Raw genomic sequence first — 69,297 nt, 5'->3', positions numbered from 1 at the left:
TGTTGCCTCTCCTGTGCTGATGAATGAGAGCAGTCCCTCACTGCAAGGGGTTGTTGCCTCTCCTGTGCTGATGAATGAGAGTAGTCGCTCACTGCGGGGGGTTGTTGCCTCTCCTGTGCTGATGAATGAGAGTAGTCCCTCACTGCAGGGGGCTGTTGCCTCTCCTGTGCTGATGAATGAGAGTAGTCGCTCACTGCATGGGTTTGTTGCCTCTCCTGCGCTGATGAATGAGACTAGTCACTCACTGCATGGGTTTGTTGCCTCTCCTGCGCTGATGAATGAGAGTAGTCCCTCACTGCAGGGGGTTGTTGCCTCTCCTGCGCTGATGAATGAGAGTAGTCCCTCACTGCAGAGGGTTGTTGCCTCTCCTGCGCTGAAGAATGAGAGTAGTCCCTCACTGCAGGGGGTTGTTGCCTCTCCTGTGCTGATGAATGGGAGCAGTCCCTCACTGCAGGGGGTTGTTGCCTCTCCTGCGCTGATGAATGAGAGCAGATGCTCACTGCATGGGTTTGTTGCCTCTCCTGCGCTGATGAATGAGAGCAGTCGCTCACTGCATGGGTTTGTTGCCTCTCCTGTGCTGATGAATGAGAGCAGTCCCTCACTGCAGGGGCTTGTTGCCTCTCCGGTACTGATGAATGAGAGCAGTCCCTCACTGCTGGGGGCTGTTGCCTCTCCTGTGCTGATGAATGAGAGTAGTCGCTCACTGCAGGGGGTTGTTGCCTCTCCTGTGCTGACGAATGGACGTAGTCCCTCACTGCAGGGGGTTGTTGCCTCTCCAGTGCTGATGAATGAGAGTAGTCCCTCACTGCAAGGGGTTGTTGCCTCTCCTGTGCTGTAGAATGGGAGCAGTCGCTCACTGCATGGGTTTGTTGCCTCTCCTGTGCTGATGAATGAGAGCAGTCGCTCACTGCATGGGTTTGTTGCCTCTCCTGTGCTGATGAATGAGAGCAGTCCCTCACTGCAGGGGCTTGTTGCCTCTCGTGTACTGATGAATGAGAGCAGTCCCTCACTGCAGGGGGTTGTTGCCTCTCCTGTGCTGATGAATGGACGTAGTCCCTCACTGCAGGGGGTTGTTGCCTCTCCTGTGCTGATGAATGAGAGTAGTCCCTCACTGCAAGGGGTTGTTGCCTATCCTGTGCTGTAGAATGGGAGCAGTCCCTCACTGCATGGGTTTGTTGCCTCTCCTGTGCTGATGAATGAAAGTAGTCGCTCACTGCAGGGGCATGTTGCCTCTCCTGTGCTGATGAATGAGAGTAGTCGCTCTCTGCAGGGGTTTGTTGCCTCTCCTGCGCTGATGAATGAGAGTAGTCGCTCACTGCAGGGGGTTGTTGCCTCTCCTGCGCTGATGAATGAGAGTAGTCGCTCACTGCATGGGGTTGTTGCCTCTCCTGCACTGATGAATGAGAGCAGTCGCTCACTGCAAGGGGTTGTTGCCTCTCCTGCATTGATGAATGAGAGCAGTCGCTCACTGCAGGGGGTTGTTGCCTCTCCTGCGCTGATGAATGAGAATAGTCCCTCACTGAAGGGGGCTGTTGCCTCTCCTGCACTGATGAATGAGAGTAGTCGCTCACTGCAAGGGGTTGTTGCCTCTCCTGTGCTGATGAATGAGAGTAGTCCCTCACTGCATGGGGTTATTGCCTCTCCTGCGCTGATGAATGAGAGTAGTCGCTCACTGCAAGGTGGTTGTTGCATCTCCTGTGCTGATGAATGAGAGCAGTCCCTCACTGCAGGGGGTTGTTGCCTCTCCTGTGCTGACGAATGAGAGCAGTCCCTCACTGCAGGGGGTTGTTGCCTCTCCTGCGCTGATGAATGAGAGTAGTCGCTCACTGCATGGGTTTGTTGCCTCTCCTGCGCTGATGAATGAGAGTAGTCGCTCACTGGATGGGTTTGGTACCTCTCCTGCGCTGATGAATGAGAGTAGTCGCTCACTGCATGGGTTTGTTGCCTCTCCTGTGCTGATGAATGAGAGCAGTCCCTCACTGCAGGGGGTTGTTGCCTCTCCTGTACTGATGAATGAGAGCAGTCCCTCACTGCAGGGGGTTGTTGCCTCTCCTGTGCTGCTGAATGTGAGCAGTCCCTCACTGCAAGGGGTTGTTCCCTCTCCTGTGCTGATGAATGATAGTAGTCGCTCACTGCAGGGGGTTGTTGCCTCTCCTGTGCTGATGAATGGACATAGTCCCTCACTGCAGGGGGTTGTTGCCTCTCCTCTGCTGATGAATGAGAGTAGTCCCTCACTGCAAGGGGTTGTTGCCTCTCCTGTGCTGATGAATGGGAGCAGTCCCTCACTGCATGGGTTTGTTGCCTCTCCTGTGCTGATGAATGAAAGTAGTCGCTCACTGCAGGGGCATGTTGCCTCTCCTGTGCTGATGAATGAGAGTAGTCGTTCTCTGCAGGGGTTTGTTGCCTCTCCTGCGCTGATGAATGAGAGTAGTCGCCCACTGCAAGGGGTTGTTGCCTCTCCTGCGCTGATGAATGAGAGTAGTCGCTCACTGCATGGGGTTGTTGCCTCTCCTGCGCTGATGAATGAGAGCAGTCGCTCACTGCAAGGGGTTGTTGCCTCTCCTGCGTTGATGAATGAGAGCAGTCGCTCACTGCAGGGGGTTGTTGCCTCTCCTGCGCTGATGAATGAGAATAGTCCCTCACTGCAGGGGGCTGTTGCCTCTCCTGCACTGATGAATGAGGGTAGTCGCTCACTGCAAGGGGTTGTTGCCTCTCCTGTGCTGATGAATGAGAGTAGTCGCTCACTGCATGGGTTTGTTGCCTCTCCTGTGCTGATGAATGAGAGTAGTCGCTCACTGCATGGGTTTGTTACCTCTCCTGCGCTGATGAATGAGAGTAGTCGCTCACTGCAGGGGGTTGTTGCCTCTCCTGTGCTGATGAATGAGAGTAGTCCCTCACTGCAAGGGGTTGTTGCCTCTCCTGTGCTGTAGAATGGGAGCAGTCCCTCACTGCATGGGTTTGTTGCCTCTCCTGTGCTGATGAATGAAAGTAGTCGCTCACTGCAGGGGCATGTGGCCTCTCCTGTGCTGATGAATGAGAGTAGTTGCTCTCTGCAGGGGTTTGTTGCCTCTCCTGCGCTGATGAATGAGAGTAGTCGCTCACTGCAGGGGGTTGTTGCCTCTCCTGCGCTGATGAATGAGAGTAGTCGCTCACTGCATGGGGTTGTTGCCTCTCCTGCGCTGATGAATGAGAGCAGTCGCTCACTGCAAGGGGTTGTTGCCTCTCCTGCGTTGATGAATGAGAGCAGTCGCTCACTGCAGGGGGTTGTTGCCTCTCCTGCGCTGATGAATGAAAATAGTCCCTCACTGCAGGGGGCTGTTGCCTCTCCTGCACTGATGAATGAGAGTAGTCACTCACTGCAAGGGGTTGTTGCCTCTCCTGTGCTGATGAATGAGAGTAGTCCCTCACTGCATGGGGTTTTTGCCTCTCCTGCACTGATGAATGAGAGTAGTCGCTCACTGCAAGGTGGTTGTTGCATCTCCTGTGCTGATGAATGAGAGTAGTCGCTCACTGCATGGGTTTGTTGCCTCTCCTGTGCTGATGAAATGAGAGCAGTCCCTCACTGCAGGGGCTTGTTGCCTCTCGTGTACTGATGAATGAGAGCAGTCCCTCACTGCAGGGGGTTGTTGCCTCTCCTGTGCTGATGAATGAGAGTAGTCGCTCACTGCAGGGGGTTGTTGCCTCTCCTGTGCTGATGAATGAGAGCAGTCGCTCACTGCATGGGTTTGTTGCCTCTCCTGTGCTGATGAAATGAGAGCAGTCCCTCACTGCAGGGGCTTGTTGCCTCTCGTGTACTGATGAATGAGAGCAGTCCCTCACTGCAGGGGGTTGTTGCCTCTCCTGTGCTGATGAATGAGAGTAGTCGCTCACTGCAGGGGGTTGTTGCCTCTCCTGTGCTGATGAATGGACGTAGTCCCTCACTGCAGGGGGTTGTTGCCTATCCTGTGCTGATGAATGAGAGTAGTCCCTCACTGCAAGGGGTTGTTGCCTCTCCTGTGCTGTAGAATGGGAGCAGTCCCTCACTGCATGGGTTTGTTGCCTCTCCTGTGCTGATGAATGAAAGTAGTCGCTCACTGCAGGGGCATGTTGCCTCTCCTGTGCTGATGAATGACAGTAGTCGCTCTCTGCAGGGGTTTGTTGCCTCTCCTGCGCTGATGAATGAGAGTAGTCGCTCACTGCAGGGGGTTGTTGCCTCTCCTGCGCTGATGAATGAGAGTAGTCGCTCACTGCATGGGGTTGTTGCCTCTCCTGCGCTGATGAATGAGAGCAGTCGCTCACTGCAAGGGGTTGTTGCCTCTCCTGCGTTGATGAATGAGAGCAGTCGCTCACTGCAGGGGGTTGTTGCCTCTCCTGCGCTGATGAATGAGAATAGTCCCTCACTGCAGGGGGCTGTTGCCTCTCCTGCACTGATGAATGAGAGTAGTCGCTCACTGCAAGGGGTTGTTGCCTCTCCTGTGCTGATGAATGAGAGTAGTCCCTCACTGCATGGGGTTATTGCCTCTCCTGCGCTGATGAATGAGAGTAGTCGCTCACTGCAAGGTGGTTGTTGCATCTCCTGTGCTGATGAATGAGAGCAGTCCCTCACTGCAGGGGGTTGTTGCCTCTCCTGTGCTGATGAATGAGAGCAGTCCCTCACTGCAGGGGGTTGTTGCCTCTCCTGCGCTGATGAATGAGAGTAGTCGCACACTGCATGGGTTTGTTGCCTCTCCTGCGCTGATGAATGAGAGTAGTCGCTCACTGGATGGGTTTGGTACCTCTCCTGCGCTGATGAATGAGAGTAGTCGCTCACTGCATGGGTTTGTTGCCTCTCCTGTGCTGATGAATGAGAGCAGTCCCTCACTGCAGGGGGTTGTTGCCTCTCCTGTGCTGATGAATGAGAGTAGTCGCTCACTGCATGGGGTTGTTGCCTCTCCTGCGCTTGTGAATGAGAGCAGTCGCTCACTGCAAGGGGTTGTTGCCTCTCCTGCGTTGATGAATGAGAGCAGTCGCTCACTGCAGGGGGTTGTTGCCTCTCCTGCGCTGATGAATGAAAATAGTCCCTCACTGCAGGGGGCTGTTGCCTCTCCTGCACTGATGAATGAGAGTAGTCGCTCACTGCAGGGGGTTGTTGCATCTCCTGTGCTGATGAATGAGAGCAGTCCCTCACTGCAGGGAGTTGTTGCCTCTCCTGTACTGATGAATGAGAGTAGTCGCTCACTGCAGGGGGTTGTTGCATCTCCTGTGCTGATGAATGAGAGTAGTCCTCACTGCAGGGGGTTGTTTCCTCTCCTGTGCTGATGAATGAGAGTAGTCCCTCACTGCAGGGGGTTGTTGCCTCTCCTGTGCTGATGAATGGGAGCAGTCCCTCACTGCAGGGGGTTGTTGCCTCTCCTGTGCTGATGAATGAGAGCAGTCCCTCACTGCATGGGTTTGTTGCCTCTCCTGTGCTGATGAATGAGAGTAGTCGCTCACTGCATGGGTTTGTTGCCTCTCCTGTGCTGATGAATGAGAGTAGTTGCTCACTGCATGGGTTTGTTGCCTCTCCTGTGCTGATGAATGAGAGTAGTCGCTCACTGCATGGGTTTGTTGCCTCTCCTGTGATGATGAATGAGAGTAGTTCCTCACTGCAGAGGGCTGTTGCCTCTCCTGTGCTGATGAATGAGAGTAGCCCCTCACTGCAGGGGGTTGTTGCCTCTCCTGTGCTGATGAATGAGAGTAGTCCCTCACTGCAGGGGGTTGTTGCCTCTCCTGTGCTGAGGAATGAGAGTAGTCCCTCACTGCAGGGGGTTGATGCCTCTCCTGCGCTGATGAATGAGAGTAGTCGCTCACTGCAGGGGGTTGTTGCCTCTCCTGTGCTGATAAATAAGAGTAGTCCCTCACTGCAGGGGGCTGTTGCCTCTCCTGTGCTGATGAATGAGAGTAGTCGCTCACTGCATGGGTTTGTTGCCTCTCCTGTGCTGATGAATGAGAGTAGTCGCTTATTGCAGGGGGCTGTTGCCTCTCCTGTGCTGATGAATGAGAGTAGTCCCTCACTGCAGGGGGCTGTTGCCTCTCCTGCGCTGATGAATGAGAGTAGTCGCTCACTGCAGGGGGTTGTTGCCTCTCTTGCGCTGATGATTGAGAGTAGTCGCTCACTGCATGGGTTTGTTGCTTCTCCTGCGCTGATGAATGAGAGTAGTCGCTCACTGCATGGGTTTGTTGCCTCTCCTGTCCTGATGAATGAGAGTAGTCGCTCACTGCAGGGGGTTGTTGCATCTCCTGTGCTGATGAATGAGAGTAGTCCTCACTGCAGGGGGTTGTTTCCTCTCCTGTGCTGATGAATGAGAGTAGTCCCTCACTGCAGGGGGTTGTTGCCTCTCCTGTGCTGATGAATGGGAGCAGTCCCTCACTGCAGGGGGTTGTTGCCTCTCCTGTGCTGATGAATGAGAGCAGTCCCTCACTGCTTGGGTTTGTTGCCTCTCCTGTGCTGATGAATGAGAGTAGTCGCTCACTGCATGGGTTTGTTGCCTCTCCTGTGCTGATGAATGAGAGTAGTTGCTCACTGCATGGGTTTGTTGCCTCTCCTGTGCGGATGAATGAGAGCAGTTGCTCACTGCATGGGGTTGTTGCCTCTCCTGTGCTGATGAATGAGAGTAATCGCTCACTGCAAGGGTTATTGTCTCTCTTGTGCTGATGAATGAGAGTAGTGCCTCACTGCAGGGGGCTGTTGCCTCTCCTGCGCTGATGAATGAGAGTAGTCGCTCACTGCACAGGTTTGTTGCCTCTCCTGCGCTGATGAATGAGAGTAGTCGCTGACTGCATGGGTTTTTTGCCTCTCCTGTGCTGATGAATGAGAGCAGTCAGTCACTGCAGGGGGTTGTTGCCTCTCCTGTGCTGATGAATGAGAGCAGTCCCTCACTGCAGGGGGTTGTTGCCTCTCCTGTGCTGATGAATGAGAGTAGTCGCTCACTGCATGGGGTTGTTGCCTCTCCTGCGCTTGTGAATGAGAGCAGTCGCTCACTGCAAGGGGTTGTTGCCTCTCCTGCGTTGATGAATGAGAGCAGTCGCTCACTGCAGGGGGTTGTTGCCTCTCCTGCGCTGATGAATGAAAATAGTCCCTCACTGCAGGGGGCTGTTGCCTCTCCTGCACTGATGAATGAGAGTAGTCGCTCACTGCAGGGGGTTGTTGCATCTCCTGTGCTGATGAATGAGAGCAGTCCCTCACTGCAGGGAGTTGTTGCCTCTCCTGTACTGATGAATGAGAGTAGTCGCTCACTGCAGGGGGTTGTTGCATCTCCTGTGCTGATGAATGAGAGTAGTCCTCACTGCAGGGGGTTGTTTCCTCTCCTGTGCTGATGAATGAGAGTAGTCCCTCACTGCAGGGGGTTGTTGCCTCTCCTGTGCTGATGAATGGGAGCAGTCCCTCACTGCAGGGGGTTGTTGCCTCTCCTGTGCTGATGAATGAGAGCAGTCCCTCACTGCATGGGTTTGTTGCCTCTCCTGTGCTGATGAATGAGAGTAGTCGCTCACTGCATGGGTTTGTTGCCTCTCCTGTGCTGATGAATGAGAGTAGTCGCTCACTGCATGGGTTTGTTGCCTCTCCTGTGCTGATGAATGAGAGTAGTCGCTCACTGCATGGGTTTGTTGCCTCTCCTGTGATGATGAATGAGAGTAGTTCCTCACTGCAGAGGGCTGTTGCCTCTCCTGTGCTGATGAATGAGAGTAGCCCCTCACTGCAGGGGGTTGTTGCCTCTCCTGTGCTGATGAATGAGAGTAGTCCCTCACTGCAGGGGGTTGTTGCCTCTCCTGTGCTGAGGAATGAGAGTAGTCCCTCACTGCAGGGGGTTGATGCCTCTCCTGCGCTGATGAATGAGAGTAGTCGCTCACTGCAGGGGGTTGTTGCCTCTCCTGTGCTGATAAATAAGAGTAGTCCCTCACTGCAGGGGGCTGTTGCCTCTCCTGTGCTGATGAATGAGAGTAGTCGCTCACTGCATGGGTTTGTTGCCTCTCCTGTGCTGATGAATGAGAGTAGTCGCTTATTGCAGGGGGCTGTTGCCTCTCCTGTGCTGATGAATGAGAGTAGTCCCTCACTGCAGGGGGCTGTTGCCTCTCCTGCGCTGATGAATGAGAGTAGTCGCTCACTGCAGGGGGTTGTTGCCTCTCTTGCGCTGATGATTGAGAGTAGTCGCTCACTGCATGGGTTTGTTGCTTCTCCTGCGCTGATGAATGAGAGTAGTCGCTCACTGCATGGGTTTGTTGCCTCTCCTGTCCTGATGAATGAGAGTAGTCGCTCACTGCAGGGGGTTGTTGCATCTCCTGTGCTGATGAATGAGAGTAGTCCTCACTGCAGGGGGTTGTTTCCTCTCCTGTGCTGATGAATGAGAGTAGTCCCTCACTGCAGGGGGTTGTTGCCTCTCCTGTGCTGATGAATGGGAGCAGTCCCTCACTGCAGGGGGTTGTTGCCTCTCCTGTGCTGATGAATGAGAGCAGTCCCTCACTGCTTGGGTTTGTTGCCTCTCCTGTGCTGATGAATGAGAGTAGTCGCTCACTGCATGGGTTTGTTGCCTCTCCTGTGCTGATGAATGAGAGTAGTTGCTCACTGCATGGGTTTGTTGCCTCTCCTGTGCGGATGAATGAGAGCAGTTGCTCACTGCATGGGGTTGTTGCCTCTCCTGTGCTGATGAATGAGAGTAATCGCTCACTGCAAGGGTTATTGTCTCTCTTGTGCTGATGAATGAGAGTAGTGCCTCACTGCAGGGGGCTGTTGCCTCTCCTGCGCTGATGAATGAGAGTAGTCGCTCACTGCACAGGTTTGTTGCCTCTCCTGCGCTGATGAATGAGAGTAGTCGCTCACTGCATGGGTTTGTTGCCTCTCCTGTGCTGATGAATGAGAGCAGTCAGTCACTGCAGGGGGTTGTTGCCTCTCCTGTGCTGATGAATGAGAGTAGTCCCTCACTGCAGGGGGCTGTTGCCTCTCCTGTGCTGATGAATGGGAGCAGTCCCTCACTGCAGGGGGTTGTTGCCTCTCCTGTGCTGATGAATGAGAGCAGTCGCTCACTGCATGGGTTTGTTGCCTCTCCTGTGCTGATGAATGAGAGCAGTCGCTCACTGCATGGGTTTGTTGCCACGCCTGTGCTGATTAATGAGAGCAGTCCCTCACTGCAGGGGGTTGTTGCCTCTCCTGTGCTGATGAATGAGAGCAGTCCCTCACTGCAGGGGGTTGTTGCCTCTCCTGTGCTTATGAATGAGAGCAGTCCCTCACTGCAAGGGGTTGTTGCCTCTCCTGTGCTGATGAATGAGAGTAGTCGCTCACTGCGGGGGGTTGTTGCCTCTCCTGTGCTGATGAATGAGAGTAGTCCCTCACTGCAGGGGGCTGTTGCCTCTCCTGTGCTGATGAATGAGAGTAGTCGCTCACTGCATGGGTTTGTTGCCTCTCCTGTGCTGATGAATGAGAGTAGTCCCTCACTGCGGGGGGTTGTTGCCTCTCCTGTGCTGATGAATGAGAGTAGTCCCTCACTGCTGGGGGCTGTTGCCTGTCCTGTGCTGATGAATGAGAGTAGTCGCTCACTGCAGGGGGTTGTTGCCTCTCCTGTGCTGACGAATGGACGTAGTCCCTCACTGCAGGGGGTTGTTGCCTCTCCAGTGCTGATGAATGAGAGTAGTCCCTCACTGCAAGGGGTTGTTGCCTCTCCTGTGCTGTAGAATGGGAGCAGTCGCTCACTGCATGGGTTTGTTGCCTCTCCTGTGCTGATGAATGAGAGCAGTCGCTCACTGCATGGGTTTGTTGCCTCTCCTGTGCTGATGAATGAGAGCAGTCGCTCACTGCATGGGTTTGTTGCCTCTCCTGTGCTGATGAATGAGAGCAGTCCCTCACTGCAGGGGCTTGTTGCCTCTCGTGTACTGATGAATGAGAGCAGTCCCTCACTGCAGGGGGTTGTTGCCTCTCCTGTGCTGATGAATGAGAGTAGTCGCTCACTGCAGGGGGTTGTTGCCTCTCCTGTGCTGATGAATGGACGTAGTCCCTCACTGCAGGGGGTTGTTGCCTCTCCTGTGCTGATGAATGAGAGTAGTCCCTCACTGCAAGGGGTTGTTGCCTATCCTGTGCTGTAGAATGGGAGCAGTCCCTCACTGCATGGGTTTGTTGCCTCTCCTGTGCTGATGAATGAAAGTAGTCGCTCACTGCAGGGGCATGTTGCCTCTCCTGTGCTGATGAATGAGAGTAGTCGCTCTCTGCAGGGGTTTGTTGCCTCTCCTGCGCTGATGAATGAGAGCAGTCGCTCACTGCAAGGGGTTGTTGCCTCTCCTGCGTTGATGAATGAGAGCAGTCGCTCACTGCAGGGGGTTGTTGCCTCTCCTGCGCTGATGAATGAGAATAGTCCCTCACTGCAGGGGGCTGTTGCCTCTCCTGCACTGATGAATGAGAGTAGTCGCTCACTGCAAGGGGTTGTTGCCTCTCCTGTGCTGATGAATGAGAGTAGTCCCTCACTGCATGGGGTTATTGCCTCTCCTGCGCTGATGAATGAGAGTAGTCGCTCACTGCAAGGTGGTTGTTGCATCTCCTGTGCTGATGAATGAGAGCAGTCCCTCACTGCAGGGGGTTGTTGCCTCTCCTGTGCTGATGAATGAGAGCAGTCCCTCACTGCAGGGGGTTGTTGCCTCTCCTGCGCTGATGAATGAGAGTAGTCGCTCACTGCATGGGTTTGTTGCCTCTCCTGCGCTGATGAATGAGAGTAGTCGCTCACTGGATGGGTTTGGTACCTCTCCTGCGCTGATGAATGAGAGTAGTCGCTCACTGCATGGGTTTGTTGCCTCTCCTGTGCTGATGAATGAGAGCAGTCCCTCACTGCAGGGGGTTGTTGCCTCTCCTGTACTGATGAATGAGAGCAGTCCCTCACTGCAGGGGGTTGTTGCCTCTCCTGTGCTGATGAATGGACGTAGTCCCTCACTGCAGGGGGTTGTTGCCTCTCCTGTGCTGATGAATGAGAGTAGTCCCTCACTGCAGAGGGTTGTTGCCTCTCCTGCGCTGAAGAATGAGAGTAGTCCCTCACTGAAGGGGGTTGTTGCCTCTCCTGTGCTGATGAATGGGAGCAGTCCCTCACTGCAGGGGGTTGTTGCCTCTCCTGCGCTGATGAATGAGAGCAGATGCTCACTGCATGGGTTTGTTGCCTCTCCTGCGCTGATGAATGAGAGCAGTCGCTCACTGCATGGGTTTGTTGCCTCTCCTGTGCTGATGAATGAGAGCAGTCCCTCACTGCAGGGGCTTGTTGCCTCTCCGGTACTGATGAATGAGAGTAGTCCCTCACTGCTGGGGGCTGTTGCCTCTCCTGTGCTGATGAATGAGAGTAGTCGCTCACTGCAGGGGGTTGTTGCCTCTCCTGTGCTGACGAATGGACATAGTCCCTCACTGCAGGGGGTTGTTGCCTCTCCAGTGCTGATGAATGAGAGTAGTCCCTCACTGCAAGGGGTTGTTGCCTCTCCTGTGCTGTAGAATGGGAGCAGTCGCTCACTGCATGGGTTTGTTGCCTCTCCTTTGCTGATGAATGAGAGCAGTCGCTCACTGCATGGGTTTGTTGCCTCTCCTGTGCTGATGAATGAGAGCAGTCCCTCACTGCAGGGGCTTGTTGCCTCTCGTGTACTGATGAATGAGAGCAGTCCCTCACTGCAGGGGGTTGTTGCCTCTCCTGTGCTGATGAATGAGAGTAGTCGCTCACTGCAGGGGGTTGTTGCCTCTCCTGTGCTGATGAATGGACGTAGTCCCTCACTGCAGGGGGTTGTTGCCTCTCCTGTGCTAATGAATGAGAGTAGTCCCTCACTGCAAGGGGTTGTTGCCTCTCCTGTGCTGTAGAATGGGAGCAGTCCCTCACTGCATGGGTTTGTTGCCTCTCCTGTGCTGATGAATGAAAGTAGTCGCTCACTGCAGGGGCATGTTGCCTCTCCTGTGCTGATGAATGAGAGTAGTCGCTCTCTGCAGGGGTTTGTTGCCTCTCCTGCGCTGATGAATGAGAGTAGTCGCTCACTGCAGGGGGTTGTTGCCTCTCCTGCGCTGATGAATGAGAGTAGTCCCTCACTGCATGGGGTTATTGCCTCTCCTGCGCTGATGAATGAGAGTAGTCGCTCACTGCAAGGTGGTTGTTGCATCTCCTGTGCTGATGAATGAGAGCAGTCCCTCACTGCAGGGGGTTGTTGCCTCTCCTGTGCTGATGAATGAGAGCAGTCCCTCACTGCAGGGGGTTGTTGCCTCTCCTGCGCTGATGAATGAGAGTAGTCGCTCACTGCATGGGTTTGTTGCCTCTCCTGCGCTGATGAATGAGAGTAGTCGCTCACTGGATGGGTTTGGTACCTCTCCTGCGCTGATGAATGAGAGTAGTCGCTCACTGCATGGGTTTGTTGCCTCTCCTGTGCTGATGAATGAGAGCAGTCCCTCACTGCAGGGGGTTGTTGCCTCTCCTGTACTGATGAATGAGAGCAGTCCCTCACTGCAGGGGGTTGTTGCCTCTCCTGTGCTGATGAATGGACGTAGTCCCTCACTGCAGGGGGTTGTTGCCTCTCCTGTGCTGATGAATGAGAGTAGTCCCTCACTGCAGAGGGTTGTTGCCTCTCCTGCGCTGAAGAATGAGAGTAGTCCCTCACTGAAGGGGGTTGTTGCCTCTCCTGTGCTGATGAATGGGAGCAGTCCCTCACTGCAGGGGGTTGTTGCCTCTCCTGCGCTGATGAATGAGAGCAGATGCTCACTGCATGGGTTTGTTGCCTCTCCTGCGCTGATGAATGAGAGCAGTCGCTCACTGCATGGGTTTGTTGCCTCTCCTGTGCTGATGAATGAGAGCAGTCCCTCACTGCAGGGGCTTGTTGCCTCTCCGGTACTGATGAATGAGAGTAGTCCCTCACTGCTGGGGGCTGTTGCCTCTCCTGTGCTGATGAATGAGAGTAGTCGCTCACTGCAGGGGGTTGTTGCCTCTCCTGTGCTGACGAATGGACATAGTCCCTCACTGCAGGGGGTTGTTGCCTCTCCAGTGCTGATGAATGAGAGTAGTCCCTCACTGCAAGGGGTTGTTGCCTCTCCTGTGCTGTAGAATGGGAGCAGTCGCTCACTGCATGGGTTTGTTGCCTCTCCTTTGCTGATGAATGAGAGCAGTCGCTCACTGCATGGGTTTGTTGCCTCTCCTGTGCTGATGAATGAGAGCAGTCCCTCACTGCAGGGGCTTGTTGCCTCTCGTGTACTGATGAATGAGAGCAGTCCCTCACTGCAGGGGGTTGTTGCCTCTCCTGTGCTGATGAATGAGAGTAGTCGCTCACTGCAGGGGGTTGTTGCCTCTCCTGTGCTGATGAATGGACGTAGTCCCTCACTGCAGGGGGTTGTTGCCTCTCCTGTGCTAATGAATGAGAGTAGTCCCTCACTGCAAGGGGTTGTTGCCTCTCCTGTGCTGTAGAATGGGAGCAGTCCCTCACTGCATGGGTTTGTTGCCTCTCCTGTGCTGATGAATGAAAGTAGTCGCTCACTGCAGGGGCATGTTGCCTCTCCTGTGCTGATGAATGAGAGTAGTCGCTCTCTGCAGGGGTTTGTTGCCTCTCCTGCGCTGATGAATGAGAGTAGTCGCTCACTGCAGGGGGTTGTTGCCTCTCCTGCGCTGATGAATGAGAGTAGTCGCTCACTGCATGGGGTTGTTGCCTCTCCTGCGCTGATGAATGAGAGCAGTCGCTCACTGCAAGGGGTTGTTGCCTCTCCTGCGTTGATGAATGAGAGCAGTCGCTCACTGCAGGGGGTTGTTGCCTCTCCTGCTCTGATGAATGAGAATAGTCCCTCACTGCAGGGGGCTGTTGCCTCTCCTGCACTGATGAATGAGAGTAGTCGCTCACTGCAAGGGGTTGTTGACTCTCCTGTGCTGATGAATGAGAGTAGTCCCTCACTGCATGGGGTTATTGCCTCTCCTGCGCTGATGAATGAGAGTAGTCGCTCACTGCAAGGTGGTTGTTGCATCTCCTGTGCTGATGAATGAGAGCAGTCCCTCACTGCAGGGGGTTGTTGCCTCTCCTGTGCTGATGAATGAGAGCAGTCGCTCACTGGATGGGTTTGGTACCTCTCCTGCGCTGATGAATGAGAGTAGTTGCTCACTGCATGGGTTTGTTGCCTCTCCTGTGCTGATGAATGAGAGCAGTCCCTCACTGCAGGGGGTTGTTGCCTCTCCTGTGCTGATGAATGAGAGTAGTCGCTCACTGCATGGGGTTGTTGCCTCTCCTGCGCTTGTGAATGAGAGCAGTCGCTCACTGCAAGGGGTTGTTGCCTCTCCTGCGTTGATGAATGAGAGCAGTCGCTCACTGCAGGGGGTTGTTGCCTCTCCTGCGCTGATGAATGAAAATAGTCCCTCACTGCAGGGGGCTGTTGCCTCTCCTGCACTGATGAATGAGAGTAGTCGCTCACTGCAGGGGGTTGTTGCATCTCCTGTGCTGATGAATGAGAGCAGTCCCTCACTGCAGGGAGTTGTTGCCTCTCCTGTACTGATGAATGAGAGTAGTCGCTCACTGCAGGGGGTTGTTGCATCTCCTGTGCTGATGAATGAGAGCAGTCCCTCACTGCAGGGAGTTGTTGCCTCTCCTGTACTGATGAATGAGAGTAGTCGCTCACTGCAGGGGGTTGTTGCATCTCCTGTGCTGATGAATGAGAGTAGTCCTCACTGCAGGGGGTTGTTTCCTCTCCTGTGCTGATGAATGAGAGTAGTACCTCACTGCAGGGGGTTGTTGCCTCTCCTGTGCTGATGAATGGGAGCAGTCCCTCACTGCAGGGGGTTGTTGCCTCTCCTGTGCTGATGAATGAGAGTAGTCGCTCACTGCATGGGTTTGTTGCCTCTCCTGTGCTGATGAATGAGAGTAGTTGCTCACTGCATGGGTTTGTTGCCTCTCCTGTGCTGATGAATGAGAGTAGTCGCTCACTGCATGGGTTTGTTGCCTCTCCTGTGATGATGAATGAGAGTAGTTCCTCACTGCAGAGGGCTGTTGCCTCTCCTGTGCTGATGAATGAGAGTAGCCCCTCACTGCAGGGGGTTGTTGCCTCTCCTGTGCTGATGAATGAGAGTAGTCCCTCACTGCAGGGGGTTGTTGCCTCTCCTGTGCTGAGGAATGAGAGTAGTCCCTCACTGCAGGGGGTTGATGCCTCTCCTGCGCTGATGAATGAGAGTAGTCGCTCACTGCAGGGGGTTGTTGCCTCTCCTGTGCTGATAAATAAGAGTAGTCCCTCACTGCAGGGGGATGTTGCCTCTCCTGTGCGGATGAATGAGAGCAGTTGCTCACTGCATGGGGTTGTTGCCTCTCCTGTGCTGATGAATGAGAGTAATCGCTCACTGCAAGGGTTATTGTCTCTCCTGTGCTGATGAATGAGAGTAGTGCCTCACTGCAGGGGGCTGTTGCCTCTCCTGCGCTGATGAATGAGAGTAGTCGCTCACTGCACAGGTTTGTTGCCTCTCCTGGGCTGATGAATGAGAGTAGTCGCTCACTGCATGGGTTTGTTGCCTCTCCTGTGCTGATGAATGAGAGCAGTCAGTCACTGCAGGGGGTTGTTGCCTCTCCTGTGCTGATGAATGAGAGTAGTCCCTCACTGCAGGGGGCTGTTGCCTCTCCTGTGCTGATGAATGGGAGCAGTCCCTCACTGCAGGGGGTTGTTGCCTCTCCTGTGCTGATAAATGAGAGCAGTCGCTCACTGCATGGGTTTGTTGCCTCTCCTGTGCTGATGAATGAGAGCAGTCGCTCACTGCATGGGTTTGTTGCCACGCCTGTGCTGATTAATGAGAGCAGTCCCTCACTGCAGGGGGTTGTTGCCTCTCCTGTGCTGATGAATGAGAGCAGTCCCTCACTGCAGGGGGTTGTTGCCTCTCCTGTGCTGATGAATGAGAGCAGTCCCTCACTGCAAGGGGTTGTTGCCTCTCCTGTGCTGATGAATGAGAGTAGTCGCTCACTGCGGGGGGTTGTTGCCTCTCCTGTGCTGATGAATGAGAGTAGTCCCTCACTGCAGGGGGCTGTTGCCTCTCCTGTGCTGATGAATGAGAGTAGTCGCTCACTGCATGGGTTTGTTGCCTCTCCTGCGCTGATGAATGAGACAAGTCACTCACTGCATGGGTTTGTTGCCTCTCCTGCGCTGATGAATGAGAGTAGTCCCTCACTGCAGGGGGTTGTTGCCTCTCCTGCGCTGATGAATGAGAGTAGTCCCTCACTGCAGAGGGTTGTTGCCTCTCCTGCGCTGAAGAATGAGAGTAGTCCCTCACTGAAGGGGGTTGTTGCCTCTCCTGTGCTGATGAATGGGAGCAGTCCCTCACTGCAGGGGGTTGTTGCCTCTCCTGCGCTGATGAATGAGAGCAGATGCTCACTGCATGGGTTTGTTGCCTCTCCTGCGCTGATGAATGAGAGCAGTCGCTCACTGCATGGGTTTGTTGCCTCTCCTGTGCTGATGAATGAGAGCAGTCCCTCACTGCAGGGGCTTGTTGCCTCTCCGGTACTGATGAATGAGAGCAGTCCCTCACTGCTGGGGGCTGTTGCCTCTCCTGTGCTGATGAATGAGAGTAGTCGCTCACTGCAGGGGGTTGTTGCCTCTCCTGTGCTGACGAATGGACGTAGTCCCTCACTGCAGGGGGTTGTTGCCTCTCCAGTGCTGATGAATGAGAGTAGTCCCTCACTGCAAGGGGTTGTTGCCTCTCCTGTGCTGTAGAATGGGAGCAGTCGCTCACTGCATGGGTTTGTTGCCTCTCCTGTGCTGATGAATGAGAGCAGTCGCTCACTGCATGGGTTTGTTGCCTCTCCTGTGCTGATGAAATGAGAGCAGTCCCTCACTGCAGGGGCTTGTTGCCTCTCGTGTACTGATGAATGAGAGCAGTCCCTCACTGCAGGGGGTTGTTGCCTCTCCTGTGCTGATGAATGAGAGTAGTCGCTCACTGCAGGGGGTTGTTGCCTCTCCTGTGCTGATGAATGGACGTAGTCCCTCACTGCAGGGGGTTGTTGCCTCTCCTGTGCTGATGAATGAGAGTAGTCCCTCACTGCAAGGGGTTGTTGCCTCTCCTGTGCTGTAGAATGGGAGCAGTCCCTCACTGCATGGGTTTGTTGCCTCTCCTGTGCTGATGAATGAAAGTAGTCGCTCACTGCAGGGGCATGTTGCCTCTCCTGTGCTGATGAATGACAGTAGTCGCTCTCTGCAGGGGTTTGTTGCCTCTCCTGCGCTGATGAATGAGAGTAGTCGCTCACTGCAGGGGGTTGTTGCCTCTCCTGCGCTGATGAATGAGAGTAGTCGCTCACTGCATGGGGTTGTTGCCTCTCCTGCGCTGATGAATGAGAGCAGTCGCTCACTGCAAGGGGTTGTTGCCTCTCCTGCGTTGATGAATGAGAGCAGTCGCTCACTGCAGGGGGTTGTTGCCTCTCCTGCGCTGATGAATGAGAATAGTCCCTCACTGCAGGGGGCTGTTGCCTCTCCTGCACTGATGAATGAGAGTAGTCGCTCACTGCAAGGGGTTGTTGCCTCTCCTGTGCTGATGAATGAGAGTAGTCCCTCACTGCATGGGGTTATTGCCTCTCCTGCGCTGATGAATGAGAGTAGTCGCTCACTGCAAGGTGGTTGTTGAATCTCCTGTGCTGATGAATGAGAGCAGTCCCTCACTGCAGGGGGTTGTTGCCTCTCCTGTGCTGATGAATGAGAGCAGTCCCTCACTGCAGGGGGTTGTTGCCTCTCCTGCGCTGATGAATGAGAGTAGTCGCACACTGCATGGGTTTGTTGCCTCTCCTGCGCTGATGAATGAGAGTAGTCGCTCACTGGATGGGTTTGGTACCTCTCCTGCGCTGATGAATGAGAGTAGTGGCTCACTGCATGGGTTTGTTGCCTCTCCTGTGCTGATGAATGAGAGCAGTCCCTCACTGCAGGGGGTTGTTGCCTCTCCTGTGCTGATGAATGAGAGTAGTCGCTCACTGCATGGGGTTGTTGCCTCTCCTGCGCTTGTGAATGAGAGCAGTCGCTCACTGCAAGGGGTTGTTGCCTATCCTGCGTTGATGAATGAGAGCAGTCGCTCACTGCAGGGGGTTGTTGCCTCTCCTGCGCTGATGAATGAAAATAGTCCCTCACTGCAGGGGGCTGTTGCCTCTCCTGCACTGATGAATGAGAGTAGTCGCTCACTGCAGGGGGTTGTTGCATCTCCTGTGCTGATGAATGAGAGCAGTCCCTCACTGCAGGGAGTTGTTGCCTCTCCTGTACTGATGAATGAGAGTAGTCGCTCACTGCAGGGGGTTGTTGCATCTCCTGTGCTGATGAATGAGAGTAGTCCTCACTGCAGGGGGTTGTTTCCTCTCCTGTGCTGATGAATGAGAGTAGTCCCTCACTGCAGGGGGTTGTTGCCTCTCCTGTGCTGATGAATGGGAGCAGTCCCTCACTGCAGGGGGTTGTTGCCTCTCCTGTGCTGATGAATGAGAGCAGTCCCTCACTGCATGGGTTTGTTGCCTCTCCTGTGCTGATGAATGAGAGTAGTCGCTCACTGCATGGGTTTGTTGCCTCTCCTGTGCTGATGAATGAGAGTAGTTGCTCACTGCATGGGTTTGTTGCCTCTCCTGTGCTGATGAATGAGAGTAGTCGCTCACTGCATGGGTTTGTTGCCTCTCCTGTGATGATGAATGAGAGTAGTTCCTCACTGCAGAGGGCTGTTGCCTCTCCTGTGCTGATGAATGAGAGTAGCCCCTCACTGCAGGGGGTTGTTGCCTCTCCTGTGCTGATGAATGAGAGTAGTCCCTCACTGCAGGGGGTTGTTGCCTCTCCTGTGCTGAGGAATGAGAGTAGTCCCTCACTGCAGGGGGTTGATGCCTCTCCTGCGCTGATGAATGAGAGTAGTCGCTCACTGCAGGGGGTTGTTGCCTCTCCTGTGCTGATAAATAAGAGTAGTCCCTCACTGCAGGGGGCTGTTGCCTCTCCTGTGCTCATGAATGAGAGTAGTCGCTCACTGCATGGGTTTGTTGCCTCTCCTGTGCTGATGAATGAGAGTAGTCGCTTATTGCAGGGGGCTGTTGCCTCTCCTGTGCTGATGAATGAGAGTAGTCCCTCACTGCAGGGGGCTGTTGCCTCTCCTGCGCTGATGAATGAGAGTAGTCGCTCACTGCAGGGGGTTGTTGCCTCTCTTGCGCTGATGAATGAGAGTAGTCGCTCACTGCATGGGTTTGTTGCTTCTCCTGCGCTGATGAATGAGAGTAGTCGCTCACTGCATGGGTTTGTTGCCTCTCCTGTCCTGATGAATGAGAGTAGTCGCTCACTGCAGGGGGTTGTTGCATCTCCTGTGCTGATGAATGAGAGTAGTCCTCACTGCAGGGGGTTGTTTCCTCTCCTGTGCTGATGAATGAGAGTAGTCCCTCACTGCAGGGGGTTGTTGCCTCTCCTGTGCTGATGAATGGGAGCAGTCCCTCACTGCAGGGGGTTGTTGCCTCTCCTGTGCTGATGAATGAGAGCAGTCCCTCACTGCATGGGTTTGTTGCCTCTCCTGTGCTGATGAATGAGAGTAGTCGCTCACTGCATGGGTTTGTTGCCTCTCCTGTGCTGATGAATGAGAGTAGTTGCTCACTGCATGGGTTTGTTGCCTCTCCTGTGCGGATGAATGAGAGCAGTTGCTCACTGCATGGGGTTGTTGCCTCTCCTGTGCTGATGAATGAGAGTAATCGCTCACTGCAAGGGTTATTGTCTCTGCTGTGCTGATGAATGAGAGTAGTGCCTCACTGCAGGGGGCTGTTGCCTCTCCTGCGCTGATGAATGAGAGTAGTCGCTCAATGCACAGGTTTGTTGCCTCTCCTGCGCTGATGAATGAGAGTAGTCGCTCACTGCATGGGTTTGTTGCCTCTCCTGTGCTGATGAATGAGAGCAGTCAGTCACTGCAGGGGGTTGTTGCCTCTCCTGTGCTGATGAATGAGAGTAGTCCCTCACTGCAGGGGGCTGTTGCCTCTCCTGTGCTGATGAATGGGAGCAGTCCCTCACTGCAGGGGGTTGTTGCCTCTCCTGTGCTGATGAATGAGAGCAGTCGCTCACTGCATGGGTTTGTTGCCTCTCCTGTGCTGATGAATGAGAGCAGTCGCTCACTGCATGGGTTTGTTGCCACGCCTGTGCTGATTAATGAGAGCAGTCCCTCACTGCAGGGGGTTGTTGCCTCTCCTGTGCTGATGAATGAGAGCAGTCCCTCACTGCAGGGGGTTGTTGCCTCTCCTGTGCTGATGAATGAGAGCAGTCCCTCACTGCAAGGGGTTGTTGCCTCTCCTGTGCTGATGAATGAGAGTAGTCGCTCACTGCGGGGGGTTGTTGCCTCTCCTGTGCTGATGAATGAGAGTAGTCCCTCACTGCAGGGGGCTGTTGCCTCTCCTGTGCTGATGAATGAGAGTAGTCGCTCACTGCATGGGTTTGTTGCCTCTCCTGCGCTGATGAATGAGACTAGTCACTCACTGCATGGGTTTGTTGCCTCTCCTGCGCTGATGAATGAGAGTAGTCCCTCACTGCAGGGGGTTGTTGCCTCTCCTGCGCTGATGAATGAGAGTAGTCCCTCACTGCAGAGGGTTGTTGCCTCTCCTGCGCTGAAGAATGAGAGTAGTCCCTCACTGCAGGGGGTTGTTGCCTCTCCTGTGCTGATGAATGGGAGCAGTCCCTCACTGCAGGGGGTTGTTGCCTCTCCTGCGCTGATGAATGAGAGCAGATGCTCACTGCATGGGTTTGTTGCCTCTCCTGCGCTGATGAATGAGAGCAGTCGCTCACTGCATGGGTTTGTTGCCTCTCCTGTGCTGATGAATGAGAGCAGTCCCTCACTGCAGGGGCTTGTTGCCTCTCCGGTACTGATGAATGAGAGCAGTCCCTCACTGCTGGGGGCTGTTGCCTCTCCTGTGCTGATGAATGAGAGTAGTCGCTCACTGCAGGGGGTTGTTGCCTCTCCTGTGCTGACGAATGGACGTAGTCCCTCACTGCAGGGGGTTGTTGCCTCTCCAGTGCTGATGAATGAGAGTAGTCCCTCACTGCAAGGGGTTGTTGCCTCTCCTGTGCTGTAGAATGGGAGCAGTCGCTCACTGCATGGGTTTGTTGCCTCTCCTGTGCTGATGAATGAGAGCAGTCGCTCACTGCATGGGTTTGTTGCCTCTCGTGTACTGATGAATGAGAGCAGTCCCTCACTGCAGGGGGTTGTTGCCTCTCCTGTGCTGATGAATGAGAGTAGTCGCTCACTGCAGGGGGTTGTTGCCTCTCCTGTGCTGATGAATGGACGTAGTCCCTCACTGCAGGGGGTTGTTGCCTCTCCTGTGCTGATGAATGAGAGTAGTCCCTCACTGCAAGGGGTTGTTGCCTATCCTGTGCTGTAGAATGGGAGCAGTCCCTCACTGCATGGGTTTGTTGCCTCTCCTGTGCTGATGAATGAAAGTAGTCGCTCACTGCAGGGGCATGTTGCCTCTCCTGTGCTGATGAATGAGAGTAGTCGCTCTCTGCAGGGGTTTGTTGCCTCTCCTGCGCTGATGAATGAGAGTAGTCGCTCACTGCAGGGGGTTGTTGCCTCTCCTGCGCTGATGAATGAGAGTAGTCGCTCACTGCATGGGGTTGTTGCCTCTCCTGCGCTGATGAATGAGAGCAGTCGCTCACTGCAAGGGGTTGTTGCCTCTCCTGCATTGATGAATGAGAGCAGTCGCTCACTGCAGGGGGTTGTTGCCTCTCCTGCGCTGATGAATGAGAATAGTCCCTCACTGCAGGGGGCTGTTGCCTCTCCTGCACTGATGAATGAGAGTAGTCGCTCACTGCAAGGGGTTGTTGCCTCTCCTGTGCTGATGAATGAGAGTAGTCCCTCACTGCATGGGGTTATTGCCTCTCCTGCGCTGATGAATGAGAGTAGTCGCTCACTGCAAGGTGGTTGTTGCATCTCCTGTGCTGATGAATGAGAGCAGTCCCTCACTGCAGGGGGTTGTTGCCTCTCCTGTGCTGATGAATGAGAGCAGTCCCTCACTGCAGGGGGTTGTTGCCTCTCCTGCGCTGATGAATGAGAGTAGTCGCTCACTGCATGGGTTTGTTGCCTCTCCTGCGCTGATGAATGAGAGTAGTCGCTCACTGGATGGGTTTGGTTCCTCTCCTGCGTTGATGAATGAGAGAAGTCGCTCACTGCATGGGTTTGTTGCCTCTCCTGTGCTGATGAATGAGAGCAGTCCCTCACTGCAGGGGGTTGTTGCCTCTCCTGTACTGATGAATGAGAGCAGTCCCTCACTGCAGGGGGTTGTTGCCTCTCCTGTGCTGATGAATGTGAGCAGTCCCTCACTGCAAGGGGTTGTTCCCTCTCCTGTGCTGATGAATGATAGTAGTCGTTCACTGCAGGGGGTTGTTGCCTCTCCTGTGCTGATGAATGGACGTAGTCCCTCACTGCAGGGGGTTGTTGCCTCTCCTCTGCTGATGAATGAGAGTAGTCCCTCACTGCAAGGGGTTGTTGCCTCTCCTGTGCTGATGAATGGGAGCAGTCCCTCACTGCATGGGTTTGTTGCCTCTCCTGTGCTGATGAATGAAAGTAGTCGCTCATTGCAGGGGCATGTTGCCTCTCCTGTGCTGATGAATGAGAGTAGTCGTTCTCTGCAGGGGTTTGTTGCCTCTCCTGCGCTGATGAATGAGAGTAGTCGCCCACTGCAAGGGGTTGTTGCCTCTCCTGCGCTGATGAATGAGAGTAGTTGCTCACTGCATGGGTTTGTTGCCTCTCCTGTGCGGATGAATGAGAGCAGTTGCTCACTGCATGGGGTTGTTGCCTCTCCTGTGCTGATGAATGAGAGTAATCGCTCACTGCAAGGGTTATTGTCTCTGCTGTGCTGATGAATGAGAGTAGTGCCTCACTGCAGGGGGCTGTTGCCTCTCCTGCGCTGATGAATGAGAGTAGTCGCTCAATGCACAGGTTTGTTGCCTCTCCTGCGCTGATGAATGAGAGTAGTCGCTCACTGCATGGGTTTGTTGCCTCTCCTGTGCTGATGAATGAGAGCAGTCAGTCACTGCAGGGGGTTGTTGCATCTCCTGTGCTGATGAATGAGAGTAGTCCCTCACTGCAGGGGGCTGTTGCCTCTCCTGTGCTGATGAATGGGAGCAGTCCCTCACTGCAGGGGGTTGTTGCCTCTCCTGTGCTGATGAATGAGAGCAGTCGCTCACTGCATGGGTTTGTTGCCTCTCCTGTGCTGATGAATGAGAGCAGTCGCTCACTGCATGGGTTTGTTGCCACGCCTGTGCTGATTAATGAGAGCAGTCCCTCACTGCAGGGGGTTGTTGCCTCTCCTGTGCTGATGAATGAGAGCAGTCCCTCACTGCAGGGGGTTGTTGCCTCTCCTGTGCTGATGAATGAGAGCAGTCCCTCACTGCAAGGGGTTGTTGCCTCTCCTGTGCTGATGAATGAGAGTAGTCGCTCACTGCGGGGGGTTGTTGCCTCTCCTGTGCTGATGAATGAGAGTAGTCCCTCACTGCAGGGGGCTGTTGCCTCTCCTGTGCTGATGAATGAGAGTAGTCGCTCACTGCATGGGTTTGTTGCCTCTCCTGCGCTGATGAATGAGACTAGTCACTCACTGCATGGGTTTGTTGCCTCTCCTGCGCTGATGAATGAGAGTAGTCCCTCACTGCAGGGGGTTGTTGCCTCTCCTGCGCTGATGAATGAGAGTAGTCCCTCACTGCAGAGGGTTGTTGCCTCTCCTGCGCTGAAGAATGAGAGTAGTCCCTCACTGCAGGGGGTTGTTGCCTCTCCTGTGCTGATGAATGGGAGCAGTCCCTCACTGCAGGGGGTTGTTGCCTCTCCTGCGCTGATGAATGAGAGCAGATGCTCACTGCATGGGTTTGTTGCCTCTCCTGCGCTGATGAATGAGAGCAGTCGCTCACTGCATGGGTTTGTTGCCTCTCCTGTGCTGATGAATGAGAGCAGTCCCTCACTGCAGGGGCTTGTTGCCTCTCCGGTACTGATGAATGAGAGCAGTCCCTCACTGCTGGGGGCTGTTGCCTCTCCTGTGCTGATGAATGAGAGTAGTCGCTCACTGCAGGGGGTTGTTGCCTCTCCTGTGCTGACGAATGGACGTAGTCCCTCACTGCAGGGGGTTGTTGCCTCTCCAGTGCTGATGAATGAGAGTAGTCCCTCACTGCAAGGGGTTGTTGCCTCTCCTGTGCTGTAGAATGGGAGCAGTCGCTCACTGCATGGGTTTGTTGCCTCTCCTGTGCTGATGAATGAGAGCAGTCGCTCACTGCATGGGTTTGTTGCCTCTCGTGTACTGATGAATGAGAGCAGTCCCTCACTGCAGGGGGTTGTTGCCTCTCCTGTGCTGATGAATGAGAGTAGTCGCTCACTGCAGGGGGTTGTTGCCTCTCCTGTGCTGATGAATGGACGTAGTCCCTCACTGCAGGGGGTTGTTGCCTCTCCTGTGCTGATGAATGAGAGTAGTCCCTCACTGCAAGGGGTTGTTGCCTATCCTGTGCTGTAGAATGGGAGCAGTCCCTCACTGCATGGGTTTGTTGCCTCTCCTGTGCTGATGAATGAAAGTAGTCGCTCACTGCAGGGGCATGTTGCCTCTCCTGTGCTGATGAATGAGAGTAGTCGCTCTCTGCAGGGGTTTGTTGCCTCTCCTGCGCTGATGAATGAGAGTAGTCGCTCACTGCAGGGGGTTGTTGCCTCTCCTGCGCTGATGAATGAGAGTAGTCGCTCACTGCATGGGGTTGTTGCCTCTCCTGCGCTGATGAATGAGAGCAGTCGCTCACTGCAAGGGGTTGTTGCCTCTCCTGCATTGATGAATGAGAGCAGTCGCTCACTGCAGGGGGTTGTTGCCTCTCCTGCGCTGATGAATGAGAATAGTCCCTCACTGCAGGGGGCTGTTGCCTCTCCTGCACTGATGAATGAGAGTAGTCGCTCACTGCAAGGGGTTGTTGCCTCTCCTGTGCTGATGAATGAGAGTAGTCCCTCACTGCATGGGGTTATTGCCTCTCCTGCGCTGATGAATGAGAGTAGTCGCTCACTGCAAGGTGGTTGTTGCATCTCCTGTGCTGATGAATGAGAGCAGTCCCTCACTGCAGGGGGTTGTTGCCTCTCCTGTGCTGATGAATGAGAGCAGTCCCTCACTGCAGGGGGTTGTTGCCTCTCCTGCGCTGATGAATGAGAGTAGTCGCTCACTGCATGGGTTTGTTGCCTCTCCTGCGCTGATGAATGAGAGTAGTCGCTCACTGGATGGGTTTGGTTCCTCTCCTGCGTTGATGAATGAGAGAAGTCGCTCACTGCATGGGTTTGTTGCCTCTCCTGTGCTGATGAATGAGAGCAGTCCCTCACTGCAGGGGGTTGTTGCCTCTCCTGTACTGATGAATGAGAGCAGTCCCTCACTGCAGGGGGTTGTTGCCTCTCCTGTGCTGATGAATGTGAGCAGTCCCTCACTGCAAGGGGTTGTTCCCTCTCCTGTGCTGATGAATGATAGTAGTCGTTCACTGCAGGGGGTTGTTGCCTCTCCTGTGCTGATGAATGGACGTAGTCCCTCACTGCAGGGGGTTGTTGCCTCTCCTCTGCTGATGAATGAGAGTAGTCCCTCACTGCAAGGGGTTGTTGCCTCTCCTGTGCTGATGAATGGGAGCAGTCCCTCACTGCATGGGTTTGTTGCCTCTCCTGTGCTGATGAATGAAAGTAGTCGCTCATTGCAGGGGCATGTTGCCTCTCCTGTGCTGATGAATGAGAGTAGTCGTTCTCTGCAGGGGTTTGTTGCCTCTCCTGCGCTGATGAATGAGAGTAGTCGCCCACTGCAAGGGGTTGTTGCCTCTCCTGCGCTGATGAATGAGAGTAGTCGCTCACTGCATGGGGTTGTTGCCTCTCCTGCGCTGATGAATGAGAGCAGTCGCTCACTGCAAGGGGTTGTTGCCTCTCCTGCGTTGATGAATGAGAGCAGTCGCTCACTGCAGGGGGTTGTTGCCTCTCCTGCGCTGATGAATGAGAATAGTCCCTCACTGCAGGGGGCTGTTGCCTCTCCTGCACTGATGAATGAGAGTAGTCGCTCACTGCAAGGGGTTGTTGCCTCTCCTGTGCTGATGAATGAGAGTAGTCGCTCACTGCATGGGTTTGTTGCCTCTCCTGTGCTGATGAATGAGAGTAGTCGCTCACTGCATGGGTTTGTTACCTCTCCTGCGCTGATGAATGAGAGTAGTCGCTCACTGCAGGGGGTTGTTGCCTCTCCTGTGCTGATGAATGAGAGTAGTCCCTCACTGCAAGGGGTTGTTGCCTCTCCTGTGCTGTAGAATGGGAGCAGTCCCTCACTGCATGGGTTTGTTGCCTCTCCTGTGCTGATGAATGAAAGTAGTCGCTCACTGCAGGGGCATGTGGCCTCTCCTGTGCTGATGAATGAGAGCAGTTGCTCTCTGCAGGGGTTTGTTGCCTCTCCTGCGCTGATGAATGAGAGTAGTCGCTCACTGCAGGGGGTTGTTGCCTCTCCTGCGCTGATGAATGAGAGTAGTCGCTCACTGCATGGGGTTGTTGCCTCTCCTGCGCTGATGAATGAGAGCAGTCGCTCACTGCAAGGGGTTGTTGCCTCTCCTGCGTTGATGAATGAGAGCAGTCGCTCACTGCAGGGGGTTGTTGCCTCTCCTGCGCTGATGAATGAAAATAGTCCCTCACTGCAGGGGGCTGTTGCCTCTCCTGCACTGATGAATGAGATAGTCACTCACTGCAAGGGGTTGTTGCCTCTCCTGTGCTGATGAATGAGAGTAGTCCCTCACTGCATGGGGTTTTTGCCTCTCCTGCACTGATGAATGAGAGTAGTCGCTCACTGCAAGGTGGTTGTTGCATCTCCTGTGCTGATGAATGAGAGTAGTCGATCACTGCATGGGTTTGTTGCCTCTCCTGTGCTGATGAAATGAGAGCAGTCCCTCACTGCAGGGGCTTGTTGCCTCTCGTGTACTGATGAATGAGAGCAGTCCCTCACTGCAGGGGGTTGTTGCCTCTCCTGTGCTGATGAATGAGAGTAGTCGCTCACTGCAGGGGGTTGTTGCCTCTCCTGTGCTGATGAATGAGAGCAGTCGCTCACTGCATGGGTTTGTTGCCTCTCCTGTGCTGATGAAATGAGAGCAGTCCCTCACTGCAGGGGCTTGTTGCCTCTCGTGTACTGATGAATGAGAGCAGTCCCTCACTGCAGGGGGTTGTTGCCTCTCCTGTGCTGATGAATGAGAGTAGTCGCTCACTGCAGGGGGTTGTTGCCTCTCCTGTGCTGATGAATGGACGTAGTCCCTCACTGCAGGGGGTTGTTGCCTATCCTGTGCTGATGAATGAGAGTAGTCCCTCACTGCAAGGGGTTGTTGCCTCTCCTGTGCTGTAGAATGGGAGCAGTCCCTCACTGCATAGGTTTGTTGCCTCTCCTGTGCTGATGAATGAAAGTAGTCGCTCACTGCAGGGGCATGTTGCCTCTCCTGTGCTGATGAATGACAGTAGTCGCTCTCTGCAGGGGTTTGTTGCCTCTCCTGCGCTGATGAATGAGAGTAGTCGCTCACTGCAGGGGGTTGTTGCCTCTCCTGCGCTGATGAATGAGAGTAGTCGCTCACTGCATGGGGTTGTTGCCTCTCCTGCGCTGATGAATGAGAGCAGTCGCTCACTGCAAGGGGTTGTTGCCTCTCCTGCGTTGATGAATGAGAGCAGTCGCTCACTGCAGGGGGTTGTTGCCTCTCCTGCGCTGATGAATGAGAATAGTCCCTCACTGCAGGGGGCTGTTGCCTCTCCTGCACTGATGAATGAGAGTAGTCGCTCACTGCAAGGGGTTGTTGCCTCTCCTGTGCTGATGAATGAGAGTAGTCCCTCACTGCATGGGGTTATTGCCTCTCCTGCGCTGATGAATGAGAGTAGTCGCTCACTGCAAGGTGGTTGTTGCATCTCCTGTGCTGATGAATGAGAGCAGTCCCTCACTGCAGGGGGTTGTTGCCTCTCCTGTGCTGATGAATGAGAGCAGTCCCTCACTGCAGGGGGTTGTTGCCTCTCCTGCGCTGATGAATGAGAGTAGTCGCACACTGCATGGGTTTGTTGCCTCTCCTGCGCTGATGAATGAGAGTAGTCGCTCACTGGATGGGTTTGGTACCTCTCCTGCGCTGATGAATGAGAGTAGTCGCTCACTGCATGGGTTTGTTGCCTCTCCTGTGCTGATGAATGAGAGCAGTCCCTCACTGCAGGGGGTTGTTGCCTCTCCTGTGGTGATGAATGAGAGTAGTCGCTCACTGCATGGGGTTGTGCCTCTCCTGCGCTTGTGAATGAGAGCAGTCGCTCACTGCAAGGGGTTGTTGCCTCTCCTGCGTTGATGAATGAGAGCAGTCGCTCACTGCAGGGGGTTGTTGCCTCTCCTGCGCTGATGAATGAAAATAGTCCCTCACTGCAGGGGGCTGTTGCCTCTCCTGCACTGATGAATGAGAGTAGTCGCTCACTGCAGGGGGTTGTTGCATCTCCTGTGCTGATGAATGAGAGCAGTCCCTCACTGCAGGGAGTTGTTGCCTCTCCTGTACTGATGAATGAGAGTAGTCGCTCACTGCAGGGGTTTGTTGCATCTCCTGTGCTGATGAATGAGAGTAGTCCTCACTGCAGGGGGTTGTTTCCTCTCCTGTGCTGATGAATGAGAGTAGTCCCTCACTGCAGGGGGTTGTTGCCTCTCCTGTGCTGATGAATGGGAGCAGTCCCTCACTGCAGGGGGTTGTTGCCTCTCCTGTGCTGATGAATGAGAGCAGTCCCTCACTGCATGGGTTTGTTGCCTCTCCTGTGCTGATGAATGAGAGTAGTCGCTCACTGCATGGGTTTGTTGCCTCTCCTGTGCTGATGAATGAGAGTAGTTGCTCACTGCATGGGTTTGTTGCCTCTCCTGTGCTGATGAATGAGAGTAGTCGCTCACTGCATGGGTTTGTTGCCTCTCCTGTGATGATGAATGAGAGTAGTTCCTCACTGCAGAGGGCTGTTGCCTCTCCTGTGCTGATGAATGAGAGTAGCCCCTCACTGCAGGGGGTTGTTGCCTCTCCTGTGCTGATGAATGAGAATAGTCCCTCACTGCAGGGGGTTGTTGCCTCTCCTGTGCTGAGGAATGAGAGTAGTCCCTCACTGCAGGGGGTTGATGCCTCTCCTGCGCTGATGAATGAGAGTAGTCGCTCACTGCAGGGGGTTGTTGCCTCTCCTGTGCTGATAAATAAGAGTAGTCCCTCACTGCAGGGGGCTGTTGCCTCTCCTGTGCTGATGAATGAGAGTAGTCGCTCACTGCATGGGTTTGTTGCCTCTCCTGTGCTGATGAATGAGAGTAGTCGCTTATTGCAGGGGGCTGTTGCCTCTCCTGTGCTGATGAATGAGAGTAGTCCCTCACTGCAGGGGGCTGTTGCCTCTCCTGCGCTGATGAATGAGAGTAGTCGCTCACTGCAGGGGGTTGTTGCCTCTCTTGCGCTGATGAATGAGAGTAGTCGCTCACTGCATGGGTTTGTTGCTTCTCCTGCGCTGATGAATGAGAGTAGTCGCTCACTGCATGGGTTTGTTGCCTCTCCTGTCCTGATGAATGAGAGTAGTCGCTCACTGCAGGGGGTTGTTGCATCTCCTGTGCTGATGAATGAGAGTAGTCCTCACTGCAGGGGGTTGTTTCCTCTCCTGTGCTGATGAATGAGAGTAGTCCCTCACTGCAGGGGGTTGTTGCCTCTCCTGTGCTGATGAATGGGAGCAGTCCCTCACTGCAGGGGGTTGTTGCCTCTCCTGTGCTGATGAATGAGAGCAGTCCCTCACTGCTTGGGTTTGTTGCCTCTCCTGTGCTGATGAATGAGAGTAGTCGCTCACTGCATGGGTTTGTTGCCTCTCCTGTGCTGATGAATGAGAGTAGTTGCTCACTGCATGGGTTTGTTGCCTCTCCTGTGCGGATGAATGAGAGCAGTTGCTCACTGCATGGGGTTGTTGCCTCTCCTGTGCTGATGAATGAGAGTAATCGCTCACTGCAAGGGTTATTGTCTCTCTTGTGCTGATGAATGAGAGTAGTGCCTCACTGCAGGGGGCTGTTGCCTCTCCTGCGCTGATGAATGAGAGTAGTCGCTCACTGCACAGGTTTGTTGCCTCTCCTGCGCTGATGAATGAGAGTAGTCGCTCACTGCATGGGTTTGTTGCCTCTCCTGTGCTGATGAATGAGAGCAGTCAGTCACTGCAGGGGGTTGTTGCCTCTCCTGTGCTGATGAATGAGAGTAGTCCCTCACTGCAGGGGGCTGTTGCCTCTCCTGTGCTGATGAATGGGAGCAGTCCCTCACTGCAGGGGGTTGTTGCCTCTCCTGTGCTGATGAATGAGAGCAGTCGCTCACTGCATGGGTTTGTTGCCACGCCTGTGCTGATTAATGAGAGCAGTCCCTCACTGCAGGGGGTTGTTGCCTCTCCTGTGCTGATGAATGAGAGCAGTCCCTCACTGCAGGGGGTTGTTGCCTCTCCTGTGCTGATGAATGAGAGCAGTCCCTCACTGCAAGGGGTTGTTGCCTCTCCTGTGCTGATGAATGAGAGTAGTCGCTCACTGCGGCGGGTTGTTGCCTCTCCTGTGCTGATGAATGAGAGTAGTCCCTCACTGCAGGGGGCTGTTGCCTCTCCTGTGCTGATGAATGAGAGTAGTCGCTCACTGCATGGGTTTGTTGCCTCTCCTGTGCTGATGAATGAGAGTAGTCCCTCACTGCGGGGGGTTGTTGCCTCTCCTGTGCTGATGAATGAGAGTAGTCCCTCACTGCTGGGGGCTGTTGCCTCTCCTGTGCTGATGAATGAGAGTAGTCGCTCACTGCAGGGGGTTGTTGCCTCTCCTGTGCTGACGAATGGACGTAGTCCCTCACTGCAGGGGGTTGTTGCCTCTCCAGTGCTGATGAATGAGAGTAGTCCCTCACTGCAAGGGGTTGTTGCCTCTCCTGTGCTGTAGAATGGGAGCAGTCGCTCACTGCATGGGTTTGTTGCCTCTCCTGTGCTGATGAATGAGAGCAGTCGCTCACTGCATGGGTTTGTTGCCTCTCCTGTGCTGATGAATGAGAGCAGTCGCTCACTGCATGGGTTTGTTGCCTCTCCTGTGCTGATGAATGAGAGCAGTCCCTCACTGCAGGGGCTTGTTGCCTCTCGTGTACTGATGAATGAGAGCAGTCCCTCACTGCAGGGGGTTGTTGCCTCTCCTGTGCTGATGAATGAGAGTAGTCGCTCACTGCAGGGGGTTGTTGCCTCTCCTGTGCTGATGAATGGACGTAGTCCCTCACTGCAGGGGGTTGTTGCCTCTCCTGTGCTGATGAATGAGAGTAGTCCCTCACTGCAAGGGGTTGTTGCCTATCCTGTGCTGTAGAATGGGAGCAGTCCCTCACTGCATGGGTTTGTTGCCTCTCCTGTGCTGATGAATGAAAGTAGTCGCTCACTGCAGGGGCATGTTGCCTCTCCTGTGCTGATGAATGAGAGTAGTCGCTCTCTGCAGGGGTTTGTTGCCTCTCCTGCGCTGATGAATGAGAGCAGTCGCTCACTGCAAGGGGTTGTTGCCTCTCCTGCGTTGATGAATGAGAGCAGTCGCTCACTGCAGGGGGTTGTTGCCTCTCCTGCGCTGATGAATGAGAATAGTCCCTCACTGCAGGGGGCTGTTGCCTCTCCTGCACTGATGAATGAGAGTAGTCGCTCACTGCAAGGGGTTGTTGCCTCTCCTGTGCTGATGAATGAGAGTAGTCCCTCACTGCATGGGGTTATTGCCTCTCCTGCGCTGATGAATGAGAGTAGTCGCTCACTGCAAGGTGGTTGTTGCATCTCCTGTGCTGATGAATGAGAGCAGTCCCTCACTGCAGGGGGTTGTTGCCTCTCCTGTGCTGATGAATGAGAGCAGTCCCTCACTGCAGGGGGTTGTTGCCTCTCCTGCGCTGATGAATGAGAGTAGTCGCTCACTGCATGGGTTTGTTGCCTCTCCTGCGCTGATGAATGAGAGTAGTCGCTCACTGGATGGGTTTGGTACCTCTCCTGCGCTGATGAATGAGAGTAGTCGCTCACTGCATGGGTTTGTTGCCTCTCCTGTGCTGATGAATGAGAGCAGTCCCTCACTGCAGGGGGTTGTTGCCTCTCCTGTACTGATGAATGAGAGCAGTCCCTCACTGCAGGGGGTTGTTGCCTCTCCTGTGCTGATGAATGTGAGCAGTCCCTCACTGCAAGGGGTTGTTCCCTCTCCTGTGCTGATGAATGATAGTAGTCGCTCACTGCAGGGGGTTGTTGCCTCTCCTGTGCTGATGAATGGACGTAGTCCCTCACTGCAGGGGGTTGTTGCCTCTCCTCTGCTGATGAATGAGAGTAGTCCCTCACTGCAAGGGGTTGTTGCCTCTCCTGTGCTGATGAATGGGAGCAGTCCCTCACTGCATGGGTTTGTTGCCTCTCCTGTGCTGATGAATGAAAGTAGTCGCTCACTGCAGGGGCATGTTGCCTCTCCTGTGCTGATGAATGAGAGTAGTCGTTCTCTGCAGGGGTTTGTTGCCTCTCCTGCGCTGATGAATGAGAGTAGTCGCCCACTGCAAGGGGTTGTTGCCTCTCCTGCGCTGATGAATGAGAGTAGTCGCTCACTGCATGGGGTTGTTGCCTCTCCTGCGCTGATGAATGAGAGCAGTCGCTCACTGCAAGGGGTTGTTGCCTCTCCTGCGTTGATGAATGAGAGCAGTCGCTCAGTGCAGGGGGTTGTTGCCTCTCCTGCGCTGATGAATGAGAATAGTCCCTCACTGCAGGGGGCTGTTGCCTCTTCTGCACTGATGAATGAGAGTAGTCGCTCACTGCAAGGGGTTGTTGCCTCTCCTGTGCTGATGAATGAGAGTAGTCGCTCACTGCATGGGTTTGTTGCCTCTCCTGTGCTGATGAATGAGAGTAGTCGTTCACTGCATGGGTTTGTTACCTCTCCTGCGCTGATGAATGAGAGTAGTCGCTCACTGCAGGGGGTTGTTGCCTCTCCTGTGCTGATGAATGAGAGTAGTCCCTCACTGCAAGGGGTTGTTGCCTCTCCTGTGCTGTAGAATGGGAGCAGTCCCTCACTGCATGGGTTTGTTGCCTCTCCTGTGCTGATGAATGAAAGTAGTCGCTCACTGCAGGGGCATGTGGCCTCTCCTGTGCTGATGAATGAGAGTAGTTGCTCTCTGCAGGGGTTTGTTGCCTCTCCTGCGCTGATGAATGAGAGTAGTCGCTCACTGCAGGGGGTTGTTGCCTCTCCTGCGCTGATGAATGAGAGTAGTCGCTCACTGCATGGGGTTGTTGCCTCTCCTGCGCTGATGAATGAGAGCAGTCGCTCACTGCAAGGGGTTGTTGCCTCTCCTGCGTTGATGAATGAGAGCAGTCGCTCACTGCAGGGGGTTGTTGCCTCTCCTGCGCTGATGAATGAAAATAGTCCCTCACTGCAGGGGGCTGTTGCCTCTCCTGCACTGATGAATGAGAGTAGTCACTCACTGCAAGGGGTTGTTGCCTCTCCTGTGCTGATGAATGAGAGTAGTCCCTCACTGCATGGGGTTTTTGCCTCTCCTGCACTGATGAATGAGAGTAGTCGCTCACTGCAAGGTGGTTGTTGCATCTCCTGTGCTGATGAATGAGAGTAGTCGCTCACTGCATGGGTTTGTTGCCTCTCCTGTGCTGATGAATGAGAGCAGTACCTCACTGCAGGGGGTTGTTGCCTCTCCTGTGCTGATGAATGAGAGCAGTCCCTCACTGCAGGGGGTTGTTGCCTCTCCTGCGCTGATGAATGAGAGTAGTCGCTCACTGCATGGGTTTGTTGCCTCTCCTGTGCTGATGAATGAGAGTAGTCGCTCACTGGATGGGTTTGATACCTCTCCTGCGCTGATGAATGAGAGTAGTCGCTCACTGCATGGGTTTGTTGCCCCTCCTGTGCTGATGAATGAGAGCAGTCCCTCACTGCAGGGGGTTGTTGCCTCTCCTGTACTGATGAATGAGAGCAGTCCCTCACTGCAGGGGGTTGTTGCCTCTCCTGTGCTGATGAATGAGAGCCGTCCCTCACTGCAGGGGGTTGTTGCCTCTCCTGTACTGATGAATGAGAGCAGTCCCTCACTGCAGGGGGTTGTTGCCTCTCCTGTGCTGATGAATGAGAGTAGTCGCTCACTGCAGGGGGTTGTTGCCTCTCCTGTGCTGATGAATGGACGTAGTCCCTCACTGCAGGGGGTTGTTGCCTCTCCTGTGCTGATGAATAAGAGTAGTCCCTCACTGCAAGGGGTTGTTGCCTCTCCTGTGCTGTAGAATGGGAGCAGTCCCTCACTGCATGGGTTTGTTGCCTCTCCTGTGCTGATGAATGAAAGTAGTCGCTCACTGCAGGGGCATGCTGCCTCTCCTGTGCTGATGAATGAGAGTAGTCGCTCTCTGCAGGGGTTTGTTGCCTCTCCTGCGCTGATGAATGAGAGTAGTCGCTCACTGCATGGGGTTGTTGCCTCTCCTGCGCTGATGAATGAGAGCAGTCGCTCACTGCAAGGGGTTGTTGCCTCTCCTGCGTTGATGAATGAGAGCAGTCGCTCACTGCAGGGGGTTGTTGCCTCTCCTGCGCTGATGAATGAGAATAGTCCCTCACTGCGGGGGGCTGTTGCCTCTCCTGCACTGATGAATGCGAGCAGTCCCTCACTGCATGGGTTTGTTGCCTCTCCTGTGCTGATGAATGAGAGTAGTCGCTCACTGCATGGGTTTGTTGCCTCTCCTGTGCTGATGAATGAGAGCAGTCCCTCACTGCAGGGGGTTGTTGCCTCTCCTGTGCTGATGAATGAGAGTAGTCGCTCACTGGATGGGTTTGGTACCTCTCCTGCGCTGATGAATGAGAGTAGTCGCTCACTGCATGGGTTTGTTGCCTCTCCTGTGCTGATGAATGAGAGCAGTCCCTCACTGCAGGGGGTTGTTGCCTCTCCTGTGCTGATGAATGAGAGTAGTCGCTCACTGCATGGGGTTGTTGCCTCTCCTGCGCTTGTGAATGAGAGCAGTCGCTCACTGCAAGGGGTTGTTGCCTCTCCTGCATTGATGAATGAGAGCAGTTGCTCACTGCAGGGGGTTGTTGCCTCTCCTGCGCTGATGAATGAAAATAGTCCCTCACTGCAGGGGGCTGTTGCCTCTCCTGCACTGATGAATGAGAGTAGTCGCTCACTGCAAAGGGTTGTTGCCTCTCCTGTGCTGATGAATGAGAGCAGTCCCTCACTGCAGGGAGTTGTTGCCTCTCCTGTACTGATGAATGAGAGTAGTTGCTCACTGCAGGGGGTTGTTGCATCTCCTGTGCTGATGAATGAGAGTAGTCCTCACTGCAGGGGGTTGTTTCCTCTCCTGTGCTGATGAATGAGAGTAGTCCCTCACTGCAGGGGGTTGTTGCCTCTCCTGTGCTGATGAATGGGAGCAGTCCCTCACTGCAGGGGGTTGTTGCCTCTCCTGTGCTGATGAATGAGAGCAGTCCCTCACTGCATGGGTTTGTTGCCTCTCCTGTGCTGATGAATGAGAGTAGTCGCTCACTGCATGGGTTTGTTGCCTCTCCTGTGCTGATGAATGAGAGTAGTTGCTCACTGCATGGGTTTGTTGCCTCTCCTGTGCTGATGAATGAGAGTAGTCGCTCACTGCATGGGTTTGTTGCCTCTCCTGTGATGATGAATGAGAGTAGTTCCTCACTGCAGAGGGCTGTTGCCTCTCCTGTGCTGATGAATGAGAGTAGCCCCACACTGCAGGGGGTTGTTGCCTCTCCTGTGCTGATGAATGAGAGTAGTCCCTCACTGCAGGGGGTTGTTGCCTCTCCTGTGCTGAGGAATGAGAGTAGTCCCTCACTGCAGGGGGTTGATGCCTCTCCTGCGCTGATGAATGAGAGTAGTCGCTCACTGCAGGGGGTTGTTGCCTCTCCTGTGCTGATAAATAAGAGTAGTCCCTCACTGCAGGGGGCTGTTGCCTCTCCTGTGCTGATGAATGAGAGTAGTCGCTCACTGCATGGGTTTGTTGCCTCTCCTGTGCTGATGAATGAGAGTAGTCGCTCATTGCAGGGGGCTGTTGCCTCTCCTGTGCTGATGAATGAGAGTAGTCCCTCACTGCAGGGGGCTGTTGCCTCTCCTGCGCTGATGAATGAGAGTAGTCGCTCACTGCAGGGGGTTGTTGCCTCTCTTGCGCTGATGAATGAGAGTAGTCGCTCACTGCATGGGTTTGTTGCCTCTCCTGTCATGATGATTGAGAGTAGTCGCTCACTGCAGGGGGTTGTTGCAACTCCTGTGCTGATGAATGAGAGTAGTCCTCACTGCAGGGGGTTGTTTCCTCTCCTGTGCTGATTAATGAGAGTAGTCCCTCACTGCAGGGGGTTGTTGCCTCTCCTGTGCTGATGAATGGGAGCAGTCCCTCACTGCAGGGGGTTGTTGCCTCTCCTGTGCTGATGAATGAGAGCAGTCCCTCACTGCATGGGTTTGTTGCCTCTCCTGTGCTGATGAATGAGAGTAGTTGCTCACTGCATGGGTTTGTTGCCTCTCCTGTGCTGATGAATGAGAGTAGTTGCTCACTGCATGGGTTTGTTGCCTCTCCTGTGCGGATGAATGAGAGCAGTTGCTTACTGCATGGGGTTGTTGCCTCTCCTGTGCTGATGAATGAGAGTAATCGCTCACTGCAAGGGTTATTGTCTCTCCTGTGCTGATGAATGAGAGTAGTGCCTCACTGCAGGGGGCTGTTGCCTCTCCTGCGCTGATGAATGAGAGTAGTCGCTCACTGCACAGGTTTGTTGCCTCTCCTGCGCTGATGAATGAGAGTAGTCGCTCACTGCATGGGTTTGTTGCCTCTCCTGTGCTGATGAATGAGAGCAGTCAGTCACTGCAGGGGGTTGTTGCCTCTCCTGTGCTGATGAATGAGAGTAGTCCCTCACTGCAGGGGGCTGTTGCCTCTCCTGTGCTGATGAATGGGAGCAGTCCCTCACTGCAGGGGGTTGTTGCCTCTCCTGTGCTGATGAATGAGAGCAGTCGCTCACTGCATGGGTTTGTTGCCTCTCCTGTGCTGATGAATGAGAGCAGTCGCTCACTGCATGGGTTTGTTGCCACGCCTGTGCTGATTAATGAGAGCAGTCCCTCACTGCAGGGAGCTGTTGCCTCTCCTGTGCTGATGAATGAGAGCAGTCCCTCACTGCAGGGGGTTGTTGCCTCTCCTGTGCTGATGAATGAGAGCAGTCCCTCACTGAAAGGGGTTGTTGCCTCTCCTGTGCTGATGAATGAGAGTAGTCGCTCACTGCGGGGGGTTGTTGCCTCTCCTGTGCTGATGAATGAGAGTAGTCCCTCACTGCAGGGGGCTGTTGCCTCTCTTGTGCTGATGAATGAGAGTAGTCGCTCACTGCATGGGTTTGTTGCCTCTCCTGCGCTGATGAATGAGACTAGTCACTCACTGCATGGGTTTGTTGCCTCTCCTGCGCTGATGAATGAGAGTAGTCCCTCACTGCAGGGGGTTGTTGCCTCTCCTGCGCTGATGAATGAGAGTAGTCCCTCACTGCAGAGGGTTGTTGCCTCTCCTGCGCTGAAGAATGAGAGTAGTCCCTCACTGCAGGGGGTTGTTGCCTCTCCTGTGCTGATGAATGGGAGCAGTCCCTCACTGCAGGGGGTTGTTGCCTCTCCTGCGCTGATGAATGAGAGCAGATGCTCACTGCATGGGTTTGTTGCCTCTCCTGCGCTGATGAATGAGAGCAGTCGCTCACTGCATGGGTTTGTTGCCTCTCCTGTGCTGATGAATGAGAGCAGTCCCTCACTGCAGGGGCTTGTTGCCTCTCCGGTACTGATGAATGAGAGCAGTCCCTCACTGCTGGGGGCTGTTGCCTCTCCTGTGCTGATGAATGAGAGTAGTCGCTCACTGCAGGGGGTTGTTGCCTCTCCTGTGCTGACGAATGGACGTAGTCCCTCACTGCAGGGGGTTGTTGCCTCTCCAGTGCTGATGAATGAGAGTAGTCCCTCACTGCAAGGGGTTGTTGCCTCTCCTGTGCTGTAGAATGGGAGCAGTCGCTCACTGCATGGGTTTGTTGCCTCTCCTGTGCTGATGAATGAGAGCAGTCGCTCACTGCATGGGTTTGTTGCCTCTCCTGTGCTGATGAATGAGAGCAGTCCCTCACTGCAGGGGCTTGTTGCCTCTCGTGTACTGATGAATGAGAGCAGTCCCTCACTGCAGGGGGTTGTTGCCTCTCCTGTGCTGATGAATGAGAGTAGTCGCTCACTGCAGGGGGTTGTTGCCTCTCCTGTGCTGATGAATGAGAGCAGTCGCTCACTGCAGGGGGTTGTTGCCTCTCCTGTGCTGATGAATGAGAGTAGTCCCTCACTGCAGGTGGCTGTTGCCTCTCTTGTGCTGATGAATGAGAGTAGTCGCTCACTGCAGGGGGTTGTTGCCTCTCCTGTGCTGATGAATGGACGTAGTCCCTCACTGCAGGGGGTTGTTGCCTCTCCTGTGCTGATGAATAAGAGTAGTCCCTCACTGCAAGGGGTTGTTGCCTCTCCTGTGCTGTAGAATGGGAGCAGTCCCTCACTGCATGGGTTTGTTGCCTCTCCTGTGCTGATGAATGAAAGTAGTCGCTCACTGCAGGGGCATGCTGCCTCTCCTGTGCTGATGAATGAGAGTAGTCGCTCTCTGCAGGGGTTTGTTGCCTCTCCTGCGCTGATGAATGAGAGTAGTCGCTCACTGCATGGGGTTGTTGCCTCTCCTGCGCTGATGAATGAGAGCAGTCGCTCACTGCAAGGGGTTGTTGCCTCTCCTGCGTTGATGAATGAGAGCAGTCGCTCACTGCAGGGGGTTGTTGCCTCTCCTGCGCTGATGAATGAGAATAGTCCCTCACTGCGGGGGGCTGTTGCCTCTCCTGCACTGATGAATGCGAGCAGTCCCTCACTGCATGGGTTTGTTGCCTCTCCTGTGCTGATGAATGAGAGTAGTCGCTCACTGCATGGGTTTGTTGCCTCTCCTGTGCTGATGAATGAGAGCAGTCCCTCACTGCAGGGGGTTGTTGCCTCTCCTGTGCTGATGAATGAGAGTAGTCGCTCACTGGATGGGTTTGGTACCTCTCCTGCGCTGATGAATGAGAGTAGTCGCTCACTGCATGGGTTTGTTGCCTCTCCTGTGCTGATGAATGAGAGCAGTCCCTCACTGCAGGGGGTTGTTGCCTCTCCTGTGCTGATGAATGAGAGTAGTCGCTCACTGCATGGGGTTGTTGCCTCTCCTGCGCTTGTGAATGAGAGCAGTCGCTCACTGCAAGGGGTTGTTGCCTCTCCTGCATTGATGAATGAGAGCAGTTGCTCACTGCAGGGGGTTGTTGCCTCTCCTGCGCTGATGAATGAAAATAGTCCCTCACTGCAGGGGGCTGTTGCCTCTCCTGCACTGATGAATGAGAGTAGTCGCTCACTGCAAAGGGTTGTTGCCTCTCCTGTGCTGATGAATGAGAGCAGTCCCTCACTGCAGGGAGTTGTTGCCTCTCCTGTACTGATGAATGAGAGTAGTTGCTCACTGCAGGGGGTTGTTGCATCTCCTGTGCTGATGAATGAGAGTAGTCCTCACTGCAGGGGGTTGTTTCCTCTCCTGTGCTGATGAATGAGAGTAGTCCCTCACTGCAGGGGGTTGTTGCCTCTCCTGTGCTGATGAATGGGAGCAGTCCCTCACTGCAGGGGGTTGTTGCCTCTCCTGTGCTGATGAATGAGAGCAGTCCCTCACTGCATGGGTTTGTTGCCTCTCCTGTGCTGATGAATGAGAGTAGTCGCTCACTGCATGGGTTTGTTGCCTCTCCTGTGCTGATGAATGAGAGTAGTTGCTCACTGCATGGGTTTGTTGCCTCTCCTGTGCTGATGAATGAGAGTAGTCGCTCACTGCATGGGTTTGTTGCCTCTCCTGTGATGATGAATGAGAGTAGTTCCTCACTGCAGAGGGCTGTTGCCTCTCCTGTGCTGATGAATGAGAGTAGCCCCACACTGCAGGGGGTTGTTGCCTCTCCTGTGCTGATGAATGAGAGTAGTCCCTCACTGCAGGGGGTTGTTGCCTCTCCTGTGCTGAGGAATGAGAGTAGTCCCTCACTGCAGGGGGTTGATGCCTCTCCTGCGCTGATGAATGAGAGTAGTCGCTCACTGCAGGGGGTTGTTGCCTCTCCTGTGCTGATAAATAAGAGTAGTCCCTCACTGCAGGGGGCTGTTGCCTCTCCTGTGCTGATGAATGAGAGTAGTCGCTCACTGCATGGGTTTGTTGCCTCTCCTGTGCTGATGAATGAGAGTAGTCGCTCATTGCAGGGGGCTGTTGCCTCTCCTGTGCTGATGAATGAGAGTAGTCCCTCACTGCAGGGGGCTGTTGCCTCTCCTGCGCTGATGAATGAGAGTAGTCGCTCACTGCAGGGGGTTGTTGCCTCTCTTGCGCTGATGAATGAGAGTAGTCGCTCACTGCATGGGTTTGTTGCCTCTCCTGTCATGATGATTGAGAGTAGTCGCTCACTGCAGGGGGTTGTTGCAACTCCTGTGCTGATGAATGAGAGTAGTCCTCACTGCAGGGGGTTGTTTCCTCTCCTGTGCTGATTAATGAGAGTAGTCCCTCACTGCAGGGGGTTGTTGCCTCTCCTGTGCTGATGAATGGGAGCAGTCCCTCACTGCAGGGGGTTGTTGCCTCTCCTGTGCTGATGAATGAGAGCAGTCCCTCACTGCATGGGTTTGTTGCCTCTCCTGTGCTGATGAATGAGAGTAGTTGCTCACTGCATGGGTTTGTTGCCTCTCCTGTGCTGATGAATGAGAGTAGTTGCTCACTGCATGGGTTTGTTGCCTCTCCTGTGCGGATGAATGAGAGCAGTTGCTTACTGCATGGGGTTGTTGCCTCTCCTGTGCTGATGAATGAGAGTAATCGCTCACTGCAAGGGTTATTGTCTCTCCTGTGCTGATGAATGAGAGTAGTGCCTCACTGCAGGGGGCTGTTGCCTCTCCTGCGCTGATGAATGAGAGTAGTCGCTCACTGCACAGGTTTGTTGCCTCTCCTGCGCTGATGAATGAGAGTAGTCGCTCACTGCATGGGTTTGTTGCCTCTCCTGTGCTGATGAATGAGAGCAGTCAGTCACTGCAGGGGGTTGTTGCCTCTCCTGTGCTGATGAATGAGAGTAGTCCCTCACTGCAGGGGGCTGTTGCCTCTCCTGTGCTGATGAATGGGAGCAGTCCCTCACTGCAGGGGGTTGTTGCCTCTCCTGTGCTGATGAATGAGAGCAGTCGCTCACTGCATGGGTTTGTTGCCTCTCCTGTGCTGATGAATGAGAGCAGTCGCTCACTGCATGGGTTTGTTGCCACGCCTGTGCTGATTAATGAGAGCAGTCCCTCACTGCAGGGAGCTGTTGCCTCTCCTGTGCTGATGAATGAGAGCAGTCCCTCACTGCAGGGGGTTGTTGCCTCTCCTGTGCTGATGAATGAGAGCAGTCCCTCACTGAAAGGGGTTGTTGCCTCTCCTGTGCTGATGAATGAGAGTAGTCGCTCACTGCGGGGGGTTGTTGCCTCTCCTGTGCTGATGAATGAGAGTAGTCCCTCACTGCAGGGGGCTGTTGCCTCTCTTGTGCTGATGAATGAGAGTAGTCGCTCACTGCATGGGTTTGTTGCCTCTCCTGCGCTGATGAATGAGACTAGTCACTCACTGCATGGGTTTGTTGCCTCTCCTGCGCTGATGAATGAGAGTAGTCCCTCACTGCAGGGGGTTGTTGCCTCTCCTGCGCTGATGAATGAGAGTAGTCCCTCACTGCAGAGGGTTGTTGCCTCTCCTGCGCTGAAGAATGAGAGTAGTCCCTCACTGCAGGGGGTTGTTGCCTCTCCTGTGCTGATGAATGGGAGCAGTCCCTCACTGCAGGGGGTTGTTGCCTCTCCTGCACTGATGAATGAGAGCAGATGCTCACTGCATGGGTTTGTTGCCTCTCCTGCGCTGATGAATGAGAGCAGTCGCTCACTGCATGGGTTTGTTGCCTCTCCTGTGCTGATGAATGAGAGCAGTCCCTCACTGCAGGGGCTTGTTGCCTCTCCGGTACTGATGAATGAGAGCAGTCCCTCAATGCTGGGGGCTGTTGCCTCTCCTGTGCTGATGAATGAGAGTAGTCGCTCACTGCAGGGGGTTGTTGCCTCTCCTGTGCTGACGAATGGACGTAGTCCCTCACTGCAGGGGGTTGTTGCCTCTCCAGTGCTGATGAATGAGAGTAGTCCCTCACTGCAAGGGGTTGTTGCCTCTCCTGTGCTGTAGAATGGGAGCAGTCGCTCACTGCATGGGTTTGTTGCCTCTCCTGTGCTGATGAATGAGAGCAGTCGGTCACTGCATGGGTTTGTTGCCTCTCCTGTGCTGATGAATGAGAGCAGTCCCTCACTGCAGGGGCTTGTTGCCTCTCGTGTACTGATGAATGAGAGCAGTCCCTCACTGCAGGGGGTTGTTGCCTCTCCTGTGCTGATGAATGAGAGTAGTCGCTCACTGCAGGGGGTTGTTGCCTCTCCTGCGCTGAAGAATGAGAGTAGTCCCTCACTGCAGGGGGTTGTTGCCTCTCCTGTGCTGATGAATGGGAGCAGTCCCTCACTGCAGGGGGTTGTTGCATCTCCTGCGCTGATGAATGAGAGCAGATGCTCACTGCATGGGTTTGTTGCCTCTCCTGCGCTGATGAATGAGAGCAGTCGCTCACTGCATGGGTTTGTTGCCTCTCCTGTGCTGATGAATGAGAGCAGTCCCTCACTGCAGGGGCTTGTTGCCTCTCCGGTACTGATGAATGAGAGCAGTCCCTCACTGCTGGGGGCTGTTGCCTCTCCTGTGCTGATGAATGAGAGTAGTCGCTCACTGCAGGGGGTTGTTGCCTCTCCTGTGCTGACGAATGGACGTAGTCCCTCACTGCAGGGGGTTGTTGCCTCTCCAGTGCTGATGAATGAGAGTAGTCCCTCACTGCAAGGGGTTGTTGCCTCTCCTGTGCTGTAGAATGGGAGCAGTCGCTCACTGCATGGGTTTGTTGCCTCTCCTGTGCTGATGAATGAGAGCAGTCGCTCACTGCATGGGTTTGTTGCCTCTCCTGTGCGTATGAATGAGAGCAGTCCCTCACTGCAGGGGCTTGTTGCCTCTCGTGTACTGATGAATGAGAGCAGTCCCTCACTGCAGGGGGTTGTTGCCTCTCCTGTGCTGATGAATGAGAGTAGTCGCTCACTGCAGGGGGTTGTTGCCTCTCCTGTGCTGATGAATGAGAGTAGTCGCTCTCTGCAGGGGTTTGTTGCCTCTCCTGTGCTGATGAATGAGAGTAGTCGCCCACTGCAAGGGGTTGTTGCCTCTCCTGCGCTGATGAATGAGAGTAGTCGCTCACTGCATGGGGTTGTTGCCTCTCCTGCGCTGATGAATGAGAGCAGTCGCTCACTGCAAGGGGTTGTTGCCTCTCCTGCATTGATGAATGAGAGCAGTCGCTCACTGCAGGGGGTTGTTGCCTCTCCTGCGCTGATGAATGAGAATAGTCCCTCACTGCAGGGGGCTGTTGCCTCTCCTGCACTGATGAATTAGAGTAGTCGCTCACTGCAAGGGGTTGTTGCCTCTCCTGTGCTGATGAATGAGAGTAGTCGCTCACTGCATGGGTTTGTTGCCTCTCCTGTGCTGATGAATGAGAGTAGTCGCTCACTGCATGGGTTTGTTACCTCTCCTGCGCTGATGAATGAGAGTAGTCGCTCACTGCAGGGGGTTGTTGCCTCTCCTGTGCTGATGAATGAGAGTAGTCCCTCACTGCAAGGGGTTGTTGCCTCTCCTGTGCTGTAGAATGGGAGCAGTCCCTCACTGCATGGGTTTGTTGCCTCTCCTGTGCTGATGAATGAAAGTAGTCGCTCACTGCAGGGGCATGTGGCCTCTCCTGTGCTGATGAATGAGAGTAGTTGCTCTCTGCAGGGGTTTGTTGCCTCTCCTGCGCTGATGAATGAGAGTAGTCGCTCACTGCACGGGGTTGTTGCCTCTCCTGCGCTGATGAATGAGAGTAGTCGCTCACTGCATGGGGTTGTTGCCTCTCCTGCGCTGATGAATGAGAGCAGTCGCTCACTGCAAGGGGTTGTTGCCTCTCCTGCGTTGATGAATGAGAGCAGTCGCTCACTGCAGGGGGTTGTTGCCTCTCCTGCGCTGATGAATGAAAATAGTCCCTCACTGCAGGGGGCTGTTGCCTCTCCTGCACTGATGAATGAGAGTAGTCGCTCACTGCAAGGGGTTGTTGCCTCTCCTGTGCTGATGAATGAGAGTAGTCCCTCACTGCATGGGGTTTTTGCCTCTCCTGCACTGATGAATGAGAGTAGTCGCTCACTGCAAAGTGGTTGTTGCATCTCCTGTGCTGATGAATGAGAGTAGTCGCTCACTGCATGGGTTTGTTACCTCTCCTGTGCTGATGAATGAGAGTAGTCGCTCACTGCATGGGTTTGTTGCCTCTCCTGTGCTGATGAATGAGAGCAGTCCCTCACTGCAGGGGGTTGTTGCCTCTCCTGTGCTGATGAATGAGAGCAGTCCCTCACTGCAGGGGGTTGTTGCCTCTCCTGCGCTGATGAATGAGAGTAGTCGCTCACTGCATGGGTTTGTTGCCTCTCCTGTGCTGATGAATGAGAGTAGTCGCTCACTGGATGGGTTTGATACCTCTCCTGCGCTGATGAATGAGAGTAGTCGCTCACTGCATGGGTTTGTTGCCTCTCCTGTGCTGATGAATGAGAGCAGTCCCTCACTGCAGGGGGTTGTTGCCTCTCCTGTACTGATGAATGAGAGCAGTCCCTCACTGCAGGGGGTTGTTGCCTCTCCTGTGCTGATGAATGAGAGCAGTCCCTCACTGCAGGGGGTTGTTGCCTCTCCTGTACTGATGAATGAGAGCAGTCCCTCACTGCAGGGGGTTGTTGCCTCTCCTGTGCTGATGAATGAGAGTAGTCGCTCACTGCAGGGGGTTGTTGCCTCTCCTGTGCTGATGAATGGATGTAGTCCCTCACTGCAGGGGGTTGTTGCCTCTCCTGTGCTGATGAATAAGAGTAGTCCCTCACTGCAAGGGGTTGTTGCCTCTCCTGTGCTGTAGAATGGGAGCAGTCCCTCACTGCATGGGTTTGTTGCCTCTCCTGTGCTGATGAATGAAAGTAGTCGCTCACTGCAGGGGCATGTTGCCTCTCCTGTGCTGATGAATGAGAGTAGTCGCTCTCTGCAGGGGTTTGTTGCCTCTCCTGCGCTGATGAATGAGAGTAGTCGCTCACTGCATGGGGTTGTTGCCTCTCCTGCGCTGATGAATGAGAGCAGTCGCTCACTGCAAGGGGTTGTTGCCTCTCCTGCGTTGATGAATGAGAGCAGTCGCTCACTGCAGGGGGTTGTTGCCTCTCCTGCGCTGATGAATGAGAATAGTCCCTCACTGCGGGGGGCTGTTGCCTCTCCTGCACTGATGAATGCGAGCAGTCCCTCACTGCATGGGTTTGTTGCCTCTCCTGTGCTGATGAATGAGAGTAGTCGCTCACTGCATGGGTTTGTTGCCTCTCCTGTGCTGATGAATGAGAGCAGTCCCTCACTGCAGGGGGTTGTTGCCTCTCCTGTGCTGATGAATGAGAGTAGTCGCTCACTGGATGGGTTTGGTACCTCTCCTGCGCTGATGAATGAGAGTAGTCGCTCACTGCATGGGTTTGTTGCCTCTCCTGTGCTGATGAATGAGAGCAGTCCCTCACTGCAGGGGGTTGTTGCCTCTCCTGTGCTGATGGATGAGAGTAGTCGCTCACTGCATGGGGTTGTTGCCTCTCCTGCGCTTGTGAATGAGAGCAGTCGCTCACTGCAAGAGGTTGTTGCCTCTCCTGCATTGATGAATGAGAGCAGTCGCTCACTGCAGGGGGTTGTTGCCTCTCCTGCGCTGATGAATGAAAATAGTCCCTCACTGCAGGGGGCTGTTGCCTCTCCTGCACTGATGAATGAGAGTAGTCGCTCACTGCAAAGGGTTGTTGCATCTCCTGTGCTGATGAATGAGAGTAGTCCTCACTGCAGGGGGTTGTTTCCTCTCCTGTGCTGATGAATGAGAGTAGTCCCTCACTGCAGGGGGTTGTTGCCTCTCCTGTGCTGATGAATGGGAGCAGTCCCTCACTGCAGGGGGTTGTTGCCTCTCCTGTGCTGATGAATGAGAGCAGTCCCTCACTGCATGGGTTTGTTGCCTCTCCTGTGCTGATGAATGAGAGTAGTCGCTCACTGCATGGGTTTGTTGCCTCTCCTGTGCTGATGAATGAGAGTAGTCGCTCACTGCATGGGTTTGTTGCCTCTCCTGTGCTGATGAATGAGAGTAGTTGCTCACTGCATGGGTTTGTTGCCTCTCCTGTGCGGATGAATGAGAGCAGTTGCTCACTGCATGGGGTTGTTGCCTCTCCTGTGCTGATGAATGAGAGTAATCGCTCACTGCAAGGGTTATTGTCTCTCTTGTGCTGATGAATGAGAGTAGTGCCTCACTGCAGGGGGCTGTTGCCTCTCCTGCGCTGATGAATGAGAGTAGTCGCTCACTGCACAGGTTTGTTGCCTCTCCTGCGCTGATGAATGAGAGTAGTCGCTCACTGCATGGGTTTGTTGCCTCTCCTGTGCTGATGAATGAGAGCAGTCAGTCACTGCAGGGGGTTGTTGCCTCTCCTGTGCTGATGAATGAGAGTAGTCCCTCACTGCAGGGGGCTGTTGCCTCTCCTGTGCTGATGAATGGGAGCAGTCCCTCACTGCAGGGGGTTGTTGCCTCTCCTGTGCTGATGAATGAGAGCAGTCGCTCACTGCATGGGTTTGTTGCCTCTCCTGTGCTGATGAATGAGAGCAGTCGCTCACTGCATGGGTTTGTTGCCACGCCTGTGCTGATTAATGAGAGCAGTCCCTCACTGCAGGGGGTTGTTGCCTCTCCTGTGCTGATGAATGAGAGCAGTCCCTCACTGCAGGGGGTTGTTGCCTCTCCTGTGCTGATGAATGAGAGCAGTCCCTCACTGCAAGGGGTTGTTGCCTCTCCTGTGCTGATGAATGAGAGTAGTCGCTCACTGCGGGGGGTTGTTGCCTCTCCTGTGCTGATGAATGAGAGTAGTCCCTCACTGCAGGGGGCTGTTGCCTCTCCTGTGCTGATGAATGAGAGTAGTCGCTCACTGCATGGGTTTGTTGCCTCTCCTGTGCTGATGAATGAGAGTAGTCCCTCACTGCGGGGGGTTGTTGCCTCTCCTGTGCTGATGAATGAGAGTAGTCCCTCACTGCTGGGGGCTGTTGCCTCTCCTGTGCTGATGAATGAGAGTAGTCGCTCACTGCAGGGGGTTGTTGCCTCTCCTGTGCTGACGAATGGACGTAGTCCCTCACTGCAGGGGGTTGTTGCCTCTCCAGTGCTGATGAATGAGAGTAGTCCCTCACTGCAAGGGGTTGTTGCCTCTCCTGTGCTGTAGAATGGGAGCAGTCACTCACTGCATGGGTTTGTTGCCTCTCCTGTGCTGATGAATGAGAGCAGTCGCTCACTGCATGGGTTTGTTGCCTCTCCTGTGCTGATGAATGAGAGCAGTCGCTCACTGCATGGGTTTGTTGCCTCTCCTGTGCTGATGAATGAGAGCAGTCCCTCACTGCAGGGGCTTGTTGCCTCTCGTGTACTGATGAATGAGAGCAGTCCCTCACTGCAGGGGGTTGTTGCCTCTCCTGTGCTGATGAATGAGAGTAGTCGCTCACTGCAGGGGGTTGTTGCCTCTCCTGTGCTGATGAATGGACGTAGTCCCTCACTGCAGGGGGTTGTTGCCTCTCCTGTGCTGATGAATGAGAGTAGTCCCTCACTGCAAGGGGTTGTTGCCTATCCTGTGCTGTAGAATGGGAGCAGTCCCTCACTGCATGGGTTTGTTGCCTCTCCTGTGCTGATGAATGAAAGTAGTCGCTCACTGCAGGGGCATGTTGCCTCTCCTGTGCTGATGAATGAGAGTAGTCGCTCTCTGCAGGGGTTTGTTGCCTCTCCTGCGCTGATGAATGAGAGCAGTCGCTCACTGCAAGGGGTTGTTGCCTCTCCTGCGTTGATGAATGAGAGCAGTCGCTCACTGCAGGGGGTTGTTGCCTCTCCTGCGCTGATGAATGAGAATAGTCCCTCACTGCAGGGGGCTGTTGCCTCTCCTGCACTGATGAATGAGAGTAGTCGCTCACTGCAAGGGGTTGTTGCCTCTCCTGTGCTGATGAATGAGAGTAGTCCCTCACTGCATGGGGTTATTGCCTCTCCTGCGCTGATGAATGAGAGTAGTCGCTCACTGCAAGGTGGTTGTTGCATCTCCTGTGCTGATGAATGAGAGCAGTCCCTCACTGCAGGGGGTTGTTGCCTCTCCTGCGCTGATGAATGAGAGTAGTCGCTCACTGCATGGGTTTGTTGCCTCTCCTGCGCTGATGAATGAGAGTAGTCGCTCACTGGATGGGTTTGGTACCTCTCCTGCGCTGATGAATGAGAGTAGTCGCTCACTGCATGGGTTTGTTGCCTCTCCTGTGCTGATGAATGAGAGCAGTCCCTCACTGCAGGGGGTTGTTGCCTCTCCTGTACTGATGAATGAGAGCAGTCCCTCACTGCAGGGGGTTGTTGCCTCTCCTGTGCTGATGAATGTGAGCAGTCCCTCACTGCAAGGGGTTGTTCCCTCTCCTGTGCTGATGAATGATAGTAGTCGCTCACTGCAGGGGGTTGTTGCCTCTCCTGTGCTGATGAATGGACGTAGTCCCTCACTGCAGGGGGTTGTTGCCTCTCCTCTGCTGATGAATGAGAGTAGTCCCTCACTGCAAGGGGTTGTTGCCTCTCCTGTGCTGATGAATGGGAGCAGTCCCTCACTGCATGGGTTTGTTGCCTCTCCTGTGCTGATGAATGAAAGTAGTCGCTCACTGCAGGGGCATGTTGCCTCTCCTGTGCTGATGAATGAGAGTAGTCGTTCTCTGCAGGGGTTTGTTGCCTCTCCTGCGCTGATGAATGAGAGTAGTCGCCCACTGCAAGGGGTTGTTGCCTCTCCTGCGCTGATGAATGAGAGTAGTCGCTCACTGCATGGGGTTGTTGCCTCTCCTGCGCTGATGAATGAGAGCAGTCGCTCACTGCAAGGGGTTGTTGCCTCTCCTGCGTTGATGAATGAGAGCAGTCGCTCACTGCAGGGGGTTGTTGCCTCTCCTGTGCTGATGAATGGACGTAGTCCCTCACTGCAGGGGGTTGTTGCCTCTCCTCTGCTGATGAATGAGAGTAGTCCCTCACTGCAAGGGGTTGTTGCCTCTCCTGTGCTGATGAATGGGAGCAGTCCCTCACTGCATGGGTTTGTTGCCTCTCCTGTGCTGATGAATGAAAGTAGTCGCTCACTGCAGGGGCATGTTGCCTCTCCTGTGCTGATGAATGAGAGTAGTCGTTCTCTGCAGGGGTTTGTTGCCTCTCCTGCGCTGATGAATGAGAGTAGTCGCCCACTGCAAGGGGTTGTTGCCTCTCCTGCGCTGATGAATGAGAGTAGTCGCTCACTGCATGGGGTTGTTGCCTCTCCTGCGCTGATGAATGAGAGCAGTCGCTCACTGCAAGGGGTTGTTGCCTCTCCTGCGTTGATGAATGAGAGCAGTCGCTCACTGCAGGGGGTTGTTGCCTCTCCTGCGCTGATGAATGAGAATAGTCCCTCACTGCAGGGGGCTGTTGCCTCTCCTGCACTGATGAATGAGAGTAGTCGCTCACTGCAAGGGGTTGTTGCCTCTCCTGTGCTGATGAATGAGAGTAGTCGCTCACTGCATGGGTTTGTTGCCTCTCCTGTGCTGATGAATGAGAGTAGTCGTTCACTGCATGGGTTTGTTACCTCTCCTGCGCTGATGAATGAGAGTAGTCGCTCACTGCAGGGGGTTGTTGCCTCTCCTGTGCTGATGAATGAGAGTAGTCCCTCACTGCAAGGGGTTGTTGCCTCTCCTGTGCTGTAGAATGGGAGCAGTCCCTCACTGCATGGGTTTGTTGCCTCTCCTGTGCTGATGAATGAAAGTAGTCGCTCACTGCAGGGGCATGTGGCCTCTCCTGTGCTGATGAATGAGAGTAGTTGCTCTCTGCAGGGGTTTGTTGCCTCTCCTGCGCTGATGAATGAGAGTAGTCGCTCACTGCAGGGGGTTGTTGCCTCTCCTGCGCTGATGAATGAGAGTAGTCGCTCACTGCATGGGGTTGTTGCCTCTCCTGCGCTGATGAATGAGAGCAGTCGCTCACTGCAAGGGGTTGTTGCCTCTCCTGCGTTGATGAATGAGAGCAGTCGCTCACTGCAGGGGGTTGTTGCCTCTCCTGCGCTGATGAATGAAAATAGTCCCTCACTGCAGGGGGCTGTTGCCTCTCCTGCACTGATGAATGAGAGTAGTCACTCACTGCAAGGGGTTGTTGCCTCTCCTGTGCTGATGAATGAGAGTAGTCCCTCACTGCATGGGGTTTTTGCCTCTCCTGCACTGATGAATGAGAGTAGTCGCTCACTGCAAGGTGGTTGTTGCATCTCCTGTGCTGATGAATGAGAGTAGTCGCTCACTGCATGGGTTTGTTGCCTCTCCTGTGCTGATGAATGAGAGCAGTCCCTCACTGCAGGGGGTTGTTGCCTCTCCTGTGCTGATGAATGAGAGCAGTCCCTCACTGCAGGGAGTTGTTGCCTCTCCTGCGCTGATGAATGAGAGTAGTCGCTCACTGCATGGGTTTGTTGCCTCTCCTGTGCTGATGAATGAGAGTAGTCGCTCACTGGATGGGTTTGATACCTCTCCTGCGCTGATGAATGAGAGTAGTCGCTCACTGCATGGGTTTGTTGCCTCTCCTGTGCTGATGAATGAGAGCAGTCCCTCACTGCAGGGGGTTGTTGCCTCTCCTGTACTGATGAATGAGAGCAGTCCCTCACTGCAGGGGGTTGTTGCCTCTCCTGTGCTGATGAATGAGAGCAGTCCCTCACTGCAGGGGGTTGTTGCCTCTCCTGTACTGATGAATGAGAGCAGTCCCTCACTGCAGGGGGTTGTTGCCTCTCCTGTGCTGATGAATGAGAGTAGTCGCTCACTGCAGGGGATTGTTGCCTCTCCTGTGCTGATGAATGGACGTAGTCCCTCACTGCAGGGGGTTGTTGCCTCTCCTGTGCTGATGAATAAGAGTAGTCCCTCACTGCAAGGGGTTGTTGCCTCTCCTGTGCTGTAGAATGGGAGCAGTCCCTCACTGCATGGGTTTGTTGCCTCTCCTGTGCTGATGAATGAAAGTAGTCGCTCACTGCAGGGGCATGTTGCCTCTCCTGTGCTGATGAATGAGAGTAGTCGCTCTCTGCAGGGGTTTGTTGCCTCTCCTGCGCTGATGAATGAGAGTAGTCGCTCACTGCATGGGGTTGTTGCCTCTCCTGCGCTGATGAATGAGAGCAGTCGCTCACTGCAAGGGGTTGTTGCCTCTCCTGCGTTGATGAATGAGAGCAGTCGCTCACTGCAGGGGGTTGTTGCCTCTCCTGCGCTGATGAATGAGAATAGTCCCTCACTGCGGGGGGCTGTTGCCTCTCCTGCACTGATGAATGCGAGCAGTCCCTCACTGCATGGGTTTGTTGCCTCTCCTGTGCTGATGAATGAGAGTAGTCGCTCACTGCATGGGTTTGTTGCCTCTCCTGTGCTGATGAATGAGAGCAGTCCCTCACTGCAGGGGGTTGTTGCCTCTCCTGTGCTGATGAATGAAAGTAGTCGCTCACTGGATGGGTTTGGTACCTCTCCTGCGCTGATGAATGAGAGTAGTCGCTCACTGCATGGGTTTGTTGCCTCTCCTGTGCTGATGAATGAGAGCAGTCCCTCACTGCAGGGGGTTGTTGCCTCTCCTGTGCTGATGAATGAGAGTAGTCGCTCACTGCATGGGGTTGTTGCCTCTCCTGCGCTTGTGAATGAGAGCAGTCGCTCACTGCAAGGGGTTGTTGCCTCTCCTGCATTGATGAATGAGAGCAGTCGCTCACTGCAGGGGGTTGTTGCCTCTCCTGCGCTGATGAATGAAAATAGTCCCTCACTGCAGGGGGCTGTTGCCTCTCCTGCACTGATGAATGAGAGTAGTCGCTCACTGCAAAGGGTTGTTGCCTCTCCTGTGCTGATGAATGAGAGCAGTCCCTCACTGCAGGGAGTTGTTGCCTCTCCTGTACTGATGAATGAGAGTAGTTGCTCACTGCAGGGGGTTGTTGCATCTCCTGTGCTGATGAATGAGAGTAGTCCTCACTGCAGGGGGTTGTTTCCTCTCCTGTGCTGATGAATGAGAGTAGTCCCTCACTGCAGGGGGTTGTTGCCTCTCCTGTGCTGATGAATGGGAGCAGTCCCTCACTGCAGGGGGTTGTTGCCTCTCCTGTGCTGATGAATGAGAGCAGTCCCTCACTGCATGGGTTTGTTGCCTCTCCTGTGCTGATGAATGAGAGTAGTCGCTCACTGCATGGGTTTGTTGCCTCTCCTGTGCTGATGAATGAGAGTAGTTGCTCACTGCATGGGTTTGTTGCCTCTCCTGTGCTGATGAATGAGAGTAGTCGCTCACTGCATGGGTTTGTTGCCTCTCCTGTGATGATGAATGAGAGTAGTTCCTCACTGCAGAGGGCTGTTGCCTCTCCTGTGCTGATGAATGAGAGTAGCCCCACACTGCAGGGGGTTGTTGCCTCTCCTGTGCTGATGAATGAGAGTAGTCCCTCACTGCAGGGGGTTGTTGCCTCTCCTGTGCTGAGGAATGAGAGTAGTCCCTCACTGCAGGGGGTTGATGCCTCTCCTGCGCTGATGAATGAGAGTAGTCGCTCACTGCAGGGGGTTGTTGCCTCTCCTGTGCTGATAAATAAGAGTAGTCCCTCACTGCAGGGGGCTGTTGCCTCTCCTGTGCTGATGAATGAGAGTAGTCGCTCACTGCATGGGTTTGTTGCCTCTCCTGTGCTGATGAATGAGAGTAGTCGCTCATTGCAGGGGGCTGTTGCCTCTCCTGTGCTGATGAATGAGAGTAGTCCCTCACTGCAGGGGGCTGTTGCCTCTACTGCGCTGATGAATGAGAGTAGTCGCTCACTGCAGGGGGTTGTTGCCTCTCTTGCGCTGATGAATGAGAGTAGTCGCTCACTGCATGGGTTTGTTGCTTCTCCTGCGCTGATGAATGAGAGTAGTCGCTCACTGCATGGGTTTGTTGCCTCTCCTGTCATGATGATTGAGAGTAGTCGCTCACTGCAGGGGGTTGTTGCATCTCCTGTGCTGATGAATGAGAGTAGTCCTCACTGCAGGGGATTGTTTCCTCTCCTGTGCTGATGAATGAGAGTAGTCCCTCACTGCAGGGGGTTGTTGCCTCTCCTGTGCTGATGAATGGGAGCAGTCCCTCACTGCAGGGGGTTGTTGCCTCTCCTGTGCTGATGAATGAGAGCAGTCCCTCACTGCATGGGTTTGTTGCCTCTCCTGTGCTGATGAATGAGAGTAGTCGCTCACTGCATGGGTTTGTTGCCTCTCCTGTGCTGATGAATGAGAGTAGTTGCTCACTGCATGGGTTTGTTGCCTCTCCTGTGCGGATGAATGAGAGCAGTTGCTTACTGCATGGGGTTGTTGCCTCTCCTGTGCTGATGAATGAGAGTAATCGCTCACTGCAAGGGTTATTGTCTCTCCTGTGCTGATGAATGAGAGTAGTGCCTCACTGCAGGGGGCTGTTGCCTCTCCTGCGCTGATGAATGAGAGTAGTCGCTCACTGCACAGGTTTGTTGCCTCTCCTGCGCTGATGAATGAGAGTAGTCGCTCACTGCATGGGTTTGTTGCCTCTCCTGTGCTGATGAATGAGAGCAGTCAGTCACTGCAGGGGGTTGTTGCCTCTCCTGTGCTGATGAATGAGAGTAGTCCCTCACTGCAGGGGGCTGTTGCCTCTCCTGTGCTGATGAATGGGAGCAGTCCCTCACTGCAGGGGGTTGTTGCCTCTCCTGTGCTGATGAATGAGAGCAGTCGCTCACTGCATGGGTTTGTTGCCTCTCCTGTGCTGATGAAGGAGAGCAGTCGCTCACTGCATGGGTTTGTTGCCACGCCTGTGCTGATTAATGAGAGCAGTCCCTCACTGCAGGGAGCTGTTGCCTCTCCTGTGCTGATGAATGAGAGCAGTCCCTCACTGCAGGGGGTTGTTGCCTCTCCTGTGCTGATGAATGAGAGCAGTCCCTCACTGCAAGGGGTTGTTGCCTCTCCTGTGCTGATGAATGAGAGTAGTCGCTCACTGCGGGGGGTTGTTGCCTCTCCTGTGCTGATGAATGAGAGTAGTCCCTCACTGCATGGGTTTGTTGCCTCTCCTGCGCTGATGAATGGGAGCAGTCCCTCACTGCAGGGGGTTGTTGCCTCTCCTGCGCTGATGAATGAGAGCAGATGCTCACTGCATGGGTTTGTTGCCTCTCCTGCGCTGATGAATGAGAGCAGTCGCTCACTGCATGGGTTTGTTGCCTCTCCTGTGCTGATGAATGAGAGCAGTCCCTCACTGCAGGGGCTTGTTGCCTCTCCGGTACTGATGAATGAGAGCAGTCCCTCACTGCTGGGGGCTGTTGCCTCTCCTGTGCTGATGAATGAGAGTAGTCGCTCACTGCAGGGGGTTGTTGCCTCTCCTGTGCTGACGAATGGACGTAGTCCCTCACTGCAGGGGGTTGTTGCCTCTCCAGTGCTGATGAATAAGAGTAGTCCCTCACTGCAAGGGGTTGTTGCCTCTCCTGTGCTGTAGAATGGGAGCAGTCGCTCACTGCATGGGTTTGTTGCCTCTCCTGTGCTGATGAATGAGAGCAGTCGCTCACTGCATGGGTTTGTTGCCTCTCCTGTGCTGATGAATGAGAGCAGTCCCTCACTGCAGGGGCTTGTTGCCTCTCGTGTACTGATGAATGAGAGCAGTCCCTCACTGCAGGGGGTTGTTGCCTCTCCTGTGCTGATGAATGAGAGTAGTCGCTCACTGCAGGGGGTTGTTGCCTCTCCTGTGCTGATGAATGAGAGCAGTCGCTCACTGCAGGGGGTTGTTGCCTCTCCTGTGCTGATGAATGAGAGTAGTCCCTCACTGCAGGGGGCTGTTGCCTCTCTTGTGCTGATGAATGAGAGTAGTCGCTCACTGCATGGGTTTGTTGCCTCTCCTGCGCTGATGAATGAGACTAGTCACTCACTGCATGGGTTTGTTGCCTCTCCTGCGCTGATGAATGAGAGTAGTCCCTCACTGCAGGGGGTTGTTGCCTCTCCTGCGCTGATGAATGAGAGTAGTCCCTCACTGCAGAGGGTTGTTGCCTCTCCTGCGCTGAAGAATGAGAGTAGTCCCTCACTGCAGGGGGTTGTTGCCTCTCCTGTGCTGATGAATGGGAGCAGTCCCTCACTGCAGGGGGTTGTTGCCTCTTCTGCGCTGATGAATGAGAGCAGATGCTCACTGCATGGGTTTGTTGCCTCTCCTGCGCTGATGAATGAGAGCAGTCGCTCACTGCATGGGTTTGTTGCCTCTCCTGTGCTGATGAATGAGAGCAGTCCCTCACTGCAGGGGCTTGTTGCCTCTCCGGTACTGATGAATGAGAGCAGTCCCTCACTGCTGGGGGCTGTTGCCTCTCCTGTGCTGATGAATGAGAGTAGTCGCTCACTGCAGGGGGTTGTTGCCTCTCCTGTGCTGACGAATGGACGTAGTCCCTCACTGCAGGGGGTTGTTGCCTCTCCAGTGCTGATGAATGAGAGTAGTCCCTCACTGCAAGGGGTTGTTGCCTCTCCTGTGCTGTAGAATGGGAGCAGTCGCTCACTGCATGGGTTTGTTGCCTCTCCTGTGCTGATGAATGAGAGCAGTTGCTCACTGCATGGGTTTGTTGCCTCTCCTGTGCTGATGAATGAGAGCAGTCCCTCACTGCAGGGGCTTGTTGCCTCTCGTGTACTGATGAATGAGAGCAGTCCCTCACTGCAGGGGGTTGTTGCCTCTCCTGTGCTGATGAATGAGAGTAGTCGCTCACTGCAGGGGGTTGTTGCCTCTCCTGTGCTGATGAATGAGAGTAGTCGCTCTCTGCAGGGGTTTGTTGCCTCTCCTGCGCTGATGAATGAGAGTAGTCGCCCACTGCAAGGGGTTGTTGCCTCTCCTGCGCTGATGAATGAGAGTAGTCGCTCACTGCATGGGGTTGTTGCCTCTCCTGCGCTGATGAATGAGAGCAGTCGCTCACTGCAAGGGGTTGTTGCCTCTCCTGCATTGATGAATGAGAGCAGTCGCTCACTGCAGGGGGTTGTTGCCTCTCCTGCGCTGATGAATGAGAATAGTCCCTCACTGCAGGGGGCTGTTGCCTCTCCTGCACTGATGAATGAGAGTAGTCGCTCACTGCAAGGGGTTGTTGCCTCTCCTGTGCTGATGAATGAGAGTAGTCGCTCACTGCATGGGTTTGTTGCCTCTCCTGTGCTGATGAATGAGAGTAGTCGCTCACTGCATGGGTTTGTTACCTCTTCTGCGCTGATGAATGAGAGTAGTCGCTCACTGCAGGGGGTTGTTGCCTCTCCTGTGCTGATGAATGAGAGTAGTCCCTCACTGCAAGGGGTTGTTGCCTCTCCTGTGCTGTAGAACGGGAGCAGTCCCTCACTGCATGGGTTTGTTGCCTCTCCTGTGCTGATGAATGAAAGTAGTCGCTCACTGCAGGGGCATGTGGCCTCTCCTGTGCTGATGAATGAGAGTAGTTGCTCTCTGCAGGGGTTTGTTGCCTCTCCTGCGCTGATGAATGAGAGTAGTCGCTCACTGCACGGGGTTGTTGCCTCTCCTGCGCTGATGAATGAGAGTAGTCGCTCACTGCATGGGGTTGTTGCCTCTCCTGCGCTGATGAATGAGAGCAGTCGCTCACTGCAAGGGGTTGTTGCCTCTCCTGCGTTGATGAATGAGAGCAGTCGCTCACTGCAGGGGGTTGTTGCCTCTCCTGCGCTGATGAATGAAAATAGTCCCTCACTGCAGGGGGCTGTTGCCTCTCCTGCACTGATGAATGAGAGTAGTCGCTCACTGCAAGGGGTTGTTGCCTCTCCTGTGCTGATGAATGAGAGTAGTCCCTCACTGCATGGGGTTTTTGCCTCTCCTGCACTGATGAATGAGAGTAGTCGCTCACTGCAAGGTGGTTGTTGCATCTCCTGTGCTGATGAATGAGAGTAGTCGCTCACTGCATGGGTTTGTTACCTCTCCTGTGCTGATGAATGAGAGTAGTCGCTCACTGCATGGGTTTGTTGCCTCTCCTGTGCTGATGAATGAGAGCAGTCCCTCACTGCAGGGGGTTGTTGCCTCTCCTGTGCTGATGAATGAGAGCAGTCCCTCACTGCAGGGGGTTGTTGCCTCTCCTGCGCTGATGAATGAGAGTAGTCGCTCACTGCATGGGTTTGTTGCCTCTCCTGTGCTGATGAATGAGAGTAGTCGCTCACTGGATGGGTTTGATACCTCTCCTGCGCTGATGAATGAGAGTAGTCGCTCACTGCATGGGTTTGTTGCCTCTCCTGTGCTGATGAATGAGAGCAGTCCCTCACTGCAGGGGGTTGTTGCCTCTCCTGTACTGATGAATGAGAGCAGTCCCTCACTGCAGGGGGTTGTTGCCTCTCCTGTGCTGATGAATGAGAGCAGTCCCTCACTGCAGGGGGTTGTTGCCTCTCCTGTACTGATGAATGAGAGCAGTCCCTCACTGCAGGGGGTTGTTGCCTCTCCTGTGCTGATGAATGAGAGTAGTCGCTCACTGCAGGGGGTTGTTGCCTCTCCTGTGCTGATGAATGGACGTAGTCCCTCACTGCAGGGGGTTGTTGCCTCTCCTGTGCTGATGAATAAGAGTAGTCCCTCACTGCAAGGGGTTGTTGCCTCTCCTGTGCTGTGGAATGGGAGCAGTCCCTCACTGCATGGGTTTGTTGCCTCTCCTGTGCTGATGAATGAAAGTAGTCGCTCACTGCAGGGGCATGTTGCCTCTCCTGTGCTGATGAATGAGAGTAGTCGCTCTCTGCAGGGGTTTGTTGCCTCTCCTGCGCTGATGAATGAGAGTAGTCGCTCACTGCATGGGGTTCTTGCCTCTCCTGCGCTGATGAATGAGAGCAGTCGCTCACTGCAAGGGGTTGTTGCCTCTCCTGCGTTGATGAATGAGAGCAGTCGCTCACTGCAGGGGGTTGTTGCCTCTCCTGCGCTGATGAATGAGAATAGTCCCTCACTGCGGGGGGCTGTTGCCTCTCCTGCACTGATGAATGCGAGCAGTCCCTCACTGCATGGGTTTGTTGCCTCTCCTGTGCTGATGAATGAGAGTAGTCGCTCACTGCATGGGTTTGTTGCCTCTCCTGTGCTGATGAATGAGAGCAGTCCCTCACTGCAGGGGGTTGTTGCCTCTCCTGTGCTGATGAATGAGAGTAGTCGCTCACTGGATGGGTTTGGTACCTCTCCTGTGCTGATGAATGAGAGCAGTCCCTCACTGCAGGGAGTTGTTGCCTCTCCTGTGCAGATGGATGAGAGTAGTCGCTCACTGCATGGGGTTGTTGCCTCTCCTGCGCTTGTGAATGAGAGCAGTCGCTCACTGCAAGAGGTTGTTGCCTCTCCTGCATTGATGAATGAGAGCAGTCGCTCACTGCAGGGGGTTGTTGCCTCTCCTGCGCTGATGAATGAAAATAGTCCCTCACTGCAGGGGGCTGTTGCCTCTCCTGCACTGATGAATGAGAGTAGTCGCTCACTGCAAAGGGTTGTTGCATCTCCTGTGCTGATGAATGAGAGTAGTCCTCACTGCAGGGGGTTGTTTCCTCTCCTGTGCTGATGAATGAGAGTAGTCCCTCACTGCAGGGGGTTGTTGCCTCTCCTGTGCTGATGAATGGGAGCAGTCCCTCACTGCAGGGGGTTGTTGCCTCTCCTGTGCTGATGAATGAGAGCAGTCCCTCACTGCATGGGTTTGTTGCCTCTCCTGTGCTGATGAATGAGAGTAGTCGCTCACTGCATGGGTTTGTTGCCTCTCCTGTGCTGATGAATGAGAGTAGTCGCTCACTGCATGGGTTTGTTGCCTCTCCTGTGATGATGAATGAGAGTAGTTCCTCACTGCAGAGGGCTGTTGCCTCTCCTGTGCTGATGAATGAGAGTAGCCCCTCACTGCAGGTGGTTGTTGCCTCTCCTGTGCTGATGAATGAGAGTAGTCCCTCACTGCAGGGGGTTGTTGCCTCTCCTGTGCTGAGGAATGAGAGTAGTCCCTCACTGCAGGGGGTTGATGCCTCTCCTGCGCTGATGAATGAGAGTAGTCGCTCACTGCAGGGGGTTGTTGCCTCTCCTGTGCTGATAAATAAGAGTAGTCCCTCACTGCAGGGGGCTGTTGCCTCTCCTGTGCTGATGAATGAGAGTAGTCGCTCACTGCATGGGTTTGTTGCCTCTCCTGTGCTGATGAATGAGAGTAGTCGCTCATTGCAGGGGGCTGTTGCCTCTCCTGTGCTGATGAATGAGAGTAGTCCCTCACTGCAGGGGGCTGTTGCCTCTCCTGCGCTGATGAATGAGAGTAGTCGCTCACTGCAGGGGGTTGTTGCCTCTCTTGCGCTGATGAATGAGAGTAGTCACTCACTGCATGGGTTTGTTGCTTCTCCTGCGCTGATGAATGAGAGTAGTCGCTCACTGCATGGGTTTGTTGCCTCTCCTGTCATGATGAATGAGAGTAGTCGCTCACTGCAGGGGGTTGTTGCATCTCCTGTGCTGATGAATGAGAGTAGTCCTCACTGCAGGGGGTTGTTTCCTCTCCTGTGCTGATGAATGAGAGTAGTCCCTCACTGCAGGGGGTTGTTGCCTCTCCTGTGCTGATGAATGGGAGCAGTCCCTCACTGCAGGGGGTTGTTGCCTCTCCTGTGCTGATGAATGAGAGCAGTCCCTCACTGCATGGGTTTGTTGCCTCTCCTGTGCTGATGAATGAGAGTAGTCGCTCACTGCATGGGTTTGTTGCCTCTCCTGTGCTGATGAATGAGAGTAGTTGCTCACTGCATGGGTTTGTTGCCTCTCCTGTGCAGATGAATGAGAGCAGTTGCTCACTGCATGGGGTTGTTGCCTCTCCTGTGCTGATGAATGAGAGTAATCGCTCACTGCAAGGGTTATTGTCTCTCCTGTGCTGATGAATGAGAGTAGTGCCTCACTGCAGGGGGCTGTTGCCTCTCCTGCGCTGATGAATGAGAGTAGTCGCTCACTGCACAGGTTTGTTGCCTCTCCTGCGCTGATGAATGAGAGTAGTCGCTCACTGCATGGGTTTGTTGCCTCTCCTGTGCTGATGAATGAGAGCAGTCAGTCACTGCAGGGGGTTGTTGCCTCTCCTGTGCTGATGAATGAGAGTAGTCCCTCACTGCAGGGGGCTGTTGCCTCTCCTGTGCTGATGAATGGGAGCAGTCCCTCACTGCAGGGGGTTGTTGCCTCTCCTGTGCTGATGAATGAGAGCAGTCGCTCACTGCATGGGTTTGTTGCCTCTCCTGTGCTGATGAATGAGAGCAGTCGCTCACTGCATGGGTTTGTTGCCACGCCTGTGCTGATTAATGAGAGCAGTCCCTCACTGCAGGGGGTTGTTGCCTCTCCTGTGCTGATGAATGAGAGCAGTCCCTCACTGCAGGGGGTTGTTGCCTCTCCTGTGCTGATGAATGAGAGCAGTCCCTCACTGCAAGGGGTTGTTGCCTCTCCTGTGCTGATGAATGAGAGTAGTCGCTCACTGCGGGGGGTTGTTGCCTCTCCTGTGCTGATGAATGAGAGTAGTCCCTCACTGCAGGGGTCTGTTGCCTCTCCTGTGCTGATGAATGAGAGTAGTCGCTCACTGCATGGGTTTGTTGCCTCTCCTGCGCTGATGAATGAGACTAGTCACTCACTGCATGGGTTTGTTGCCTCTCCTGCGCTGATGAATGAGAGTAGTCCCTCACTGTAGGGGGTTGTTGCCTCTCCTGCGCTGATGAATGAGAGTAGTCCCTCACTGCAGAGGGTTGTTGCCTCTCCTGCGCTGAAGAATGAGAGTAGTCCCTCACTGCAGGGGGTTGTTGCCTCTCCTGTGCTGATGAATGGGAGCAGTCCCTCACTGCAGGGGGTTGTTGCCTCTCCTGCGCTGATGAATGAGAGCAGATGCTCACTGCATGGGTTTGTTGCCTCTCCTGCGCTGATGAATGAGAGCAGTCGCTCACTGCATGGGTTTGTTGCCTCTCCTGTGCTGATGAATGAGAGCAGTCCCTCACTGCAGGGGCTTGTTGCCTCTCCGGTACTGATGAATGAGAGCAGTCCCTCACTGCTGGGGGCTGTTGCCTCTCCTGTGCTGATGAATGAGAGTAGTCGCTCACTGCAGGGGGTTGTTGCCTCTCCTGTGCTGACGAATGGACGTAGTCCCTCACAGCAGGGGGTTGTTGTCTCTCCAGTGCTGATGAATGAGAGTAGTCCCTCACTGCAAGGGGTTGTTGCCTCTCCTGTGCTGTAGAATGGGAGCAGTCGCTCACTGCATGGGTTTGTTGCCTCTCCTGTGCTGATGAATGAGAGCAGTCGCTCACTGCATGGGTTTGTTGCCTCTCCTGTGCTGATGAATGAGAGCAGTCCCTCACTGCAGGGGCTTGTTGCCTCTCGTGTACTGATGAATGAGAGCAGTCCCTCACTGCAGGGGGTTGTTGCCTCTCCTGTGCTGATGAATGAGAGTAGTCGCTCACTGCAGGGGGTTGTTGCCTCTCCTGTGCTGATGAATGGACGTAGTCCCTCACTGCAGGGGGTTGTTGCCTCTCCTGTGCTGATGAATGAGAGTAGTCCCTCACTGCAAGGGGTTGTTGCCTCTCCTGTGCTGTAGAATGGGAGCAGTCCCTCACTGCATGGGTTTGTTGCCTCTCCTGTGCTGATGAATGAAAGTAGTCGCTCACTGCATGGGTTTGTTGCCTCTCCTGTGCTGATGAATGAGAGCAGTCAGTCACTGCAGGGGGTTGTTGCCTCTCCTGTGCTGATGAATGAGAGTAGTCCCTCACTGCAGGGGGCTGTTGCCTCTCCTGTGCTGATGAATGGGAGCAGTCCCTCACTGCAGGGGGTTGTTGCCTCTCCTGCGCTGATGAATGAGAGTAGTCGCTCACTGCATGGGGTTGTTGCCTCTCCTGCGCTGATGAATGAGAGCAGTCGCTCACTGCAAGGGGTTGTTGCCTCTCCTGCATTGATGAATGAGAGCAGTCGCTCACTGCAGGGGGTTGTTGCCTCTCCTGCGCTGATGAATGAGAATAGTCCCTCACTGCAGGGGGCTGTTGCCTCTCCTGCACTGATGAATGAGAGTAGTCGCTCACTGCAAGGGGTTGTTGCCTCTCCTGTGCTGATGAATGAGAGTAGTCCCTCACTGCATGGGGTTATTGCCTCTCCTGCGCTGATGAATGAGAGTAGTCGCTCACTGCAAGGTGGTTGTTGCATCTCCTGTGCTGATGAATGAGAGCAGTCCCTCACTGCAGGGGGTTGTTGCCTCTCCTGTGCTGATGAATGAGAGCAGTCCCTCACTGCAGGGGGTTGTTGCCTCTCCTGCGCTTATGAATGAGAGTAGTCGCTCACTGCATGGGTTTGTTGCCTCTCCTGCGCTGATGAATGAGAGTAGTCGCTCACTGGATGGGTTTGGTACCTCTCCTGCGCTGATGAATGAGAGTAGTCGCTCACTGCATGGGTTTGTTGCCTCTCCTGTGCTGATGAATGAGAGCAGTCCCTCACTGCAGGGGGTTGTTGCCTCTCCTGTACTGATGAATGAGAGCAGTCCCTCACTGCAGGGGGTTGTTGCCTCTCCTGTGCTGATGAATGTGAGCAGTCCCTCACTGCAAGGGGTTGTTCCCTCTCCTGTGCTGATGAATGATAGTAGTCGCTCACTGCAGGGGGTTGTTGCCTCTCCTGTGCTGATGAATGGACGTAGTCCCTCACTGCAGGGGGTTGTTGCCTCTCCTCTGCTGATGAATGAGAGTAGTCCCTCACTGCAAGGGGTTGTTGCCTCTCCTGTGCTGATGAATGGGAGCAGTCCCTCACTGCATTGGTTTGTTGCCTCTCCTGTGCTGATGAATGAAAGTAGTCGCTCACTGCAGGGGCATGTTGCCTCTCCTGTGCTGATGAATGAGAGTAGTCGCTCTCTGCAGGGGTTTGTTGCCTCTCCTGCGCGGATGAATGAGAGTAGTCGCAAACTGCAAGGGGTTGTTGCCTCTCCTGCGCTGATGAATGAGAGTAGTCGCTCACTGCATGGGGTTGTTGCCTCTCCTGCGCTGATGAATGAGAGCAGTCGCTCACTGCAAGGGGTTGTTGCCTCTCCTGCGTTGATGAATGAGAGCAGTCGCTCACTGCAGGGGGTTGTTGCCTCTCCTGCGCTGATGAATGAGAATAGTCCCTCACTGCAGGGGGCTGTTGCCTCTCCTGCACTGATGAATGAGAGTAGTCGCTCACTGCAAGGGGTTGTTGCCTCTCCTTTGCTGATGAATGAGAGTAGTCGCTCACTGCATGGGTTTGTTGCCTCTCCTGTGCTGATGAATGAGAGTAGTCGCTCACTGCATGGGTTTGTTACCTCTCCTGCGCTGATGAATGAGAGTAGTCGCTCACTGCAGGGGGTTGTTGCCTCTCCTGTGCTGATGAATGAGAGTAGTCCCTCACTGCAAGGGGTTGTTGCCTCTCCTGTGCTGTAGAATGGGAGCAGTCCCTCACTGCATGGGTTTGTTGCCTCTCCTGTGCTGATGAATGAAAGTAGTCGCTCACTGCAGGGGCATGTGGCCTCTCCTGTGCTGATGAATGAGAGTAGTTGCTCTCTGCAGGGGTTTGTTGCCTCTCCTGCGCTGATGAATGAGAGTAGTCGCTCACTGCACGGGGTTGTTGCCTCTCCTGCGCTGATGAATGAGAGTAGTCGCTCACTGCATGGGGTTGTTGCCTCTCCTGCGCTGATGAATGAGAGCAGTCGCTCACTGCAAGGGGTTGTTGCCTCTCCTGCGTTGATGAATGAGAGCAGTCGCTCACTGCAGGGGGTTGTTGCCTCTCCTGCGCTGATGAATGAAAATAGTCCCTCACTGCAGGGGGCTGTTGCCTCTCCTGCACTGATGAATGAGAGTAGTCGCTCACTGCAAGGGGTTGTTGCCTCTCCTGTGCTGATGAATGAGAGTAGTCCCTCACTGCATGGGGTTTTTGCCTCTCCTGCACTGATGAATGAGAGTAGTCGCTCACTGCAAGGTGGTTGTTGCATCTCCTGTGCTGATGAATGAGAGTAGTCGCTCACTGCATGGGTTTGTTACCTCTCCTGTGCTGATGAATGAGAGTAGTCGCTCACTGCATGGGTTTGTTGCCTCTCCTGTGCTGATGAATGAGAGCAGTCCCTCACTGCAGGGGGTTGTTGCCTCTCCTGTGCTGATGAATGAGAGCAGTCCCTCACTGCAGGGGGTTGTTGCCTCTCCTGCGCTGATGAATGAGAGTAGTCGCTCACTGCATGGGTTTGTTGCCTCTCCTGTGCTGATGAATGAGAGTAGTCGCTCACTGGATGGGTTTGATACCTCTCCTGCGCTGATGAATGAGAGTAGTCGCTCACTGCATGGGTTTGTTGCCTCTCCTGTGCTGATGAATGAGAGCAGTCCCTCACTGCAGGGGGTTGTTGCCTCTCCTGTACTGATGAATGAGAGCAGTCCCTCACTGCAGGGGGTTGTTGCCTCTCCTGTGCTGATGAATGAGAGCAGTCCCTCACTGCAGGGGGTTGTTGCCTCTCCTGTACTGATGAATGAGAGCAGTCCCTCACTGCAGGGGGTTGTTGCCTCTCCTGTGCTGATGAATGAGAGTAGTCGCTCACTGCAGGGGGTTGTTGCCTCTCCTGTGCTGATGAATGGACGTAGTCCCTCACTGCAGGGGGTTGTTGCCTCTCCTGTGCTGATGAATAAGTGTAGTCCCTCACTGCAAGGGGTTGTTGCCTCTCCTGTGCTGTGGAATGGGAGCAGTCCCTCACTGCATGGGTTTGTTGCCTCTCCTGTGCTGATGAATGAAAGTAGTCGCTCACTGCAGGGGCATGTTGCCTCTCCTGTGCTGATGAATGAGAGTAGTCGCTCTCTGCAGGGGTTTGTTGCCTCTCCTGCGCTGATGAATGAGAGTAGTCGCTCACTGCATGGGGTTGTTGCCTCTCCTGCGCTGATGAATGAGAGCAGTCGCTCACTGCAAGGGGTTGTTGCCTCTCCTGCGTTGATGAATGAGAGCAGTCGCTCACTGCAGGGGGTTGTTGCCTCTCCTGCGCTGATGAATGAGAATAGTCCCTCACTGCGGGGGGCTGTTGCCTCTCCTGCACTGATGAATGCGAGCAGTCCCTCACTGCATGGGTTTGTTGCCTCTCCTGTGCTGATGAATGAGAGTAGTCGCTCACTGCATGGGTTTGTTGCCTCTCCTGTGCTGATGAATGAGAGCAGTCCCTCACTGCAGGGGGTTGTTGCCTCTCCTGTGCTGATGAATGAGAGTAGTCGCTCACTGGATGGGTTTGGTACCTCTCCTGTGCTGATGAATGAGAGCAGTCCCTCACTGCAGGGAGTTGTTGCCTCTCCTGTGCTGATGGATGAGAGTAGTCGCTCACTGCATGGGGTTGTTGCCTCTCCTGCGCTTGTGAATGAGAGCAGTCGCTCACTGCAAGAGGTTGTTGCCTCTCCTGCATTGATGAATGAGAGCAGTCGCTCACTGCAGGGGGTTGTTGCCTCTCCTGCGCTGATGAATGAAAATAGTCCCTCACTGCAGGGGGCTGTTGCCTCTCCTGCACTGATGAATGAGAGTAGTCGCTCACTGCAAAGGGTTGTTGCATCTCCTGTGCTGATGAATGAGAGTAGTCCTCACTGCAGGGGGTTGTTTCCTCTCCTGTGCTGATGAATGAGAGTAGTCCCTCACTGCAGGGGGTTGTTGCCTCTCCTGTGCTGATGAATGGGAGCAGTCCCTCACTGCAGGGGGTTGTTGCCTCTCCTGTGCTGATGAATGAGAGCAGTCCCTCACTGCATGGGTTTGTTGCCTCTCCTGTGCTGATGAATGAGAGTAGTCGCTCACTGCATGGGTTTGTTGCCTCTCCTGTGCTGATGAATGAGAGTAGTCGCTCACTGCATGGGTTTGTTGCCTCTCCTGTGATGATGAATGAGAGTAGTTCCTCACTGCAGAGGGCTGTTGCCTCTCCTGTGCTGATGAATGAGAGTAGCCCCTCACTGCAGGTGGTTGTTGCCTCTCCTGTGCTGATGAATGAGAGTAGTCCCTCACTGCAGGGGGTTGTTGCCTCTCCTGTGCTGAGGAATGAGAGTAGTCCCTCACTGCAGGGGGTTGATGCCTCTCCTGCGCTGATGAATGAGAGTAGTCGCTCACTGCAGGGGGTTGTTGCCTCTCCTGTGCTGATAAATAAGAGTAGTCCCTCACTGCAGGGGGCTGTTGCCTCTCCTGTGCTGATGAATGAGAGTAGTCGCTCACTGCATGGGTTTGTTGCCTCTCCTGTGCTGATGAATGAGAGTAGTCGCTCATTGCAGGGGGCTGTTGCCTCTCCTGTGCTGATGAATGAGAGTAGTCCCTCACTGCAGGGGGCTGTTGCCTCTCCTGCGCTGATGAATGAGAGTAGTCGCTCACTGCAGGGGGTTGTTGCCTCTCTTGCGCTGATGAATGAGAGTAGTCACTCACTGCATGGGTTTGTTGCTTCTCCTGCGCTGATGAATGAGAGTAGTCGCTCACTGCATGGGTTTGTTGCCTCTCCTGTCATGATGAATGAGAGCAGTCCCTCACTGCAGGGGGTTGTTGACTCTCCTGTGCTGATGAATGAGAGTAGTCGCTCACTGCAGGGGGTTGTTGCCTCTCCTGTGCTGATGAATGGACGTAGTCCCTCACTGCAGGGGGTTGTTGCCTCTCCTGTGCTGATGAATAAGTGTAGTCCCTCACTGCAAGGGGTTGTTGCCTCTCCTGTGCTGTGGAATGGGAGCAGTCCCTCACTGCATGGGTTTGTTGCCTCTCCTGTGCTGATGAATGAAAGTAGTCGCTCACTGCAGGGGCATGTTGCCTCTCCTGTGCTGATGAATGAGAGTAGTCGCTCTCTGCAGGGGTTTGTTGCCTCTCCTGCGCTGATGAATGAGAGTAGTCGCTCACTGCATGGGGTTGTTGCCTCTCCTGCGCTGATGAATGAGAGCAGTCGCTCACTGCAAGGGGTTGTTGCCTCTCCTGCGTTGATGAATGAGAGCAGTCGCTCACTGCAGGGGGTTGTTGCCTCTCCTGCGCTGATGAATGAGAATAGTCCCTCACTGCGGGGGGCTGTTGCCTCTCCTGCACTGATGAATGCGAGCAGTCCCTCACTGCATGGGTTTGTTGCCTCTCCTGTGCTGATGAATGAGAGTAGTCGCTCACTGCATGGGTTTGTTGCCTCTCCTGTGCTGATGAATGAGAGCAGTCCCTCACTGCAGGGGGTTGTTGCCTCTCCTGTGCTGATGAATGAGAGTAGTCGCTCACTGGATGGGTTTGGTACCTCTCCTGTGCTGATGAATGAGAGCAGTCCCTCACTGCAGGGAGTTGTTGCCTCTCCTGTGCTGATGGATGAGAGTAGTCGCTCACTGCATGGGGTTGTTGCCTCTCCTGCGCTTGTGAATGAGAGCAGTCGCTCACTGCAAGAGGTTGTTGCCTCTCCTGCATTGATGAATGAGAGCAGTCGCTCACTGCAGGGGGTTGTTGCCTCTCCTGCGCTGATGAATGAAAATAGTCCCTCACTGCAGGGGGCTGTTGCCTCTCCTGCACTGATGAATGAGAGTAGTCGCTCACTGCAAAGGGTTGTTGCATCTCCTGTGCTGATGAATGAGAGTAGTCCTCACTGCAGGGGGTTGTTTCCTCTCCTGTGCTGATGAATGAGAGTAGTCCCTCACTGCAGGGGGTTGTTGCCTCTCCTGTGCTGATGAATGGGAGCAGTCCCTCACTGCAGGGGGTTGTTGCCTCTCCTGTGCTGATGAATGAGAGCAGTCCCTCACTGCATGGGTTTGTTGCCTCTCCTGTGCTGATGAATGAGAGTAGTCGCTCACTGCATGGGTTTGTTGCCTCTCCTGTGCTGATGAATGAGAGTAGTCGCTCACTGCATGGGTTTGTTGCCTCTCCTGTGATGATGAATGAGAGTAGTTCCTCACTGCAGAGGGCTGTTGCCTCTCCTGTGCTGATGAATGAGAGTAGCCCCTCACTGCAGGTGGTTGTTGCCTCTCCTGTGCTGATGAATGAGAGTAGTCCCTCACTGCAGGGGGTTGTTGCCTCTCCTGTGCTGAGGAATGAGAGTAGTCCCTCACTGCAGGGGGTTGATGCCTCTCCTGCGCTGATGAATGAGAGTAGTCGCTCACTGCAGGGGGTTGTTGCCTCTCCTGTGCTGATAAATAAGAGTAGTCCCTCACTGCAGGGGGCTGTTGCCTCTCCTGTGCTGATGAATGAGAGTAGTCGCTCACTGCATGGGTTTGTTGCCTCTCCTGTGCTGATGAATGAGAGTAGTCGCTCATTGCAGGGGGCTGTTGCCTCTCCTGTGCTGATGAATGAGAGTAGTCCCTCACTGCAGGGGGCTGTTGCCTCTCCTGCGCTGATGAATGAGAGTAGTCGCTCACTGCAGGGGGTTGTTGCCTCTCTTGCGCTGATGAATGAGAGTAGTCACTCACTGCATGGGTTTGTTGCTTCTCCTGCGCTGATGAATGAGAGTAGTCGCTCACTGCATGGGTTTGTTGCCTCTCCTGTCATGATGAATGAGAGTAGTCGCTCACTGCAGGGGGTTGTTGCATCTCCTGTGCTGATGAATGAGAGTAGTCCTCACTGCAGGGGGTTGTTTCCTCTCCTGTGCTGATGAATGAGAGTAGTCCCTCACTGCAGGGGGTTGTTGCCTCTCCTGTGCTGATGAATGGGAGCAGTCCCTCACTGCAGGGGGTTGTTGCCTCTCCTGTGCTGATGAATGAGAGCAGTCCCTCACTGCATGGGTTTGTTGCCTCTCCTGTGCTGATGAATGAGAGTAGTCGCTCACTGCATGGGTTTGTTGCCTCTCCTGTGCTGATGAATGAGAGTAGTTGCTCACTGCATGGGTTTGTTGCCTCTCCTGTGCAGATGAATGAGAGCAGTTGCTCACTGCATGGGGTTGTTGCCTCTCCTGTGCTGATGAATGAGAGTAATCGCTCACTGCAAGGGTTATTGTCTCTCCTGTGCTGATGAATGAGAGTAGTGCCTCACTGCAGGCGGCTGTTGCCTCTCCTGCGCTGATGAATGAGAGTAGTCGCTCACTGCACAGGTTTGTTGCCTCTCCTGCGCTGATGAATGAGAGTAGTCGCTCACTGCATGGGTTTGTTGCCTCTCCTGTGCTGATGAATGAGAGCAGTCAGTCACTGCAGGGGGTTGTTGCCTCTCCTGTGCTGATGAATGAGAGTAGTCCCTCACTGCAGGGGGCTGTTGCCTCTCCTGTGCTGATGAATGGGAGCAGTCCCTCACTGCAGGGGGTTGTTGCCTCTCCTGTGCTGATGAATGAGAGCAGTCGCTCACTGCATGGGTTTGTTGCCTCTCCTGTGCTGATGAATGAGAGCAGTCGCTCACTGCATGGGTTTGTTGCCACGCCTGTGCTGATTAATGAGAGCAGTCCCTCACTGCAGGGGG

This window comes from Ambystoma mexicanum, chromosome 2p (assembly GCF_040938575.1).
Source record: "Ambystoma mexicanum isolate Mex_15411 chromosome 2p, UKY_AmexF1_1, whole genome shotgun sequence".
In the NCBI taxonomy this organism is placed as follows: domain Eukaryota; kingdom Metazoa; phylum Chordata; class Amphibia; order Caudata; family Ambystomatidae; genus Ambystoma; species Ambystoma mexicanum.
Note: the sequence above shows the minus strand (reverse complement) of the source record.